The sequence below is a fragment of the Bufo bufo genome, chromosome 3 (genome assembly GCF_905171765.1).
Source record: "Bufo bufo chromosome 3, aBufBuf1.1, whole genome shotgun sequence".
Taxonomy (NCBI): Eukaryota; Metazoa; Chordata; class Amphibia; order Anura; family Bufonidae; genus Bufo; species Bufo bufo.
In genome coordinates this window covers 199,775,874-199,847,962 of record NC_053391.1, presented here as the reverse complement: position 1 = coordinate 199,847,962, position 72,089 = coordinate 199,775,874, and positions in this window count along the sequence as shown.

The following is a 72,089-nucleotide window of genomic DNA, read 5'->3' as shown; positions in this document are numbered from 1 at the left end:
CTCATCTATGCAACCAGAGGTTCTTAGCAGATATATTTTTGATCAAGAAGTCCCATCCACCAGCAGCAAGGAGACCTCGATATAGATGGGTACCTAAATCTAAACAGTTCTATGCTGTTCATGGGCATCTACTTTCAAGAAGAGTTAAATCCATAAAACACTGACTGCTGCCATTATTACCTCTTAGGGTGTGCAGGCAATGACCTGTTACGTAACTCTATGCCGGCAAACCTTCCCTTCGGAGTAGCCCCAAGCAAAGTCTATTCAAGTAACACAACAGATCCTTATCTGCTTTTGCAAAACCCATTCTTTCACAAATGGTTCTCAAGGCAGACGGCTAGATACTTTTATACACTGGAAGCAATGAGACTGAATGACATACCTGAATTGAATGATTAAGAGATGTTTCTCTATACTTTTGTCCATATAGTGCATATTTGCATAAGTTGCATTTGTCTGCAGCACATAAATGGCAAATATATGTATGCCAACCATGCAGCCTAAGGCTACTTTCACACTCGCGTTTGATCCGCTCAGATAATACAACCGCATGCATCCGTTCAGAACGGATCAGTTTGTATTATCTTTAACATAACCAAACCGGATCCATCTTGAACACCATTGAAAGTCAATAGGGGACAGATCCGTTTTCTATTGTGCCATATTGTGTCAGTGAAAACGGATCCGTCCACATTGATTTACATTGTGTGACAGGACGGATCCGTTTGGCTCAGTTTCGTCAGACGGACACCAAAACGCCGCAAGCAGCGTTTTGGTGTCCTCCTCCAAAGCAAAATGGAGGTGAAACTGAGCCAAACTGATGCATTCTGAGCGGATCCTTATCCATTCAGAATGCATTAAGGGCAAAACTGATCCGTTTTTGACCGCTTGTGAGTTCCCTGACCGGATCTCACAAACGGAAACCAAAACGCCAGTGTCAAAGTAGCCTAAGATATAAATGTATAATGAATGACGCAGCATAGCAAAGCAGAATGCATTTCATCTAGCTAAGTGGACTGATAAATTGCCAAAAATAAAATGAAAGCGTTTCCATAAGAAAGGTGATTTTTAGATGCTCTGGTTTATTCATCAGGTGTAAAGCCTCTTTTCCTGGCTTTAGTGCATATCTCTCTTAAGACACTTTGGCTGAATCTAACACATCGTTAAAAGAGTTTTTAACCCTGTTACCAAAAAGAGAAACATACTCATTGATGGACTGTTATAAACAGAATGCTTCTAATAGACTGAGAAATGAGCTGCAAATTGTGTCCTGTGTGTGAAACACTTTATAAAAATATATATGTATAAGTTTATGGTATGAAGACGGCCAAGAAAAGATAGTACTTACCATATATATACAAAACATTATCAGAATAAAGCCACTTATTGAGGCATTTGAGTCTTTCACAAGTATGTCTATCACACCTAGTTTTTTTTTTATTTACAGTTCCAAAGCTCCTTCTCACTTTTATCTGTCATTGGCAAGATGCCTAATAAGTTCTTTCGGCATTCAGAACTATCATTTACTCAATTTTACATCTTAAACATAAAGCACAGCTACCATCATAAAGATATGCCCTTTCATAGCTTTTTCTCTTGGTTTGAGATATCCAGAAAATAGTGGCACAAAATAACCAGCTTTGAAAAAAAAATTGTGTTACAATGCCATACTCATTAATAGTGATGGACGAACATTGGCTGGCATGGTTCGCAAACGCCAATGCCCGTTCGCGATCAAATGTTCGCGAACCGTGCATTCGCATCGCGCCTATTGACTTTAATAGCAGGCGAACCTGAAAAACATTCAGGTCATATTTGCAGCCACCAAATACAAACTATGAGTGCACAAATCATCCCACAACATGGACAGTGATATACCAGAGGGTGATCATTGGCAAAAATTCCCACAAAAAATATGTATTTTAATCAGGGGCCATTTTTATGCGTCTTAAAGGGAAACTCTCAAAAATGTACCCTGCTGGAGCCTAGAAATTTTTTATGTCCTATCGGTTTGATGTATGCAAATGTGCAGCACTCCACATTTTTGTATCCTGCAGAGTCCATTAAAAAAATGCATACGTTAACGTAAATTTATTTATACCACAAAACTGTATGGTGAACGGACGCCACTGTACGACATCAGTCTGAAGCATCTGTTAACGCATACATTTTTGGCATGCATTAAATGGATTGCAAAAACAGGATGTGAACCCAGCCCTGGTGTCAGAATAAGCACCAGTACACAGCGGAGCAGCGTGGCGGAGAGGGGAGGCCGCCATGTACTGACAGAGCGCTACCTGGTCCTGGTGGTTAGGGATGAGGACTGTGTTTCCCAAGGATAATTTTCTACTGGGAAATACAGGGCACAGTATAATACACTAGAATCTATATAATATAAAGATATTAGCCCTACCCCCGAATAATAATACAATTAGGTGGTCATTTATTATATAGAAATACATCTATGTTAGGCGTATTTCTGAGTTTGTGGCGCAAAGGTCCTTAGCACCGCAATCTGCATATTTTTCCCACTCATGTCAGGTCTAAAAAATGATGGCGTGGGCAGGGAAAAGGATACAGTTATGGCCATCCAGTTATTGGATACCACCGCCATACATTGACTGGATAACACCTCTGTACAGTGACCGGATAACACCGCCATACCGTGACCAGATAAAAGGGTATAAGAGGGCACAGTACAGGGAATGACTAGGAGCACTGCACAAGGTGTGGTAAGAGGGTACAATCCAGGGTATAAGGGGGCACAGTACGGGGTGAGGGGCAAGTACAGAGTGGGGGGCACAGTCACATGACCCTGTGACATTAGAAGGTCCTTATGGTGAATGCGGTTCACACGCCACCATAATGAAAGACAGAGGAGTGAGACAGGGGTGTGATTATGTGGCTAGAGATAAAAAATGTAACTGTCGGCCAGTACAGGCCCCAAAAATTAAGCAATAGGCATTTATCTGACAGCAAAGAACTTTGGATTCTGTGGCTGGAGGTACATTAGGCGGTCACAGGATAAAAATGTAACTGTCGGCCAGTACAGGCCCCAAAAATTAGGCAATAGGCATTCACCTGACAGCAAAGAACTTTGGATTCTGTGGCTGGAGGTACATTAGGTGGTCACAGGATAAAAATTTAACTGTCGTCCATTACAGGCCCCAAAAATTAGGCATTCACCTGAATTCCTAAGGCAAGGACCATTCTTTGTTCTGGGTTGTGCATATGTGTGGGCTGGCATGAGGAAATTCAATTACACGTGGTCATCACAGGTGTTGAATTCCTTCGAGATCCATGCCTCATTCATTTTTAAAAATGTGAGCTAGGTGAGTGCGCTTATCGGTCACGATCCCCCCTGCTGCGCTGAACGTCCTTTCGGACAGGACACTCGACAAGGGGCAAGCCAAAAGTTCCATGGCAAATTGTGCCAGCTCTGGCCACAGGTCAAGCCTGCACACCCAGTAGTCAAGGGGTTCCTCGCTTCTCAGAATGTCCACAACGGCCGTTAACCGGATGTAGTCGGGCACCTGTCGATCTAGGCATTCCCTGAGGCTGGATCCGGAGGGTGGCTGTTGATGGGTTGGCTGCAAGAATGATATATCCGAAGTGACCAACACATCTCCAAACCGCCCTCTTTTTGCAGGTGCGGTAGGATTGGTACCCGTACCTGTTTCGCTGTGGGTGGAAATTCCTCTGCCAGTGCCCGCAACAGCAGAATGCAGCATCTCTCGCAGCAAGGCCTGGAAATGCTGCATTCTGACAGCCCTCTGTGATGCTGGTAACATGTCTGTCATTTAGTGTTTGTACCAGGGGTCTAAGTACTTTGCCACCCAGTACAGGTCCTTGACCTTTATGCTTTTTATACGGGGGTCCCTCTTCAAAAACTGGAGCATGAAGGCCAACATTTGCACTAAATTGGAAGCGGTGGAGAGCCCTGGCTCCTGCTCATCGCCCAGGAGAATGTCGTCCTCGGTCTCCTCCCCCCCGCTGCGGACAACACCAGGGATCCCCGAAAAGTTTAAAGCCTGCTCTTCTTGCTCTTCCTCCTCCCCCCAGCCACCATCCTCCTCTGACTCCTCTTCAGATTCCTTCTGACTTGTCTCAGATGGAGTAGCCCCCCCTCTGGGAATTCATTCAGCATTGCGACTTCCTCATCTTCCAGCTCCTGTTCCTCGATGGCTTGATCAATGACACGACTCAATGCATGCTTCAGAAAGAAGGCATAAGGTACAATGTCACTGATGGCGCCCTGGCTTCAACTGACCAGTTTAGTGATCTCATCAAATAGCCGCAAAAGTCTGCATGCGTCGCGCATGAGCAGCCACTGGATCGGTGAAAAGAAACCAAGCTCCCCAGAACCTGTCTTGCTGCAGAGTTCGTACAGGTAGTTGTTAACGGCACATTTGTGCCTTCTTAAGGCGGTCATCCCTAGGTGAGTGTTGCTCCATCTCTCCCTCTGAACTCCCCTCCTCTTCCTCTCTTGTGGGCTCCCACATGACGTCCATCGACATGTCATCATCGTCACCTTCACCACCACTGACATTAGAGATCTTGGAGTAGGCAGCAACAGCGGGGACCACCCTCCTTGGGCTGATCTGGGTACTGTCATCAGACCGCTGGGTGGCGGCTGTTGCTACCTCCTTTTCCTCATCCAATGCCAAGAATGGCTGTGCATTGGTAAGGTCTGGGATAGAGATGGCCTTGCGGTTCGCCCGGCGGTCGTTTCGCGGCGAACTTTGCTAGATTGCTATTCGCCGAACGCCTGCGCCATATTCTTTTACATTGTGAAGAACTTTGACCCATGACACATCCATTAGGTGGTACAGGACAGCCAATTGAGATGTTTCAGCACATGGACATACCCCCTACCTTATAAATAAACCTGATCTGGCAGCCATTTTACATTCAGTCTTTTGCCAGTGTAGGGAGAGGTTGCTGTGTGGAGCAGGGACAAACTGTTAGGGACACCAAATGCTAGCTAATAGGGCCAAAAAAGTACTTTTAAGGACTGGTATAATTGTGCTATCGATAGGTGTGACTTAGTGAGGGGTGTAATATACTTATAATATACTTTCTAACAAAGAAAGTATATTATAGTGCATTTCTATTGTGCAGCAGTTGTGTGCGGTTCTGCTGCGATACTGCAGCTACACAGAGTGCCAAACGATATTGGAACAAATCCTTTCTACTGGTGTGATATACCAGTTGCCCCACAAAAGGCCTCAATCAGTTGTTAGTTGAAGCTGGTATATCACCCTCAAGCAGTAATTTTGTGGATGCAGGTATATGGAAAACCTCTATCACTATTTTGAGGAAGCTGATATATGGCAGGCCTCAATCAGTCGTTAGTTGAAGCAGGTATATCAAAACCCGCAATCTGTATTTTGTGGACGCAGGTATATGGAAAACCTCCATCACTATTTTGTGGAAGCTGATATATGGCAGGCCTCAATCAGTTGTTAGCTGAAGCATGTATATCACCCTCAAGCAGTAATTTTGTGGATGCAGATATATGGAAAACCTCAATTACTATTCTGTGGAAGCTGATAAATCGCAGCCCTCAATCAGCATTTTCTGGAAACATACAAATGCAGTATAATATACTTTCTATGTTAGAAAGTATATTATATCACACCCCTCTGTGTATCACACCTATCAATAGCACAACGTTACCAGTCCATTAAAAGGACTTTTGTGGCCCTATTAGCTAGCGTTTGGTGTCCCTAAGTTCCTAACAGCCTGTCCCTGCTCCAAAATGCCACCTCTCCCTACACTGGCAAAACACATAATTTAAAATGGCTTCCAGATCGGGTTCTGTTATAGGGTTGGGGGTGTGTCCATGTGCTGAAATGTCTAAATTGGCTGTCCTGTCCCACCTGATGAATGTGTCATGGGTCAAAGTTCGGCGCAATGCAAAAGAATATGGCGCACGCGAACATCGCCATATGTTTGCATGTTCGGCGGATCCCGAATGCGCAAAGTTCACCACGAATAGACCGCCGAGCGAACCGCAAGGCCATCACTACTCATAAATGCAAAAAATTTTTTTTCAGATCTGGTCATCTCTTGCCGCTTGAGTTGCTATGTCGCCAACCAAAAGGAAAGGTAAGAAAAAATCCATCTCAGAAATGGATTTGCAAAATAACAGATATACCTGGATTATTTTAGGCGTTGAAAGTTATGAGGAGCTGTCTGTTTTTACAATCCCTTTTTGTTATGAGTGGAAATGAGCTGGACACAGGTCATCCCACTGTTAGAACTCCTGGTGATCCTAGTACAGTTTTAAAAATAGATGTGTCCATCAAGTTCAACCAAGGAGGGAATGTGGATCATGGGAAAGGGAGTTGGACACCATAATTCTACACATATACATAAGTGGTCATTTTATTTTCTTCATCTAAGCCATCAATTGTTCCTGCTTTAACCACCTCCTGAAGTAGACTATTCCACAGAGTCACAGCTCTTATGGTAAAGAAAGGTCGCCTCTGGAGATTGAATATTTTTTTTCTTAAAATAAAGGAAGTTTCCCCTTGTTTTTGAGGGTATTTTGTAATCTAGGGGAGAATCCAACACCTGTGAATTTCAGTTCAGCAGCACCACCACATGGGAAATGAAGAGAATATGGTGCCCAAATCAAGTATAGACAGTACAGATGTGTCAGATCCTCCAAAGAAAGATTTTTGTTGACACTCCTTGCTCTAGACCTCTAAGGTGTGCCTAAGACTATTGAAAAAAATAATGATGACTACTGTTGAAGGAATTGGGGTCACATGGCTAGACCTGCAGGCCTCAAGTCAGTGGAGCTGTATCTATATATAAGGTGCAGGTTTTAGCACCAGGAAACAGTCAGACATGGGCCCATGTGGTGCTTGCATCACCCTGGCACTGAGGGTGCTAGTAAGTTTCATGGTGCAGTACTTGCTCATAAGCTACATGGAGCAGAGGAACCATGTCAGAGATGCTGCAGCAGAGACTGGTCAGGTCTTAGACAGATCTCTGGACAGAGGACTGCAGAGATGGCTACTATAGAGCAGCATAGCCAAATAAGAGAAGCGGAGGTGAGATTGTTGCTGGTTGTGCTGTGAGACTGTATGCTGCCTTAGGGACAGTCGTCAGCAGAGGCTGCTGCACAGAACAGCATATTATGGAGCATATAAGTATGTAAGGGCTGGTCAGGGTGACAAAGGCTGCAGTATTAAATGTAGTCCATGCAATGCAATGGAAATGTTGAGACTGAACTCATATGCACCATGTGATTACAGTATATCTGAACTTCTTATCTGCCTGCTGTTGACCCGGTTCCTTTGCAGGTGAAAGACTCATCTATTTGATACCTGTATATATTGTGTTGTTCTGTTTGACTTCCATAAGAAGCAAGACAGACTGGTGTTGTGGAGATGTCTCTTTAAGGGAATAGAAAAATCAAGTTACTCCTTTTAAAAGGAAGGTGCTGATTGTAGGTTCCCAAACCAGCAATACAATCAGTAATTAAAACTTCTACACACTCCAAAATCATCTTCAATACAGTTTCATTGGTTTCTCATCTTTTTAGAGGCAAATAAGATTATAGGAAAATGCCTTCAGTCAGCAGACCTTCTTCACGTCTTCTGATTGCCCAGACAGCAAGACATGAGGAAAGCCTGGCCATGTAATCAATCTGCAGGTTCTCTTTTTATAATGTGATTTGCCCTTAAAAAATGAGAAACCAATAAAAATGAGAAACCAATAGAAAATATTGAGTACCTTTTAAGGGAATTAGAAATGTAATTTTCAGGAGATTGATGTCCCATGTGAATAATGTGCTTGCCATTTATTGCAAGGTACAGTGGTTCTCCTTTAAATAAGGCCTCATGCACATGACTGTTGTGTGTTTTGCGGTCCGCAAACCGTGGATCCGCAAAACACCGATGGCGTCCGTGTGCATTCCGCAATTTTCAGAACGGCATGGTCAGCCTTTAATATAACTGCCTATTCTTGTCTGCAAAGCACGGACAAGAATAGGACATGTTATACTTTTTTTGCGTACCACGAAACGGAGCAACAGATGCGGACAGCATACGGAGTGCTGTCCGCATCTTTTGCGGCCCCATTGAAGTGAATGGGTCCGCATCCGAGCAGCCAAAACTGCGGCTCGGATACAGACCAAAACAACGGCCGTGTGAATGAGGCCTAAGGATGGACTTGTGGGGAAGAAAACTAGTGACAATTTCCCACCCTTTCCTGCCAAGGAAAGAAATCGCTGAAGCCAGTAGAAAAGATAGCAGTGGGGAAGACCAGCGTGTGATGTTGGAAGTGGTGGGGTAGCAAAGTAGTAACATAGAAACAAAAAATGTGTCGGCAGATAAGAACCATTTGGCCCATCTAGTCTGCCCAATATACTGAATACTATGGATAGCCCCTGGCCCTATCTTATATGAAGGATGGCCTTATGCCTATCCCATGCATGCTTAAACTCCTTCACTGTATTTTCAGCTACCACTTCTGCAGGAAGGCTATTCCATGCATCCACTACTCTCTCAGTAAAGTAATACTTCCTGATATTACTTTTAAACCTTTTCCCCTTCAATTTAAAACTATGTCCTCTTGTAGCAGTTTTTCTTCTTTTAAATATTCTCTCCTCTTTTACCTTGTTGATTCCCTTTATGCATTTAAAAGTTTCTATCATATCCCCTCTGTCTCGTCTTTCTTCCAAGCTATACATGTTAAGGTCCTTTAATCTTTCCTGGTAAGTTTTATCCTGCAATCCATGTACTAGTTTAGTAGCTCTTCTCTGAACTCTCCCCAAAGTATCAATATCCTTCTGGAGATATGGTCTCCAGTACTGAGCACAATACTCCAAATGAGGTCTCACTAGTGCTCTGTAGAGCGGCATGAGCACCTCCCTCTTTCTATTGGTAATTCCTCTCACTATACACCCAAGCATTCTGCTAGCATTTCCTGCTGCTCTATGACATTGTCTGCCTGCCTTTAAGTCTTCTGAAATAATGACCCCTAAATCCCTTTCCTCAGATACTGAGGTTAGGACTGTATCACTGATTTTATATTTTTACGCCCCAGGTGCATTATCTTGCACTTATCAACATTAGATTTTAGTTGCCAGATTTTTGACCATTCCTCTAGTTTTCCTAAATACTTTTCCATTTGGTGTATCCCTCCAGGAACATCAACCCTGTTACAAATCTTTGTGTCATCAGCAAAAAGACACACCTTACCATCGAGGCCTTCTGCATTTTTGCTGATAAAGATATTAAACAATATGGGTCCCAGAACAGATCCCTGAGGTACCCCACTGGTAACAAGACCATGGTCTGAATATACTCCATTGACTACATCCCTCTGTTGTCTGTCCCTCAGCCACTGCCTAATCCATTCAACAATATGTCCAAGCACAAAGACTGCAATTTATTGATAAGCCTTCTATGTAGGACAGTATCAAAAGCCTTACTAAAGTCTAGATAAGCGATGTCTACTGCAACTCCGCCATCTATTATTTTAGTCACCCAATCAAAAAAATCAATAAGATTAGTTTGACATGATCTCCCTGAAGTAAACCTATGCTGTTTTTCATCTTTCCATCCATGGGATTTTAGATGTTCCACAATCCTCTCCTTAAGTAAGGTTTCCATTAATTTCCCCACTATTGATGTCAGCCTTACTGGCCTATAGTTGCCTGATTCCTCCCTACTACCTTTCTTGTGAATGGGCACAACATTTGCTAATTTCCAATCTTCTGGGACGACTCCTGTTTCCAGTGATTGGTAGTGTTGATCACGAATATTCGAATTTCAAATTTTTATCGCGAATATAGGTACTTTGAAAATTCGCGAATATTTCAATATAGTGATATATATTCGTAATTTCGAATATTCAATTTTTTTTTTAAAAAAATTTAATATTCAATTTTTTTTTTTTAATCAGTACACATGATCCCTCCCTGCTTCTAGCTTGTGGGCCAATAAGAAGGCTGCAATATACTTGACTTCAGGAGTAGTGTTGTTTGAGAATTTTGCTCTATATTCTTTTTTTTTCGAATATTCGCTATATTGCTATATATTCTTGTTTTAGCAATATAGCGAATATTCGGGAAAAAAAACGAATATAGAGCAATTTAGCTAATATAGTGCTATAATCTTTTTTTTTATAGTTGTAATTTTTTTCCAATCTGAACTTCAGATGAGAAAAAAATTACAACTATTAGACAAAGAAGATTATAGCACTATATTAGCTAAATTGCTCTATATTCGTTTTTTTTGAATATTCGCTATATTGCTATATATTCTTGTTTTAGAATATTACGAATATTCGAAAAAACTAAGTTATAGCAATATAGCGAATATTAAAAAAAAAAGACTATAGAGCAATTTAGCTCATATAGTGCTATAATCTTTTTTTTAATAGTTGTAATTTTTTTTCCAATCTGAACTTCAGATGAGAAAAAAATTACAACTATTAGACAAAGAATAATATAGCACTATATTAGCTAAATTGCTCTATATTCGTTTTTTTCGAATATTCGCTATATTGCTATATATTCTTGTTTTAGAATATTACGAATATTCGAAAAAACGAAGTTATAGCAATATAGCGAATATTCGGAAAAAAAACAAATATAGAGCAATTTAGCTAATATAGTGCTATAATATTCTTTGTCTAAAAGTTGAAAAGTTCGCAATAAAAATTCGAAAATTCGAATCCGAAAATTTGCATAGAAAAATCGTAGAATATAACAAATATTCGAATTCGCGAATATTCAATGAATATTCGACGAAATATTCGCGAAATATCGCGAATTCGAATATGACCCCTGCCGCTCATCACTAGTGATTGGTTAAATAAATCTGTTAATGGTTTTGCTAGTTCACTGCTAAGCTCTTTTAATAGCTTTGAGTGTATCCCATCAGGCCCCTGTTACTTATTTGTATTAATTTTAGACAGCTGACTTAGAACCTCTTCCTCTGTAAAGACACATGCATCAAAAGATTCATTAGTCTTCCTTCCTAACTGAGGTCCTTTTCCTTCATTTTCCTTTGTAAAAACTGAACAGAAGTATTCATTCAGGCAGTCAGCTAGTTCTTTATCTTCTTCCATATACCTTCCTTCTTTTGTTTTCAATTTGTTAATTCCTTGTTTTAGTTTCATTTTTTCATTTACGTATCTGAAGAATGTCTTATCGCCTTTTTTCACTGACTAAGCTAATTTCTCTTCTGCCTGTGCTTTAGAAGCTCTTATAACTTGTTTGGCCTCTCTCTGCCTAATCGAATAAATTTGCCTGTCATCCTCATTTTTTAAAATTTATTTATAATGACTAAATGCTATCTTTTTCTACCACAGTGGTCTCTTCCTTAGTAGGTATTGGCTCTTTTGTTATTTTGGACCATTTACAGCTGCTGATCGAGTTTTTATTGAACTATGTCAACCCCTTTAATGGACTGTATATTAATATATTAAATTAGAAAATAACTTAAAGGGGTATTCTGGTAGGTACAAGTTATCCCCTATCCACAGACTAGGGGATAACTATCAGATCAATGAAGGTCCTACTGCTGGGATCCCCACCGATCACGAGAATGGGGGCCCGATACCCAATGCAGACCCCTTGCTGCTCCCCTAAAATGACTGCAGTGGTCAGTCGCACATGCGCGTTACCACTCTATTCTTTTTTATGGGAGTTCCGGAGATAGCAGAGTACAGTACTCGGCTATCTCCAGGAATTCCAAAGAAACAAATGGAGCGGCCGCGCCCATGTGTGACCGTACGCTGCAGTCATTTTAGGGAAGCAGCAAGGGGCCTGCAGGGGGTATCTGGATGCCGATCTTGTGATCGGTGGGGGTCCCAGCGGTAGGACCTATATCGAACTGATAGTTATCCCCTATCCTGTGGATAGGGGATAACTTGTATCTACCGGAATACCCCTTTGATGCTTATTCATGTATTAAAGTTGTTTCCGTAACTATCTAAGTAGTTTTCTAACAATAACTTTCTCTTGAGATTCCTGACAGCAGATATTGGGACAGATTTTCTAATCCCACAGATAGTTTAACCTTAGGCTGTCTAACCTGCACCAGATTTATTATAGTGGCTTAGGCTGGATCATAAATGTGTTGCATGGCTAGACACTTTTGTCTAACTCTATGCCAACTATTGGTTGGCTTACCTTGAGACAGAATTTTACATTAGAATTTACAATATTGGCACAAACCATAAGCAGCATGTAATCCAATTCTTCAATGAGCTGACAGTTCATCTTGGGAGACAGAGATGGATTTAGCAAAGAATTCACAGCAAGTAAAGGAAGGGGGAGGAGAGGAATGGAGTCTGATAAGTGAAGAAAGAGGCAATTTTTTGGGGATATTTTACAAAGTTTCTTATATTAGTCTGGACAATCGATTTACGCACAGTTTGTTTAAAGTGTAGTGCCTATTTAAGGTTACTGTAACTAATGGCTTGTTCACATCTGGATTGGAGGCTCTGTTCAGGGCCTTCATCACAGTTCATAAAAAACAGCAGAGTGAAAAGTTCTGCATGCAAGACTTTTTTCTCTGGTAATAAAGTGGACTTCTGAACAAACCCCATTATAGTCAATGGGATCTGTTTGGTTCAGTTATGTGCTGGATCTAACAGAGCAGATGAATAACAGTGGTGTGAACTGATCCTTTCTTTCCCAAGTATATAACCTTATATACATTGAGATTAAATAAAATTTGCCATTTCTTGTCCCAAGCCTCCAACTTATCCAGATGCATTTGTGATATAATACTGTTCGGCCCATCTCTTTTATTTTTGTTTTTGTCTTTGTATGTGGTATATGTGGTGACATATACCCCAGATGGAAGCCTCCAAAGTATTGTATAGGCATACCACGGTATTGGTTCCATTGTGTGGTATCCTTTTTTTTATTTGTCCCTCTGTCAAACTTCCTGTATGTTCATTGTGTGCGCCTGGAGCTTTCCCGGCATATATATCGAGCATGGTATTAAAACTAGAGGTGAACCATGCCTTTGTATCATCTGGAGACTGTGAAGAACATGTAAAAATATTTGTGAAACTAATATACAACAAAAAAATCAAATGAATTTCCCTAGTCTGAAATTGGCAGCAAATCTTCGAAGATCAGCAAAGGAGGAAATCATAAATATTTTCAAAACATTTTAAAAATAAGGGAATCAATTTGCCAGGTTCAAGATATACAGGAAATCTGGTTCACATTTTGAAGACTCACTTGAAGAGAAGAATTTGCTTGTCTAAATAAGTTTAGAGAGTCAATTCTTTAGGTTTGAGTCACATTTTAGAAAATCAGAATGGGATTTTAAAAACGTGTTCATGACTACAACATTTGCAACTACTTTTCACCTCTACATTAGTCTAAAAGCACCATGAATGACATCTATGTAAGGATGATCGCCTGGGTTCACCAGGAAGGCAGCTCCTATTGCCAGCAGCACTCCTACTGAAATGACTTGGATCACAGAATACTCAGATCTTGACTATTTAAAGGCCCCCATGCTCAATATTAAACTATTGTTGGCCAAACGCTCTGTTTTTGGCTAGATCGAGCGGAGCTTCCAACATCTGTTGGGGATTCTCCCAGGAGATATGCTGGTACCAGAGTTGCCTGGCAGTTGGGCAACAGCTAGTTGCGTCCCCTAATGTTAAACTATATAAACAAAATCTAATTAAAAATGAATAAAAACATTTTCTCTAAAAACAATTGAATAGTCCTAGTATCCTTGTAACAGGAAAAACAATTTGTTACTGTAAGTAAACAGTGAAGAATCAACTCTCAAAAATATCAGAGTTGCTTATTTTTTATATCTGCTATTGTAAAAAAAAAAAATCCATAGAAATTAGACAAGATCTTAATATGATCCCTAGGGCTCATTCAAACAAATAAGCTGCAATTCATCCATGCATCGGCTTGAAACACAGACAATAAAAATAAAATAAAAAAAGACTTTAAGCAGATAATTTCAGTCCGACCAATATTTATTGAGCACCCATTGACTAGAATGGTTGTTTTGGTGGGAAAATCGGTTCTAAATGGTGCATGCTATGTACTATGTTACTATGTTACTATGTAGACCTATGGTGCATGTGGAAAATTGCTCAATTGTTTCATTGACTATAATGGGTCAGTGTTCAGTTTTTACGCTGTCCTTTCTACGCTCGGACAGCAACTGGATGTGAATATTGTTCATCTGAATGAGCCTTTAAAAGTCTATAACTTATACTAAAAAAATCTATATCTTATAAACCTACAGCAAAAAAGCATCACCAAAAAAAATATATGGAAAACTCACATAGGGAATTTTTGTTATAATTAGTACTACCATAACATACTTCCACTGATGTACCATACATGCTCAACAAGAGTTAACTGTGTAGTATGCCATCTTCTGTACATTATATTAGTGTAGGCATTTTCATTAATTTTGTTTTTTGAATCCTTATACACATTTCCAAACCAGGGGAAGCCATCTGCACCGACTGAATAAGCTTAAGTGTTCAAAGAGTGAAATATTTATTGCATGTTATGTTTTGACTCTCTTGTATTCTCACTAGTATTGAGCAAAGCAAAGCATTCAAAGTGGAATTCAGTCCGAGGTTTAGGAAAAGTTCGATTTGCAACGAATCCGAATTTCCCTATGCTTCGTGATAACAAATCATTTTTTCCTAAAATGGCGGCTAGACATGTTACAAAGTGAAAGGAACGCAAGATTACCTACGGTGTAATGCCGTACAGTCAGCTAATCTGTAGATAGCTACCGCCTGTGATGTCACATCCCTATAAAACCCTTATCCTGCATGCTCTGCTTTTGTCCTGTGAGCTGAGCATAGGTAGAGAAGTGGCAATCGCTCATATGCTAGGGACAGTGTTGCTGAAAACGATTAGTAGAAGAATATTGGACAGGGAGAGTGCAGGGACAATGCAGGAAAGTACAGGGAGAGTGCAGGGACAGTGCAGGAAGACTTATTCTGCATCAGTTTTATATAATTATTCTTATATTTACTAATTCCTACATCAGCTGTAAACTAAGATATGTAATTCAAATAGAAACCTTTATTATTCCAGTGCCAGTGTGCCAACCAATACAATCCAGTCTGCACCCCTTAGGGGGGCCAGGTAGGTGTTAACGATGGACATTCTCATCTTTTGCTGGCTTTACTTCTTCCAAATCATACTTCACAGTCTCCATGTCCTAGAAAAGTCAGCAAGATGCAGAGAGAGAAGGAGCTGGATGTTCCTGATGACATATTCTCATCGATATTAGATGATGTGGAAAAGCAGATGGCAGAAGAAGGCCTCCCACTTGTAGGGAAGGAGAGTGCTAGGGTTGGAGAAGTGCGTATGCCAGAGCTGATTAATAGTCAGTGTTTACTATCAAATAACCTGCAGGAGATTACAGGCAAGAACAGCAATAATATGTATATTGTCCCCCCACCTAACCAACCAAACCCTATACCAGCAACAGCCCCTATTTAAAGGTGCATTAAATGTGCCACGTGGCCATTAACAATGAAGCACTATACAGTGCGGTCTTCATTATTAAATGAAAGGCAGCTACTAGCTTAATTGACCATGCGGTTCTTCACTGCAGCATGGCCGCAACCTGCCTGCAGCACGGCCGCTCCTTTTGGTCGTACCCTAAGTCAGAGTGGCCTGGGTATACCTGATTCATAACAATTCATGACAAATTAATTCGGAACAAATCTAATTTCTTGGCTAACTTTGGGGAAGTTGCCGAATCAAATTTTTCAAAACTTCGCTTATGTTTAATTCTCACCCCACTACATAAATTCATGGTGCATGAGATGTGCACTCAATGTAATGCATTCTTACCCGGTAATTATATAGTATTACTATTCTTGAACTATGATGAATCTCTTGTATTTGTCTCTTGTTACCAAACTACTAAAAGCTCGAGCGAAACTTAATGCCGTGCATGTTCATAGGAATGGTCTGGTTTATTTTCGTTTTTTCCTTTTTTTACATTTTTTATGCAAAATTACATTACTGCATTTCGCTTATGCAAGCAGCACCCGGTAACCAAACTCCAGATGTCTCAGAATGACGTACCATCACTAATGAGATCTGGTTAGGGCAGTTTACAAAAAATACCATACAAGTTTGCTAATGGAACCTGTGGATACTGTCTCACATTCTCAGCGACACTGATACATCAAGATGTGCTTTTAATATCAACTGAGGTTACTTGTTTAACTGTACATAATTGAGTTTTGTGGTTTGCAGAGTACTTAGCGATATATTTGGAAGCTGACCACAAGTGGCATATGGGTGGAAGGTGTAGCTCTGCAATCAAGTGTAATAACTTACTCAAGTGACCATAATAGAGACTGTTAAGATATTTAAAGTTAGTTAGAGGGCCGATTTATGGTCTTCACCAACAAACTTTTTAATACAGTGAGTGAGTCATTTTCAATACGCGTTAGTAATTGTGTTTACTAGAAGGGAGTTTGTCACCACCATTTTCCATTATAAACCGCTCCTGGTGCCCTGTAGATCATATTTACTGTATCCCAGACATACCTTTTTGTTGATATATCAATCTTTGTTTCCCCACAAAAAGATCTTTATTCCCATATGCAGATGAGCTGAAAAGAACACTGGGGGCAGTACCTTTGGGCATTGGATCCCAGCTACTCCCATTAGAATCGAGGCCTACTCCCCTCCCCTTCTTCTTCTCTATACCTATCTCTCTGCTCCTGACGTCAGACACCGAGCGCTTGAAATTTCACCCATCTGTTTGCACCTGCACCGTCTGTTCCCTTCTGTGGCATTGGCGTCACCAACCTTTCCAGCGCATGATGACTCTAATGCCCACAGAAGGGAGCAGAAGTTCCAGATGCAAAGAGATGGGTGATATGCACCTGTGCAAGATTTCAAGCACTACGTTTTTCACATCAAGAGTGGAGGGAGAAGTAGAGTAGATGAAGATGGCAGGAGCAGGCTTCAATTCTAACGCATTGGGCTCTGATGCCCAAGGAAACTGCCCCCTGGGCCCTTATCAGCTAATTTGTATATCGAAATAAAGAAATTTCTCGGGGTAAACAAAGATCGATATGTCAACAAAAAGGTATGCCTGGGATACAGTAAATGTGATCTACAGGGTGCCAGGAGCAGTTTATAATGGAAAAAGGTGGTGACGGACTCCCTTTAAAGGAGTTCTGCTGCTATCGATCTATTACTAAAGACTCTGTCTAGTGTAAAGTAATATAATAATTCAGTGCTCACCTTACTGATCCCTAACCTCTTCCATTCTAATGTTTCATGATCTCCTGCCAGTATCTGCTTCTGCTCCGTCTTGACATGGGGGAAGTAACTGCTTAGCCAGTAACAGTGATCACTGCTTGTTCTGTCACCCTGATTTTGGACCCTTATTTATAGTAATACATGAATAGTGCTGCAGATATAGACTCCAAGTCACTATTTTTTTATTTTCCTACTGTTCCTGATTTCTCCACTGCAGGGCTCCAGATGGCGACCATTTGCGACTTAGAATTTACAAATGGCGACAAGACTTTTTAGTCTTGTCGCCATTTGCGACTAGACCCGCCGCCGCAGCTCTGCAGTTGAACAGCGGCGGGCACAGGAGATGATAGTTCTCTGCCCCGCCGCTGATGTTCTCCTCAGTCTGAGTCAGCTCCGTCACAGCACACAATAGCAGAGATGCTGGCAGCAGGGAGGGGAGGGACTCGGGAGGAGTGTAATCTGATCCTAGAGTGGAAGCTGCTTCTGCCAGCCATTCCCCTCCCCGCCCACCAACCAATCAGAGCTCAGGCAATGCAAGCACTAGCAGCTCTGAGTCTGAGTCACTGACACAAGTACAGGGAGTCTAAGTAGAAATGAATCGAATGAGTCACAGGTTAAAAGAATCTAAAGATCCGACTTAGTTAGTGACTCATTCGATTCTTTGAGTTAAAAGAACCGTGAGTCAGACTCTAAAATTCTCAGCAGCGCAGTGGAGGAGTCTCTCCCTCCCCCCTGTGCTGCTGCCGCCGCCTCCGCCAATAAGAAGAGGCGGGAGGAGGAGGGGAGGGGCTGTGGCCACTGCGCCACCAATGAAGATAACTGACCTGTTAATACAAATACAGGAGGCGGGTGCTGGAATCAAATAGCCGGCACCCGACCTTTGTAACAGGGAGCTGCGATCAGCTGCAGTTGAGTTAACCCTTCAGGTGCGGTACCTGAGGGGTAAACTGCCGCTGATCGCAGCTCCCTGTCACAAAGGTCGGGTGCCGGCTATTTGATTCCAGCACCCGCCTCCTGTATTTGTATAAGAAACATTGGTGGCACAGTGCGCCCCCCCCCCCTCCCCAACACCCCAGTATAAAAAACATTGGTGGCTCAGTGGGAAGTGCCAATGAGGGTTAAAAAATTATAAAAAAAATTAACTCACCTCCTCCAGTTGATCGCGTAGCTGCCGGTCTCCTGTTCTTTCTTCAGGACCTGTGGTGACGTCACTGAGCTCATCACATGGTCCATTACCATGGTGATGGATCATGTGATGTATTATGTGATGAGCACAGTGATGTCACCACAGGTCCTTTGACAGGTCCTGAAGAAAGAACAGGAGACGATCAATTGGAGGAGATGAGTTAATTGTTTTGTTATTTTTTTAACCCTCATTGGCACTGCCCACAGCGCCACCAATGATTATTATATTGAGGGGGGGGGGCACACTGCACCACCAATGTTTATTATATTGGGGGGGCGCACTGCGCCACCAATGTTTATTATACTGGGGTGTTGAGGGGGGGGCGCACTGCGCCACCAATGTTTATTATTTTGACCTTCTACTATGCATTGTGTATTAAAGAATGCTATTATTTTCCCTTATAACCATGTTATAAGGGAAAATAATACAGTGAATAGACTTTCATCCTAGCAACCATGCGTGAAAATCGCACCGCATCCGCACTTGCTTGCAACTTTCACGCAGCCCCATTAACTTCTATGGGGCCTGCGTTGTGTGAAAAACGCACAACATAGAGCATGCTGCGATTTTCACGCAACGCACAAGTGATGTGTGAAAATCACCGCTCATGTGCACAGCCCCATAGAAGTGAATGGGTACGGATTTAGTGCGGGTGCATTCCGGTATTTTGAATGCCAGATCTGGCACTAATACATTCCTATGGGGAAAAATGCTGGATCCGGCATTCAGGCAAATCTTCGTTTTTTTTCGCCGGAGATAAAACCGTAGCATGCTGCGGTTTTATCTTTTGCCTGATCAGTCAAAATGACTGAACTGAAGACATCCTGATGCATCCTGAACGGATTACTCTCCATTCAGAATGCATGGGAATATAACTGATCAGTTCTTTTCTGGTATAGAGCCCCTAGGACGGAACTCTATGCCAGAAAAAAAAAACGCTAGTGTGAAAGTACCCTAAAATATTAAGTTTAAATCCCCCCTTTCCCAATTTTACATATAAAATATATAAACAATAAATAAATTAACATATTACACAGCGCTGTCCAAACTATTAAATTATTAAAAAATATCTCCTATGCGGTGAGCATTCGCCATTTTTTTGTCACCTTGCCACCACAAAAAATAGGATAGGACTGTTCTATTATGGGCTGAATGTTTCATAAAATGCGAAATGCACGCAGCTTTTTTGGTGTTTTTTTTTTTTTTGCGCGGTATTGAGTATTGCAATACTTTTTTATGGTGACGAAAGCGAATCAAAATTTTGGTATCAAAACAACCCTACGCCGATCTGATCGATACCAAAATTTTGATTCGATTTCAATTTGGCGACTAAAAATTTGATTTGGCTCCTAAATTTTTCAGTTCAGGAGCCAATGGCTACTAGGTATTTTTTTTAGTCTGGAGCACTGCACTGTCAGCACTCAAAGCTGCATTGAAATACATTTTCAGGACTGCCGTGCATGAGAACACGAGTGTAACAGCAACCTCTGTGCGGCGCTGTTCACCCACTAATCACCATGGTCCCGGGCGCTGTGCTCATCTGTGATCTCTACTTCCAGCCTCTGTTGCAGCTCTGGACTCTGCCTGTGCGGTAGGTATTACCTATGTGGATTCCGCTCCACAACTTCCATTTAACCTGGACAATGCTTGTACTCGGCTGCTGATGTGGCAGTACGCATCACTCCCTGGGCGGGGTTGAGTCATGTCATGTGATCTCGTTAACCTACCCTGGCTCTCCTGCAGGCATTTAAGTGGCTCAGCCCTTTACCCAGACGCCTCAGAATCAAGGTCCTAATCTTGTGCTAAAGAGCTTGCTTACCACTCGTTTTCCTGACTTCATACTTCATTACTGGACTTTGTTTATCATCTGATCCCTGCCTGCTTGCATAGCATCTCCTGTTGCCGATCCGGATTGTCTGACCTTGCTCCTGTGCCGCCTGCCCTGACCCATTGCTTGCTCTGACTACGTCTCTGCCTCTTCCTCCGGTTCCTGTCTTGTTGCTCCTGGGAACGACCCTGCCTGTCTGACCATGTCTGTACTGTCGGTACATTCGCAGGTACCTCCTGGTCTGCCTGGACCAGCTGCCACTAACTGTTTTACGCTCTGGAGTAGCCCCTGGCAATTACCGACGGTCAAGCCTATCCTCACCATCTGAGGCTCTAGTGAAATCCGGGTAGTTGCTTAGTTACTCCCTTCCAGAGTTTTGCTAGTCAGTGGCACAGTGGGTTCACATCCGCTGATCCGTGACGAGTTCTCTCCATTATGTTAGAACTGCACAGCAGTCAGGACTGTGTATTTCAGTGCCCAGAATCATGGTAACAGATACCCTTTAAGAGGAATCAGGAAGCAGAGACCAGCAGAGACTGTGAAAGAGTCATAACAGGAGGAGTATTCATTTTACATGATTCAGAGCCCTAAAAATTTTTTATGGCAAAACAACCCCTAGAAAACATAGAATGCATAAACTGTTATGTGTCATACAGGGCCAATGTAAATTTTAAATATTACATTGACAAGTTCCTTATGAACTCCATTTAGTAACATATTACAGACTTCCTGAAACCAGGTATTATGGAAGGGTAGAGATATACAGTACTTCAACATTTCTCATGCCCAAATAAAGATACCTGAACAATCCATTCTCAAATCGATTTATACAGCATAGGGATGAAATAAGAAGTCCTTGTTGGTATACTGTAGTTTCAAGAGTGTCCAGCATTGTAAAACAACTGAACAGACAAGAAACATAAAGTTTAAAATTTAGTTGTCAAATGGACATGTGAACTGAATGTGGGACAGGGTTACATTTGCCATCTACTACCCATCCACATCATGCTTGTAGGGGGCTGCTTACAGGCCACCACAGATACTTCAGTTATGGCGCTGTTACTAATCCTGTGCTCCAGATAGATATACAGTGTAATGAGGCACTAGATGGGAATCTCTCATGTGAAATGTTCTCCTTACTTCAATAAGGCTTAAAGCATAAAGGTCACAAGTCTCTCATTTAGGCCTGAGGGCATAGTTACAGGGAATGGGATGCAGATTATTCAGCTGGGGCCGGCTGCTCTTGGTTTCCTCTACACTCTCAAAGGTATCCAGCCTCTGCCTTTCTAGTTCACTCTGTCCATTTCTGTCCATTTCTCATTGGGACCTCTACCCAAGAGCTGTATTGCAGACTCACAGTCTCCATTTGTTACTTGGGCAACAGCTACAACCGCTAATACTTTACTGCCAGAACTGCCATCTCAATACAACTCATTATATAGTATAAACATTTTACAGACAGGTAACCCTCTCCCACCCAAACAGTCCATCCTAAAAGGGAGGAAACTCATAACACATTGTCAACATTGTACCGGCAGCAACATTTAATTGTTCGTTGTGGTGCCGTTACCCCCCTCATGAATCTAGTGCTCCAAAGGGAAATTCTGCCTCTGCCAGATACAAGAAAGGTGCCGATACCAGGGACACTAGCTACATTGGACTACCTATGAAATACAGTTTTAGAAGTAAAGAACTTTGCTTTTTGAGATGTGAGTTGTGTTTTAGGGCTATTCAAAGACTAAAATAAGACATTCTTTGGTCGGAGCTTGGGTCTTCTGGAGGATCCTGTTTTACTCCACTAATGGATTTCCATGTGTAACAAAGCAATGATTAGATGTTCAAATACTACAAAGACATTTAAATCACTTTAAAAAAAATTAAAGAAAATTTAAATTATCATTGCAGAAGGAGAGGTACATTATGCTGCTTTTCAAGCTATAGCTGGTTCTTCATCAGGCTCAGATGTCTATGTTAACAGTTCTTATGCCTGATAAATATGTGCCATACATATTATCCCATTTACACTGACATGTGAACACTTTCCCTTGATCACAAATTTTTCTTACACCTAAGAAAATATAAATTCCTGCAAAAGTAACAAAATATTTCAAACTGAATGACATCAGCAAATATCTATACGCACGTATTGTTTCGCACAGATGAAGAATTTTGCTGGTGTATTTAAAGGTGTCAGTCTAAAACAAGCTAAGTGTAGGATACGTTTGGGCTAAAGATAAAGGATACTAGTGTGAGTGGAAGACAATATGTTTTAAGACTATCTAAAGAAGAAAGGTATTTCTCTGTGTGTTTAGTGTGACCTTTACTGTGAGATACTTCATATCCAGTTATCATTCCAAAGCAATTGTCCAATAAGTGATGAACACAGCACTGTGTGGGGGAGGCCGCATTTTTCCCAAACATACCTCTTGTGCAGAAAGCGGTGGAAGTACAATAATTTGATGGCATATTTTCTAAAGAATGTTTCTACATGGGAGGCATGCCAAGATGACAAATGTGGTGTTACTATATCTGGAATTGGAGAGGCGATATTCGTTTGTAAAACAGGTAAAGTGCAATTATTCTACAGCAAGTGGCAGTCCAGATCAGGCTATTGGAAAATTTCCAACTGATTTTGGAGCATTGAAAAATGTATATACAGTATGTATCTAGGTGGTCTGAATGTGAGTGACTGTACTGTGCAAAGACTCATCATATCAGTACTGATAAGTTTTAATGGGGTGTTATGGCTTCACTGGGATTCACTTCTGGAACTATCACAGGACTTCATGTTGTTCAATTACGTTCTTGTCTACAAAGGCAAAGTTGGCGATCTTGACTGTTAGAAAATAGTCCTGCCATTGTATGAAACCAGAAAAGACAGAACTACATTCTAGAGATCAACACCATCCAACATTACTGTTATGATGCGGGTTGTCCACAAGGTCGCAAAACAGGAGTTCACCTATAGCAGTCATAGTACTCAGATTTCTCCAGGACTTAAAGTAGGGCTGAACTGCACAATAACTGGATGGTTGCAAAAAACACATACATGAAGAATTAATCAATACTGGCAGAACACGAGACACTAAAATAAATTCACTGGTAATGACAGGAACTGAATGCTGAGGGTCATAGATGGAGGAGATGATCCAGCAGTGGATGTCTCATGTATGGCATACATGGAAGAGAAGGGATGAGTGACAGTGAACAAATATGGATCAAAAGTGATCTGAATTCAGCCTACCATGTAGCCAGGACAATACAACAGCACAACGAAAAACAGATACCACGCACATCAAACACACTAAACACTACGCAACTACAGATTCCAAAATACACATGACAAGCTCAATAAAACTTCAAATTCCAGAAAAAATGCTAACTTGGTACAATATCAGAATAACAGAATCTGAAATGAAATGCACATAGCAAACAATGTGATTGTTTCAGACTCCATATACAATATGTGGAATGGTACGTCAGTGGCCCAAACATCAGCTTGGCCTGCCCCAGTACTGCTAACTCTAGGTGATAGCCCTGCTCCTGCTAAAATAACATGTATACCTGCTATTATTACAGCTGACGTGAGTGGAACCTTCTATATATAAGAAGGATGAAAATGCCTGCAGCCCTGTAAATGCCTGTAACCTTTTAAAGTTATGCTCCGTTATTGTCCTCTTGTTATGGATTATCATTGACCATGGCCATTCATATGGTGTAGAAGAAGAAATGATCCATCTGATCAGGCCACTTTCTTCCTTTAATCCATGGCCCATTTCTGATGCTCACACGCCCATTGTAGGCACTTTGATGGTAAACCGGGTCAGCATGGGCAAGCACTTTGTGTTCTACCACCATTCTATCATAGCGAGTAGAGATGAGTTAAGTTTTTGAAAATTCGATTTGGCTGCTTCAACGAAGTTTCCATCAAAATTTGCTTTGTGATGCATTACTGTCATGCCCCACTCTGACGATGTGCGGAGGTCAGCCAGGATTGCAGCACGAGTCTAGCATTTGTTTTGATGCTGTGCTGGATCCGCCTCGCATCAGGTGCACTGGGTGGAGTCATTAGTTTAAATGGTCTCCAGCTAAAGTGCCCTGAGCGGATTATACTGTTCATTAGTGTCTGGGAAGTTTGGAAGGAAGGTTGGCTGTTTGTTCCTGCTCTCAGCAGATAAGTGTCTTTTCTTGTTTGGGGTTGTTTATGTCTTCTTACCCATCCAGGTTCTGTGCGAGCTGGCTGCTCCTTTCTCCCCACTTCACCATCTCAGGGAGTTCAGGGTTCTGTTAGTTTAGGCTGGTGGACACAGCAAATCTACCATCAAGGTTTGTCTGTGGGCTGAGCATTGCAGGGAAAGAGGTCAGGGATAAATTAGGAGGTGACCCTTCCCCTATCTCTCGTCCAGAGTCTGGTTGGTGTGTTGTCTGTTTAACTGTGCACGTCCGCCGTGACAATTACTTCATCACGAAGTGCATTTTTTTGTAAGTAGCGGGTGCATTGACAGAGAACTGCGATAGCACCGCCCCCCCCAATCATTGTACCCCTCAGATGCCATGTTCATACATGATCGCGGCATTTGTGCGTAAAAACTGTGTAAAATTAACATTAAAAAAAAATTAAATCAAACTTACCACCTCCATTTGCTTGCGATGGGCTGTCCGCCGTCTTCTTGCTTGAAGATCTGGCGTGAAATCTTGCGCGGCCCGAGATTACGTCATCACGCCGGCCGGCGTGGTGACATCATACGTCACTGCACACAGGATTTCAGACGAGATCTTCAAAATGGTGGCGGCTGGCCTGTTGTGAGCAAATGGAGGAGGTAAGTATGATTTATTTTTTATTTTTTTACACTATTTCAGGTTAAATCGATTCGCTATCACAAAGCACGAGGACATTCGGCTTTGCGGTGAATCAAATTTATCCTGAAATTCTTATCGAATTCCACTTCAGTGGATTCGATTCGCTCATCTCTAATAGCCAGCATCAATTGTTCCAGCAATCTGAGATACAGTAGATCTTCCTAGGGATAGGACAGATGGGCTAGCTTTTGCTCTCAGACACATCAATGAGTCTTGGGTGTTCATGATTCTGTTGGCGCTTCAGCAGTTGTCCTTCTTCAGACCACTTTGGTCCTAACTAGGGAAGAGCAAATTGATTCATATAAATAGAGTTGTTCTGAATGAATTATCCATTTGTGAGGGATTGTCTCGCCACTATTGATTCCACGCTGTGCCAGCAGATTAACTTGGCCGCACATCTTGAGAGACCATGAGAATGTTGCACGTGTGCAATTACTAATATGGGGATGATATGCCGACAAAAATAAACCAGTAAATGTGCAAGCACTTCTAAAAATAATTTTGCAGCACATACAAATTTGTTGATGCAGATTCATAGGCATATAATCCATGCATTCACCGATGCTTGCAGATAAGGCACATCTGTGCGATTATCAAGGCCACGCGACTTATGTGGTCATGTTAATCTGCCAGCAGAGGTAGCATCTAGAGCTGTGGTGACACACCCTCAGAAGTGTAAATTCAGCAGATGAACTAATTGATTCGCTCATCCCTAGTCCTAACCACTTTATATCAGGAACATTCCACAAGACCTCACATTTTGGAGGCGATCGCTGTCTTCTAGAAATTACAATTTTTCACACTGTCAAACATATAAAAATATAAATTCATCTTTATAAAAAAAATTGTCATTTGAAATACAGATATAATGTGAGACACACATACCACGATACAAGTGCCATCATAAAAGCCTTATACATGACATAATACATATGTGTGGAGAATGGAATGTAAAATTTGTATCAAATAAATAAAGGAAAATAACATTTATGTGAATCAATATATGGAAGCAAGCAAAATACATAACAAGAAATATGCAATAAATATAGGGGTCCTCTGGAGAAAGCTACTGAAAAAAAACCTGTTGGGGATCTTCTGTGTGCCATCATTTGGTCTGTATGATCTTTAGTATTTACTTTATTTGTATTTGTATATGTATTTTAATTGGGTGTATATAGGTCTTTATCAGATTTGGCTTACATAATTTTTTATATATTGATTCACATTAACATTATTTGACCTTATGTATTCATTGACACTAATTTTACATTCCAATCTCTATACATATTTATAATGTAATATGCAAGGCTTTTATGATGGCACTTCTTAATGACCGTCATTATTTCTAATTTAAAGATAAATTCATATTTTTTATATGTTTGCCAGTTTGTGTTGTATTGTATTGGATGTGTAACCAGCCAAAAGGCCCGGAGATATGTCGTTTTCTATGATTTGCTTCAGTATTCATGTAAAGAGCTGTTTAAGTGCCCCCAGGAGAACCCTTGTGATTCCTACTTTCCCTCCCATGCACAGTGATCTCCCCTCACACCACGTAAGAAAGGAGAGGCAAGACTCACAGGCTTCTCCTTTCCTGTCTCCATTTAGATAGCTTTTGTTCAGCAAATAAAGAAGCAAATCATAGAAATTCACAGAGCTCAGCTTCACCCTCTCTATACTGTGATGGATAGCACAGAAGACCTGGAAATGAAATGGAATTTCATATCTAAGTTGGGAATCAGTGGTTATTATAACTTGACTTTTCTGGTCTATTATTTTATAACATGCTTTGCCTTTACTATAAGAACTATACAAAAAAATAAACATGGCTAAATAATATTACAATGCAGCTATTATATTATTATTATTATTATTATTATTATTATTATTAGAGATGGGCAAATTTCTTAAAAGTTTGATTCGGCTGATTCGATGAATTTCACAAAATATCCGCTTTGTGACAAATTACTTCATCACGAAGTGCATTTTTTTGTAAGTAGGGGGTTCAATGACATATCTAATTATTATTATTATTACTATTCTTATTATTATCCAAAAACTTTTTTGGGATACTCTATCTTTTTGATATTGATGATGTATGATCGGTAGGGGTCTGATAGTGGTCTTGCAGGGGTATTTCAATATTCAACTGAAAGGGAGCTGAGCCTCAGTATGGCAGACACAACACAATGACAGACTCCATCCACTGTTTCGTTTCTGGTACTGCCATCAGCTGAAACATCTGATTGGTAGGAGTACTGGTAGTCACCGCCCCCCTCCCACTGATCTGAAGGATAGGTCATCAGCGTCGAAAAGCTGCAATACCCTTTAAAGAATGAGAAGAAAGAGAATACAACCAGGCAGGACAGGACAGAGAACAGGATACAAAAACACATTTCTACAAGTCTTTGTAATGTCTGCCAAAACACCATTACTTCTGCAGCCCAGTCCCTTCATAGCTTACTCAGGACAGATTTATCCCCAGTTTCTCTTTATATAGTTATGTTTCCTTTCTTTTCAAAGAATTGAAATTGGTAATTATGAAATGCAGACTTCTGGCAAAACTGCAATAGCATTTAGTTACCAAATCAGCGTCTTTGAAAATGGTCCAGAAGGAAAGGATTTCCTCAGACTTTATTCCTTGTAATGATACAGCTATAAATGAAAATGACAGGATTCAGGACTGCAGCCGTGTTATAAAAAAAATAAAAATTCAATGAGGGTCAGGAATCCAGGTTAACAAATCCTACTTGTAACGCAATGCAAACTCATAATTTCCATCATTTCAGTCAGGTGCTTCCAGAGGATATAGTACTGCACAGGAAAATGGTAAATTTCATTGCTTTATTTACTATCATTTACAGTGCTATTATTGATATGACCGTCTCTTATTAGAGCATATATAGTAAACCAGTAAGAGTGGTCCCTGCACTGCCAGCCCCTTCCAGTGCATTTATCCTAAAGGAACTATATCAAGAAAAAATGTATGGCCAGATTCCACTGCCAATAACAGCTGATTACTTAAAGGGGAGGGGGTGGAGATCCATATATACAATGCCCAGCTTATTAGTAGGATGTCTCTGTCATATAACGCCTTTAATTCTCCCAAAGACAGTTGATTTTCTGCTGGGAGGTTATGGTCTCTAAAATCATGTCTTATCTAGGTATTTACAAACATTCCCAACACAAGTCAGTAAGTCTTGGTCTCAAGACACTCTACCCTTACCAGCCACTAGTAGTAGTCATGTATTAGTATAGGACCTGAATACTGCTCCCCTACTTCTTAGTAATAAAAGAAACAAGACATGCTGTTCATGCAGCTTCAACTAATATTCTTATTGCTGCAAAGGAACACCCAAAGAGTAAGGCCTCATGAAGAAACCTGTATTACTGATCCATGTTATTCAGATCTATAATGTGGTGCCAATAAAACCATGCAAGCCCATGCTGTACCTCTGTGAACCTTAGATTTCTTATTGAGCCGACAGAGCTATTTGTTTCTCGGGGATTAGCATGACATCAATAAGAAAAATAACATGTATTGTTGGAACAACCCGAACAAGGGAGGTAGGTGTTATAACCTCTGTGGTGCCATGTACAATGAAACTGTGTGCCACTATACAGCATATATTGACCTTATTTCCATATACCATAAATGGCGCATTGATGCAATTGCATTTTCTCACCAACTGTTCATTTAATGTCTTTCAATGAGCTTTCCAAAGCTTTTTTCAATTAAAAGGGTTGTCTCACTTCAGCAAATGGCATTTATCATGTAGAGAAAGCTAATACAAGGCATTTACTAATGTATTGTGATTGTCCATATTGCCTCCTTTGCTGGCTTTATTAATTTTTCCACATTGTACAGTCGTGGCCAAAAGTTTTGAGAATTACATAAATATTGGAAATTGGAAAAGTTGCTGCTTAAGTTTTTATAATAGCAATTTGCATATACTCCAGAATGTTATGAAGAGTGATCAGATGAATTGCATAGTCCTTCTTTGCCATGAAAATTAACTTTCCACTGCATTTCATTGCTGTCATTAAAGGACTTGCTGAGATCATTTCAGTAATCGTCTTGTAAACTCAGCTGAGAATGTTGACGAGCACAAGGCTGGAGATCATTATGTCAGGCTGATTGGGTTAAAATGGTAGACTTGACATGTTAAAAGGAGGGTGATGCTTGAAATCATTGTTCTTCCATTGTTAACCATTGTGACCTGCAAAGAAACGCGTGCAGCCATCATTGCGTTGCATAAAAATGGCTTCACAGACAAGGATATTGTGGCTACTAAGATTGCACCTCAATCAACAATTTATAGGATCATCAAGAACTTCAAGGAAAGAGGTTCAATTCTTGTTAAGAAGGCTTCAGGGCGTCCAAGAAAGTCCAGCAAGCGCCAGGATCGTCTCCTAAAGAGGATTCAGCTGCGGGATTGGAGTGCCACCAGTGCAGAGCTTGCTCAGGAATGGCAGCAGGCAGGTGTGAGCGCATCTGCACGCACAGTGAGGCGAAGACTTTTGGAAGATGGCCTGGTGTCAAGAAGGGCAGCAAAGAAGCCACTTCTCTCCAAAAAAAAACATCAGGGACAGATTGATTTTCTGCAGAAAGTTTGGTGAATGGACTGCTGAGGACTGGGGCAAAGTCATATTCTCAGATGAAGCCTCTTTCCAATTGTTTGGGGCATCTGGAAAAAGGCTTGTCCGGAGAAGAAAAGGTGAGCGCTACCATCAGTCCTGTGTCATGCCAACAGTAAATCATCCTGAGACCATTCATGTGTGGGGTTGCTTCTCATCCAAGGGAGTGGGCTCACTCACAATTTTGCCCAAAAACACAGCCATGAATAAAGAATGGTACCAAAACACCCTCCAACAGCAACTTCTTCCAACAATCCAACAACAGTTTGGTGAAGAACAATGCATTTTCCAGCACGATGGAGCACCGTGCCATAAGGCAAAAGTGATAACTAAGTGGCTCGGGGACCAAAACGTTGACATTTTGGGTCCATGGCCTGGAAACTCCCCAGATCTTAATCCCATTGAGAACTTGTGGTCAATCCTCAAGAGGCGAGTGGACAAACAAAACCCACTAATTCTGACAAACTCCAAGAAGTGATTATGAAAGAATGGGTTGCTATCAGTCAGGAATTGGCCCAGAAGTTGACTGAGAGCATGCCCAGTCGAATTGCAGAGGTCCTGAAAAAGAAGGGCCAACACTGCAAATACTGACTCTTTGCATAAATGTCATGTGTCACGGCTGTATGTGAGCAACAAGAGCATACACAGTTAATAGAGCTACTGACCGGACCCAAACTAGGGAGGATAAAGGGTGACCCCTGTCAGACCCTCAAAGCTCTCCCTATGCTGCTAAAGCACATGCCCGGATCCAAATGGTGGAACGGGGCATGCCCACGTACCTAAGACTGATGACCACTGTAACCCCTACAATAGTGGAAGGGGCACGGCCACCGATGCCCTGCTCAGTATATGGAGGGAACCGTGGCCGCCTCAGATCAAGTCAGAAAATAAACAGGTACACAACAATGTCTGCACACTTAGCTGAAGGAGCTGCAGCAGCAGAGAAGACGGATCCAAAGACAGCTGGCAATATCCGGAGTGCTTGCTGCAGCAGAACACAGGTCCAGTGAAATGATAGCTAACAAGTGAAGATACTCAAGCAAGAGCTACAACTCAAATGAGAAATATAATCCACACCCTAGAAAGGAGGAGGGGTGATTTAAAGGCAGGGAAATCAAACGCAGGAGGAACAGCTGGGAGGACTCCTCCAAGCTCTAGTAGTGACATCATCACAGGGGTGGAGAAACAAAGCCGTGAGAACGTCTCAAAGCTCTGGTAGTGACATCATGTAATTGTCGATAAAAGCCTTTGAAACGTATGAAGTGCGTGTAATTATATTTCACTACATCACAGAAACAACTGAAACAAAGATCTAAAAGCAGTTTAGCAGCAAACTTTGTGAAAACTAATATTTGTGTCATTCTCAAAACTTTTGGCCACGACTGTACACTGCTCATATCCTGGGGTTATGACCACCCTACAATCCAACAGCGGTGGCCGTGCTTCCACACTATAAGAAAAGCACTAGCCTATGCAGAGTCCTGCGGTCCTGGCCACCAGAGAGGCCGGCGCTTTTCCAATAGTGTACACGCACGGCCACCGCTGCTGGTTTGCAAGGTGGTCATAAGCCCTGGATATGAACAAGGTATAATAAATTAAGTCCTTGTATGTTCACAAAAAATGTGAAAGTGGCCTTATGCTCAATTTGTAGCCTGAGTGTAAAGTAAGTGCAAGATTGAGTAGACAGTGTCAGACTGGGGTACCTTGGGTCCACCAGTTAAATTTGTTCTGGAGGCCCACTGTAAAGCTACATGTGCCGCATGCTGACCCACAGGGGGGAGACGTAAGAGTGCAGAGGATAGTGGTGGTTGTAGTTCTCACTGTGGCTAATCCCAACTCCAGCACCTCCAGGGCAGCGCAAGCAGTGAATTTAGAGACGCAACCCTTCTTCCCTTCGGGGCACACCTTGGACTTTTGGGGTCCCCTGCCTGGTGCCCTTGATGTTAAGAAAGAACAAGCAGCAAGTTACAAGGCAGGAGGACAGGAGGAAGATGGTGATGATTGGGTATAGAGAACACAGACCAGATCACCCTGATTAGCAAAATAAAGTTGCTCCTTTACTGAATAGATGATTGGGGTCACAGTACAAACACATGCAGCAGTTACAGTCCTGAAGTATTTCACAGAGCAAGCTTTTCCTAAAAGGCTATCTATAGGAGGTGGCTTGTATGATGATAATCCATACTGAGTCTCTCTCGTTACAGTCATTATCGATCTTTTCAAAATGTCTAAATTCGTCCTCTCCAATCTAGCTTAAATGCAGCAGCCATCTATCTGTCTGTTACTCCAATGCATCCACCCTGTGCCAATCATTACAATGGTGGCCTATACAGTATAGAATTCAATTTAAACTTCTCACTCTCACCCACAAAATTCTACACAATGCTGCATCACCTATATCTCTTCACTCATCTCTGTCTGCCACCCTACTTATGCTCTACGCTCTGCAAATGAAGACTAACATCTACCATAATCCAAACCTCTTACTCCCTTCTCAAAGACTTCTCCCGAGCTGCGCCACTTTTCTGGAATGCCCTTTCTGGCTATGTGATAAGGTGGCCTATCACACCCTATCACAGCTTTATATCTGCTCCACTATTGTGTTAAGATGTCTGGACCACTGTACAAAAGAAGCACCTTATGTGTCACCCCCACCTTCACATAGACTGTAAGCTTTTACGAGCAGGGCTCTCATTCCTCTTGTTTTAATTGTTGACTTGCTTGTTGCTATATAATGTATAATTGTGTTTGTACATGAACCCTCTGATTGTAAAGCACTGCGGAATACTGTATGTTGCCACTATATAAATAAAGATTAATATTATTATTATTATTACTAAATTTGTGCCAATTCCACAGTATTTCTTTGCAGTGCCCAACTGTTGGGTGCAGCTCTGATTTGGATGGCCAGTCTCAGAAGTGTGGTAGGGCCAGAACCAAACAACCCAAATCACAGGCAGTAAAATCTTAAGCCAAATAAGTACGTTACCTTTACAGACCAAGCACAGCCTTCATGGTTTTCAACCATCTGCAAGATTCTTTCCCTCAGAGGGTAATTCAAAGTTGCCTTTCTGGCAGCTAATCCTCACAGGAATAATGTTTACCTGGAGCTAGATTCTGTTTTGGCCCACTTGGAGTGTGGATGACTTTTTCATGTCTTTATATTAGGCTACTTTCACAATTGTGGTAGCCTTTTCTGGCAGGGGAACAGCCTGCCGGATCTGTGCTACCGCTAGTCCACTGTGCGGCCGGAAGTCCGCTCTGGCCCCATTCACTATAATAGGGGTGGGCCGTAGGTTTGGCCGCAGCACGGCAAACATGCCGAGAGGCGGCCGGACAAAAACTACAACATGCTGCGTTTTTTGTCCGGCTTGCTTGCCGTGCTGCGGCTGGACTTCCGGCCTGTCCCCATTACAGCCTGCTGGAAAAGGCTACCGCAAGTGTGAAAGTAGCCTTAACTTTTTTTGGGAGGAGTTAAATCCCTGAAAAAAAAAATCAGCTGCAAAATTATTATTTTTTTATGGCGTTCACCGTACTGGATGAATATGTTTATATTTTAATAGTAATGGCATTTTGGGACATGGCAATCACCTATGATATTTTGATTTTTTTGTTTATTTTTAAAAACAGCAGGCACCCAACAGCTATGGCACCCACTCGGCTTCTCAGTGGCCGCCATATTTACATAAAGGATTTCCGCCATACATATACGGCACAGGTCTGGAAGTGATTAACTTTTGAGCAGTGAACCAGCAGGTCATTGCAAATATTATCTGCTTACACAGCAGCAGGCTGCAGCAAGATGCTACAAGATGATTGATTATGTGGGTCCCTGCAGTAACTTCTAGAAGTCAGATGAAAGATGATACTGGCTGGCTTGCCTTTGTACTGTACTTACAAGTCATCTCAGCCACCTGATATGTCTATAATAATAAACTGGTTAGTTTGTTAAACTACCTACGTTTTTCATATGGCTGGTTGGGATGCTGCATTCTGTCTATCTATATGTAGTTCAGTTAGTCTACTGTGCCAAGGCTGTGCAGTGATGGGAGGTTTGCACCCTTACCTCCCCCCATGGCACACTCTGGTTCTGGGACCTTCTGTCTAGTGGTAGTGGAGGTGCCCTTGGTGTTAGATTTTGGTGGTGCGAGACATAGGCACTGAATACATTAACCCCTTAAGGACCCATGATGTACATGTACGTCATTTCTTTGCGGGACTTAAAGATCTGTGACGTACATGTACTTCATGGGGATCAGGCGGGTGCACTCACTGATAGCCGGACCCCTGCTGCATGCGCCAGCATCAGTGAATTAACCCTTCATGTGCTGCGGTCAGCGCTGACAGCGGCACGTTCGATGTCGGGCGGGGATCGGAGCTGCCATCGGGTCCCCGTGCTGCTGTGACGGGGACCCGATGGCATGGAAGGCAACCTAATCCCTTCCTTAGGCATCGGGGCTGCCTTCCGGTGGAGAGACTGTGAGATCCAGCCCCCTGGATCTCTCAGGCAGGAAGCTGCATGAGTAATACACACTGTATTACTCATACAGCCAAAGCATTCCAATACAGAAGTATTGGAATTCATTGTAAAAGGGATCAGACCCCCAAAAGTTGAAGTCCCAAAGTGGGACAAAAATAAAGTGAAAAAAAGTTGAAAAATAAAGTTTCCCCCCCAAAAAATTTAAAGTTTCAAGTAAAAAAATAAAAAAAATAAAAGTAAAACAGCATTTGTAAAAAATAGGGGAAAAAAGTAAAAGTAGACATATTTGGTATCTCCGCATCCATATCGATCGGCTCTATAAACATATCACATGACCTAACCCCTCAGATGAACACCGTAAAAAAAAAAATTTTTACGGTGTTAAACCAAGGGATCAAAAAGGCGTATGCCCGCCAAAATAACCAATCTAACCGTCACCTCATCCCACAAAAAATGAGCCCTTACCTAAGCCAATCGCCCAAAAAATATAAAAACTATGTCTCAGAATATCAAGTCACTAAAACATATTATTTTTTGTTTTAAAAAATTGTTGTTATTGTGTAAAACTTAAGTAAATAAAAAAAAGTATACATATTAGGTATTGCCGCGTTCGTAAGAACCTGCTCTATAAAAATATTACATGACCTAACCCCTCAGGTGAATACCGTAAAAAAAAAAAAAATTAACGGTGTAAAAAAAGCTATTTTTCGTCACCTTACATCACAAAAAGTGTAATAGCAAGCGTTTAAGAAGTCATATGCACCCAAAAATAGTGCCAATCAAACTGTAATCTCATCCTGCAAAAATGTTACCCTACATAAGCTAATTGCCCCAAAACTGAAAAAACTATGGCTCTCAGAATATGGAGACACTAAAACATGATTTTTTGTTTGTTTCAAGAATGATATTATTGTGTAAAACTTAAATAAATATAAAAAAGTATACATATTAGGTATTGCCACGTCCATAACGACAGTCTCTATAAAAATACCACATGACCTAACCCATCAGGTGAACACAGTAAAAAAAATTAAAATAAAAACGGTGTAAAAAAAGCAATTTTTTGTCACCTTACATCACAAAAAGTGTAATAGCAAGCGATCAAAAAGTCATACGCACCCCAAAATAGTGCCAAACCGTCATTTAATCCCACAAAAATCATACCCTAACTAAGATAATCGCCCAAAAACTGAAAAAACTATGGCGCTCAGACTATGGAGACACTAACATGATTTTGTTTGTTAAAAAAATGAAATCATTGTGTAAAACGTACATAAATAAAAAAAAAATAGACATATTAGATATCTCCGCGTCCGTTATAACCTGCTCTATAAAAATATCACATGACCTAAACCCTCAGGTGAATACGGTAAAAAAAAAATGTCAAAAAAGAAATTTTTTGTCACCTTACATCACTAAAAGTGTAATAGCAAGCGATTAAAAAGTTATATGCACCCAATAGTAGTACCAATCAAACTGTCATCTCATCCTGAAAAAAATGAGCCCCTACACAAGACAGTCACCCAAAAAAATAAATAAAAGTACAGCTTTTAGAATGTGGAGACACTAAAAAATCTTTTTTTTTTTTTAAATGCTTTGTTATGTAAAACTGAAAACAAAAAAAAATTTGGTATTGTCGCGTCCGTGACAACCTGCTCTATAAAAATACAACGTGATCTAACCTGTCAGAGGAATGTTGTAAATAACAAAAAAAAAAATGTGCCAAAACAGCTATTTCTTGTTACCTTGCCTCACAAAAAGTATAATATAGAGCAAACAAAAATCATATGTATCCTAAAATAGTATCAACAAAACTGCCACCTTATCCCATAGTTTCCAAAATGTTGCTTTGTAACTGGAAAAAAATGGATTAAAATAGAAAATCTGAAATTTCATCTTTGTTTTCCATTAATTCTTGTGGAACACCTAAAGGGCTAACAAAGTTTGTAAAATCTGTTTTGAATACCTTGAGGGGTGTAGTTTGTAAAATGGGGTCATTTTTGGGTGGTTTCTATTATGTAAGCCTCACAAAGTGACTTCAGACCTGAACTGCTTCTGAAAAAGTGGGTTTTAGAAATTTTCTGAAAAAATTTCAAGATTTGCTTCTAAACTTCTAAGCCTTCTTACGTCCCCAAAAAATAAAATGGCATTCACAAAATGATGCAAACATGAAGTAGACATATGGGGAATGTAAAGTAACAACTATTTTTGAAGGTTTTACTATCTATTATAAAAGTAGAGAAATTGAAATTTGGAAATTTTCTAATTTATCAAAATTTTTGGTAAATTTGGATTTTTTTTTATAAATAAAAATTATTTTTTTGACTTAATTTTACCATTGTCACGAAGTACAATACGTGACAAGAAAATAATCTCAAAATGGCCTGGATAAGTAAAAGCGTTTTTAAGTTATCACCACATAAATTGACACATGTCAGATTTGCAAAAAAGGGCCGGGTCCTTAAAGGGGTTATCCGAGTTAACTTAACCTTATCTCTATGGCTTTATTTCTCCTATGCATTAGTTTTCCTAAATCACTTACTGTACCTATCTTGTGCCGTTTCTCTGCTACACTAATCAGTCATGTGACCGCCCACGTCATCAGCTGTGACGTTCCGTTGACATGGAGCTCTCTGCTTGTCGGAGTGACTAAGCCATGTAAACGGAACGTCATCAGCCTTGGCCACGCCCCCACCTCTCTGCATTACAGTCCGTGCGGCTGTGAGTTGATCGCGCATGCGCGATCCTCACTTGTGCCGCGGCTACCTCCAAGTTCCTCCCTGCGGCTAATAGCTGATCGCATATGCGCGATCCTCAGGCCAGGCAAAACAATCAATTGCTTGGGGCCCCGAACTGGTTGGGGCCCCGAGCTGGCCAAGCAGAGTAACAGTCAGAAGATCCAATGGTATAAAATATTCTAACCCCCAGGCGTTCCCATGGTGACGGGGACGCTTGCCTGGTTAGAATATACCATCGGATCTGAGTTTTTCGAGCTCAGTGAGATCGTAAAAAACTCAAATCCGATGGTATATTCTAACCCCCAAGCGTTCCCATGGTGACAGGGACGCTTGCCTGGGGGTTAGAATATACAGGGCGCCGCATTGCTCATTGGCATTGCTGAGTGAGCTCTTTACTTGCATTATTTCGCATATCTCTTACTTTGTCTTAGCTCCGGACTCCGGTAATAGCAGAGCAGGCAGTGCGGGGAGCGGCGCTCACTCACTGTCACTGACGTCACGCGCCTGCTCCTCCCACTAGGCGGCGCAGGCGCGTGACGTCAGTGAGTGAACGCCGCCTGCACTGCCTGCTGTTGTTACCGGAGCTAAGACAAAGTAAGAGTCAGAGACTCAGAGATATCCAAATAATAAGTAAAGAGCTCAGCAAGTAGTTACTGATTAGTTTATTAATATACTGCTGCTGTGAGCGTCGGGGAGGGGGATCTGTGGATGGCACTGTAGGGGGATCTGTGGTCTGTGGATGGCAGGCAGTGCCATCCACAGATCCCCCTACAGTGCCATCCACAGATCCCCCCTCCCCTAAACAGTGCCATCCACACAGATCTCCCCCCTAAACAGTGCCATTATGTGCAGAGCAGGGTGAGGAGAAGGTCAGATCAACCCCTCCCACAAATATTCATGAGGGAGAGATGAGTCATTGTTGTTACTGCTGCATGTAAACACAGCAATAACAGAACCTGGAAAAGGTGTAAGGATCGTTCTTTTTTCAAAAAATCAAGCTTGACTAATGTATATGTATATCCTGATTAATTTTGTTAGGTTTTATTTTTTTTCCCATAACTCGGATAACCCCTTTAAGGCAGGGGCGGGGGGTCAGGGGGGCCGTTGCCCCAGGCGCCAAATTGTAAGGGGCGCCAGGAAGAAGGCAGTAAAATGAGGGTGATGGAAGCCTATGGCTCCCATTTCCTCCGTTCCGCCTGGCCTGAAGCTTTAAGAAGCAGCAGAGCGGCGTAGGAGTCCAGGAGATCGCAATTATATCACAGAGACCTCCTGCGCCGGGTCTAGTGAGATGACGCAATGACGTGATGACGCGGCGCAGGAGGGCAGGGTGATGTGTTCCTGACCGCCTGCGCCAGGACGCCCAAGCAAAGACTACAAGAGGTGATGAAGAGAGGTGAGTATTATTTTTTATTTTTTTTATGTAAGTACTGAGGGCCAAACTGGGGGCACTATGGAGGTGGGCAGAAGAGATACAAAGGAGGCCAGTATATTTAGAAAGAATGGGCACCACTTTATATTATACAGAGGGGCCATTATATATTATACAGGGGGCCATTATATATTATAGTTATACAGTGGGGCCATTATATATAATAATTATACAAGGGGGCCATCATATATTATACATAGGGGCCATTATATATTATAATTATACAGAGAGGCTATTAATAATGGGCCCTCTGTCTCTGTATAATTCTAATATAAAATATAATTATAAATATATATAATTTATAGTTATACAGTGGGGCCATAATTTACAGGGTGGGCCATTTATATGGATGCACCTTAATAAAATGGGAATGGTTGGTGATATTAACTTCCTGTTTGTGGCACATTAGTATATGTGAGGGGGAAAACTTTTCAAGATGGGTGGTGACAATGGCGGCCATTTTGAAGTTGGCCATTTTGAATCCAACTTTTGTTTTTTCAATAGGAAGAGGGTCATGTGACACATCAAACTTATTGGGAATTTCACACGAAAAACAATGGTGTGCTTGGTAACTTTATTATTTCATGAGTTATTTACAAGTTTCTCTTTGTTTACAGCCATTGACATGTCGCCAAGGTTAACACGTGAGGAGCGTATAGAAATTGTGTTGATGTCTGGTGAACGCAGTAACCGGGTCATTGCAGCAGATTTCAATGCAAGACACCCTACGAGACCACCCATCTCCCATGCTACAGTTAGCAAACTGCTTGCTAAGTTTCGTGAAACTGGTTCAGTGTTGGATTTGCCAAAATGTGGACGCATGAAATCTGTCTCTAATGAAGAAACATCAGTGGCTGTCCTAGCTTCATTCAGCAAGAGCCCACAGCGTAACACTCGCCAAATGTCACTGGAGAGGGGCATTAGTCGAACATCCCTTCGGCGGATATTAGCTACTCACAAATGGCACCCTTACAAACTTCAGCTACTGCAGCATCTCAACGAGGATGACCCAGATCGGCACACTGAATTTGCAGAATGGGCAAAACAAAAATTGGAACAGGACCCTCAGTTTACGCAGAAGATTTTGTTCAGTGATGAGGCAAACTTTTATGTGAATGGTGAAGTTAACAAACAAAACCACCGCTATTGGTCTGACACTAACCCACATTGGATAGATCCCTCCAAGACTGTTGGAACAAAAAAAATTGATGGTATGGTGTGGTATATGGGGTACAAAGATAGTGGGGCCACGATGCATCAATGGAAACCTCAAGGCCACTGGATATGCGAAATTGCTACATGATGATGTGTTTCCCTCTTTATGCACTGAAGCTGGCACGTTCCCTGAGTTTTTCCAGCAAGATGGTGCACCACCACATTATGGGTGTCAGGTCCGAGCATTCCTAGATGAACAGTTTCCTGGAAAGTGGATTGGTCGTCGTGGGCCAGTTGAATGGCCCCCAAGGTCTCCCGATATGACCCCCTTAGACTTTTATCTTTGGGGTCATCTGGAGGCAATTGTCTATGCTGTGAAGATACGAGATGTGCAGCACCTGAAACTACGGATACTGGAAGCCTGTGCTAGCATTTCTCCTGCGGTGTTGCTATCAGTGTGTGAAGAGTGGGAGAATTGACAATCCAACACAATGGGCAGCACATTGAACACATTTTATAAGTGGTCAGAAACTTGTAAATAACTCATGAAAGAATAAAGTTACGTTACAACCAAGCACACCATTGTTTTTCTTGTGAAATTCCCAATAAGTTTTATGTGTCACATGACCCTCTCCTATTGAAAAAACAAAAGTTGGATTCAAAATGGCCGACTTCAAATTGGCCTACATGGTCACCACCCATCTTGAAAAGTTTCCCCCCTCACATATACTAATGTGTCACAAACAGGAAGTTAATATCACCAACCATTCCTATTTTATTAAGGTGTATCCATATAAATGGCCCACCCTGTATAATAATTATACAGGGGGGCCATTATATACAGTTGCAAGAAAAAGTATGTGAACCCTTTGGAATGATATAGATTTCTGCACAAATTGGTTATAAAATGTGATCTGATCTTCATCTAAGTCACAACAATAGACAATCACAGTCTGCTTAAACTAATAACACACAAAGAATTAAATGTTACCATGTTTTTATTGAACACACCATGTAAACATTCACAGTGCAGGTTGAAAAAGTATGTGAACTCCTAGACGAATGACATCTCCAAGAGCTAATTGGAGTGAGGTGTCAGCCAACTGGAGTCCAATCAATGAGATGAGATTGGAGGTGTTGGTTACAGCTGCCCTGCCCTATAAAAAAACACACACCAGTTCTGGGTTTGCTTTTCACAAGAAGCATTGCCTGATGTGAATGATGCCTCGCACAAAAGAGCTCTCAGAAGACCTACGATTAAAAATTGTTGACTTGCATAAAGCTGGAAAGGGTTATAAAAGTATCTCCAAAAGCATTCCGTTCATCAGTCCACGGTAAGACAAATTGTCTATAAATGGAGAAAGTTCAGCACTGCTGCTACTCTCCCTAGGAGAGGCGGTCCTGTAAAGATGACTGCAAGAGCACAGCGCAGACTGCTCAATGAGGTGAAGAAGAATCCTAAAGTGGCAGCTAAAGACTTTCTAAAGTCTCTGACATATGCTAACATCCCTGTTAGCGAATCTACGATATGTAAAACACTAAACAAGAATGGATTTCATGGGAGGATACCACAGAGGAAGCCACTGCTGTCCAAAAAAAGCATTGCTCCTTGTTTACAGTTTGCACAAGAGCACCTGGATGTTCCACAACAGTACTGGCAAAATATTCTGTGGACAGATGAAACCAAAGTTGAGTTGTTTGGAAGAAACACACAACACTATGTGTGGAGAAAAAGAGGCACAGCACACCAACATCAAAACCTCATCCCAACTGTGAAGTATGGTGGTGGGGGCGTCATGGTTTGGGGCTGCTTTGCTGCGTCAGGGCCTGGACGGATTGCTATCATTGAAGAAAAAATGAATTCCCAAGTTTATCAAGACATTTTGCAGGAGAACTTAAGGCCATCTGTCCAGCAGCTGAAGCTCAACAGAAGATGGGTGTTGCAACAGGACAACGACCCAAAGCATAGAAGTAAATCAACATCAGAATGGCTTAAACAGAAGAAAATACGCATTCTGGAGTGGCCCAGTCAGAGTCCTGACCTCAACCTGATTGAGATGCTGTGGCATGACCTCAAGAAAGCGATTCACACCAGACATCCCAAGAATATTGCTGAACTGAAACAGTTCTGTAAAGAGGAATGGTCAAGAATTACTCCTGACCGTTGTGCACATCTGATCTGCAACTACAGGAAACGTTTGGTTGAAGTTATTGCTGCCAAAGGAGGTTCAACCAGTTATTAAATCCAAGGGTTCACATACTTTTTTTCACCTGCACTGTGAATGTTTACATGGTGTGTTCAACAAAAACATGGTAACATTCAATTTTTTATGTGTTATTAGTTTAAGCAGACTGTGAATGTCTATTGTTGTGACTTAGATGAAGATCAGATACATTTTATGACCAATTTGTGCAGAAATCCATATCATTCCAAAGGGTTCACATACTTTTTCTTGCAACTGTATAATAATTATACAGGGGGGCCATTATATATTAGAATTATACACAGGGCCCATTATTAATAGCCTCTCTGTATAATTATAATATATAATGGCCCCTATGTATAATATATAATGGCCCCTTGTATAATTATTATTTATTATGACCCCTCTGTATAACTATAATATATAATGGCCCCCTATATAATATATAATGACCCCCTTGTATAATGATTATATATTATGGCCCCTCTGTATAACTATAATATATAATGCAATGTATTGTATTGGATACTATGGTACTGCGCTTTGGGACATAATACAATTAATATTAATGTACAGGTATCACAGATGAGCTCTATCTAGCACATGGAAGTATATCAGTGTACAAGTACTTAGCTGGCTTAACCAGTGTACCTGCAATGAAAACACCTATTCGTGCGCTGATGCTCCTGCTCGTGCTCCCGTACTTGGTGTGGAAGTTTTCCTTTTCTGCGGTTAGTCCTTCTTAATGCTGGAATTCAGGATCAGTCCAGGTATGGTATAGTTTGGCGTGCTGCCTCGCGCCTCGACTAACCGCAGAAAAGGAAAACTTCCACACCAAGTACAGGAGCACGAGCAGGAGCATCAGCGCACGAATAGGAGTCTTCATTGCAGGTACACTGGTTAAGCCAGCTAAGTACTTGTACACTGATATACTTCCATGTGCTAGATAGAGCTCATCTGTGATACCTGTACATTAATATTAATTGTATTATGTCCCAAAGCGCAGTATCATAGTATCCAATACAATACATTGCCTTCTCCTATGCAAAAGATTTTGTGGTTCTGCCGCGATACCGCTGCTGTTGTATATAGCACCCACTGAGCGCCTCTGAAGCAATTATTCTATTTCTTTCTATATACCACTAGCTTCTGGGGGCTGCTAGTGTTCTGTGCTATTGTTCAAAACCACACGTACGTATATTAATATGGCGGAACTGTGGTGGGACAGAAAGGAACGGATCCAGAGAGTCCAATCAATCTTTGGATCCAATTCCCTAAAAAAAACTAGAAATGGTAATCACGTGGACACACACTTTCCATTTATCAGAAACACCTTACGGGACCTAGAGGATATGCTAACAATAGAATTAAAGGATTTATGGGAAATCATGACACTAGAGAAATATTTAGAATGGAACATTATCCCCAAAGGTTTAAAAGTAGAAAAGACCTTGTCAGGAGATATGGGAGATAAAGAAATCACCACAGAATGGAATCCCATGTTTCATGACTTCTCGAGAAAGGCCATTAGTTTTATTATTCACAAAAGGAAACAAAGATTAACAACTATGAGCAAGGAAATATGCAAGGCCTTTGAAAAAATAAGACCCTGGAAAGATGACCCAAGCATACATCCTCTGGTAGACAATATAAGATCGAGATTACATAATAAAGAATTAGAAATAAAAGAAAAGAAAATGTGGAAATTTAATAGGGACTCACTACCTACACACATATTTGACTATGAGAGACCCGAAGATTGTAGCGCCCTGGAATCCATAGATGAACTCTCTGCAGGAATATCCAACACTGAAGAGATGTCATTTTCTGTGTATAACAACACAGAGGATAATGACACAAGTATTCCATTAGCTACAACTAACCAAATGAGAACAGAGGCTCAGGTACATAATATTAATATCTTGGAGAACAATAGATACAGCCCACTCAGCCAAATAATAAATGAAGATGAAGATCCCAATGATGATACAGAACACAAAAAAGAGCCAGAAAAGAAACTAGAGACTGCTGGCAATAATAACAGTGAGGGGAAAGGAGAAAGATTTTCATCAAGGAGACACTCTGCGAAGACCTCATATAGCGCAGCGGTAACACAAAGAAAAAATCATGGGGAAAAAAGGGAAGAAGCGACAGATACACAGCTAGTGATAGATGAGGAAATAAATTATGAAAACCCTGAGGTAATAAGGAAAAAGAAAGGGAGCATCAAAAAAACAGTAAAAAAGGATTTTTTTCAGATCCGAAAGAATGCAAACAAAAAAGGGGATGCAGAGGGGGGAAATTCTCCAAAAAAAGAGAAAAAATTAATAGGGGAAATAGAAACGGATGAGAAATGGGGGCAAAAAATATACAATCTGAGGAGAGGAAAAAATCCTGAAAAAGGGACTCAAATTTGCCCCTACGGTGTATCTAAATAAATTTCAGGCTTTCATTGGAGTCAGAAGATTTATGAGACGCCTAGCACTGAAAAAAAAATTTATAAAAAAATCTGGAAACAAACAAATGCCCCAAAAAAATCAATATAGGGAAAAACAAGAAAAAGAGGAGGAGCTTACAAACGGCTTCAAACACACTGATTTGAAACCGAAATCAAAATACAGTCCATTACAGGAATATTCCTCGGCACTAAACAGCTTTATGAACCAAGTAACAAGAGACATAAGAAAAATCCGCTATCCAAAAAAACCTCAATATATGTGCAATATTTCAGAGGAGGAGAAGAAGGCCATTACCACTATGCAAAAAAATCATGACATTATTATATGTCCAGCAGACAAGGGTGGGGGCATAGTTCTAATAAATACCGAGGACTACAAGGGAGAAACAGAGAATATCCTAAGTGATGAAAGAACATACAAAAAATTAAAAAGTGACCCCACTGAGATTTTTAAAAAACAACTTAAAGGGCTAGTTCGAAAAGGGATAGACATAGGGATTTTAAACAAAAAAGAAGCGGCTTTTATAAATAATGAACATCCAAAAATTGCTGTGTTATACCATAATCCCAAAATACATAAAAATACCAAAAAAACACCGGGGAGACCAATAGTGTCTGGTATAGATTGCCTTACTAGCCCGTTGTCCAGGTACATCGACCAACAGCTACAGCCATATGTACAGGTACTCCCAACTTATCTCAAAGACACTAAACATACTTTCCAAATTCTAAACAACATAGAATGGAGAAAAAACTACATAATTGGCACACTGGATGTAAAATCTTTATACACTGTTATAGAAAATAAAAAAGGAGTAGACGCTGTTCAACATTTTTTAAAAACAAAAGGGGAGATGCCTGAAGCACAAATACATTTTTTGGGAGAGTGCATCATGTTTATTTTAACAAAAACTTATTTTTTACACAATGAAAATTTTTACCTCCAGACGTGGGGGACCGCGATGGGGACGAGATTCGCACCGGGTTCGCAAATCTGTACGTTGTTTGGTGGGAGGAACTCTTCATCCACCCCAATGGCGCCCCCCGTGCGGGTCTCGTCCTCTGGCGGCGTTTTATAGACGACATTATTTTTATATGGGATGGGGGGAAACAAAATTGCTGGAATTTTTAAATGAAATTAATAAAAATGATTTTTATCTAGAATTTACTTCAACATACAGCAGAAAGGAAATCTACTTTTTAGACCTAGCTATTTATGTGGAAGGGGACAAATTACTTACCAGAACCTATAGCAAGCCAACTGATGGAAACAGCTTCATCGCCATGAATAGTTGCCATCTTCCCAGATGGTTGGAAAATATCTCGCGTAGTCAATTCATGAGACTAAGAAGGAATTGCACAAAAATAGGGGAATATGAGAGGGAGGCAGAAACTCTACAGAAAAAACTGGAATACAAGGGCTATGATAAAATAAAATTGTCAGAACAAAAATCAGAAATAAATCAAATAAATAGGCAGACCCTATTAACAGAAAGTAAGAACAAAGTAATAGCTCTGGAGATCGAAACTAGAACAAAAATAACGCCTATTATTACACCATATAGCAATCAAGTACCAACTTTCAAAAAAATCATAAAAAAACACTGGGACATCCTTAAAGAGGATAAAATAATAGGTGAAATGATCCCTAAAGACCCCAAATTTGTGTTTCGAAGGGCACAAAATATAGGCAACATAATTGCATCTACAAATAAATGTACAGGAATAAATACAAGTGAGAAAAATCAAAAACAAAAAGAAGGGAAAAAAGGTGGTTTCTATCCATGCAAAACGTGCAGAGGATGCAAAATATCCAAAGACAAGAAAATAATAACACAAATAAGCAACATGGAGGGAACATACAAACAAACTATAAAACATTTCATCACTTGTAATAGCAAAGGAGTCATATATACATTAACATGCCCCTGCAATAAGATTTATGTGGGCCATACCAAAAGAGCCCTAAAGAAAAGAATAGGGGAACACATATATAATATAAACAGAAAATATGAAGGTCACCCACTATCCCGTCACTACAATGTAAAACATGGAGGTAGCTTTGCAGGTTCCCATTTCTGTGGGGTAGAAATAATACAGTTGAATAAAAGGGGAGGGGACTACATTAAAGAAATGTCCAGAAAAGAATCAAAGTGGATATTCAATATGGACACCCTTATACCCAATGGCCTAAATGCAGATATAGAACTATTTGCTTTTGAATAATGACTGGTGATAAATCCATGCAGGATCGGCAGGGAAGGGGTTAAAGTTCTAGATAAGCGCATAAAAAGAGAGAGCGTGAACAGCCGGGTAACACTCCCTGAGGAAGAACAGCGTCTGTTCGAAACGCGTTGGAGAAGAGATACCTGATACCGGTGGTCATTGATGACCGCTGCAGTGACGTCACTCACAGCTCCGAGAGAGCGCTAATCACTTTTTTGTATACACCTCCACCTGCGGCAGCAGCGCGCCACCAGCCGGGGCGCGAGGCAGCACGCCAAACTATACCATACCTGGACTGATCCTGAATTCCAGCATTAAGAAGGACTAACCGCATAAAAGGAAAACTTCCACACCAAGTACGGGAGCACAAGCAGGAGAATCAGCGCACGAATAGGAGTCTTCATTGCAGGTACACTGGTTAAGCCAGTTAAGTACTTGTACACTGATATACTTCCATGTGCTAGATAGAGCTCATCTGTGACACCTGTACATTGATATTAATTGTATTATGTCCCAAAGCGCAGTATCATAGTATCCAATACAATACATTGCCTTCTCCTATGCGACAGATTTTGTGGTTCTGCCACGATACCGTTGCTGTTATACATAGCACCCACTGAGCGCCTCTGAAGCAATTTTTCTATTTCCTTCTATAATATATAATGGCCCCCTTGTAGAATATATAATGGCCCCCTTGTATAATGATTATATATTATGGCCCCTCTGTATACTATAATATATAATGGCCCCTCTGTATAATATATAATGGCCCCCTTGTATAATTATTATATATTATGGCCCCTCTGTATAACTATAATATATAATGCCCCCCTGTATATTATATATAGTGACCTCTCTGTAATATTAGGATATATAATGGCCCCTCTGTATAATTATTATATATATAATGGCCCCTCTGTGTTATTATTATATATAATGACCCCTCTGTAATATTAGGATATATAATGGACCCTCTGTATAATTACTATATATAATGACCCCCCTGTATTATTATAATATATAATGGCCCCTTCTGTATTATTAGGATATATAATGGCTCATTATATATCCTAATATTACAGAGGGGCCATTATATATTATACAGAGGGGGCCATTATATAGAAAAATAACTAATAATAATAAAACTCTGCATAGATGAGAGGCGGCTGAAAGAAGGTGTCATAGCGGTCTTATCTCCGAATGAAGACGCTGAGGAAAGTCTACATCACAAGAGATGTCACTGGATGGATGAGGTATGTGGTGCTGTATTCTCCTGTATATTTTGTAGTGATGTATGTAATGTCCAAACACATATTTGTTTCACGGTAGGGTTGGGGGTGGATTGAGAATTTGTCCCACCCTGCCGCATCCTGGCCCCAGACTTCAGGTCACACTGTGTGTGTTCTGAATTCTGGGGCCTTATACCCATCTACTACATCATTTGTACTTAGAGAGTTACCACCATGTTATCTGTGGTGTTATATAGGACTACTTCATTATCTGTAAAAGGGGCGTGTCCACAGATTGGGGGGGGGGGGCGCAATACATGGCTCGCTCCGGGTGCTGGCAACCCACGCTACGCCACTGCCTTAAGGTGAAATATGGCAGGGTCCTTAACCACTTCACATCTGGGCCATTTGCCCTCTTCCTGACCAGGCATAATTTTGCTAATCTGACATATCTCACTTTATGTGGTAATAACTTTGGAACGCTTTAACTTATCCAAGCCATTCAGAGATTGTTTTCTCGTGACACATTGTACTTCATGCTAGTCATTAATTTGAGTCTATATATTTCACCTTTATTTATGAAAAAAATCACAAATTTACCAAAAAGTTCAAAATTTAAATTTCTCTGCTTTTAAAACAGAAAGTGATACCTCATAAAATATTTATTACTTAACATTCCCCATATGTCTACTTTATGTTGGCATCATTTTGGAAATTTTATTTTATTTTTTTAGGACGTTAGAAAGCTGAGAAGTTTAGAAGAAATTCTTAAAATTGTTAAGAAAATTGCCAAAACCCACTTTTTAAGGACCAGTTCAGGTCTTAAGTCACTTTGTGGGCCTTCATAGTGGATACCCCCATAAATGACCCCATTGTAGAAAATACACCCCTCAAGTTACTTAAAACCGATTTTACAAACTTTGTTAACCCTTTAGGCGTTCCACAAGAATTAAAGGAAAATAGAGATCAAATTTTAAAATTTCACTTTTTTGGCAGAATTTTCCATTTTACTCCAATTTTTTCTTTAACACATCGATGGTTAACAGCCAAACAAAACTCAATATTTATTACCCAGATTCTGCGGTTTACAGAAACACCCCACATGTGGTCATAAACTGCTGTATGGGCACACGGCAGGGCGCAGAAGAAAAGGAGCGCCACATGGTTTTTAGATGCCATGTCCCATTTGAAGCCCCCCTGAGGCACCCTTACAGTAGAAACTCCCAAGAAATGACCCCATTTTGGAAACTAGGGGATAAGATGCCAGTTTTATTGGTACTATTTTTGGGTACATATGATTTTTTGGTCATTCATTATAACACTTTATGGGGCAAGGTGACAAAAAAATTGGTTGTTTTAGCACAGTTTTTATTTATTTATTTTTACAGCGTTCACCTGAGGGGTTAGGTCATGTGACAATTTTATATAGCAGATCTTTACGGACGTGGCGATACCTAATATGTATACTTTTTCTTATTTATTTAGGTTTTACACAATAATAGCATTTTTGAAACAAAGACATTATGTTTTAATGTGTCCATGTTCTGAGAGCTACAGTACAGACCAAAAGTTTGGACACACCTTCTCATTCAAATAGTTTTCTTTATTTTCATGACTATGAAAATTGTAGATTCACACTGAAGGCATCAAAACTATGAATTAACACATGTGGAATTATATTCATAACAAACAAGTGTGAAACAACTGAAAATATGTCATATTCTAGGTTCTTCAAAGTAGCCATCTTTTGCTTTGATTACTGCTTTGCACACTCTTGGCATTCTCTTGATGAGCTTCAAGAGGTAGTCCCCTGAAATGGTTTTTACTTCACAGGTGTGCCCTGTCAGGTTTAATAAGTGGGATTTCTTGCCTTATAAATGGGGTTGGGACCATCAGTTGCGTTGAGGAGAAGTCAGGTGGATACACAGCTGATAGTCCTATTGAATAGACTGTTAGAATTTGTATTATGGCAAGAAAAAAGCAGCTATGTAAAGAAAAACGAGTGGCCATCATTACTTTAAGAAATGAAGGTCAGTCAGTCAGCCGAAAAATTGGGAAAACTTTGAAAGTAAGGGCTATTTGACCATGAAGGAGAGTGATGGGGTGCTGCGCCAGATGACCTGGCCTCTACAGTCACCGGACCTGAACCCAATCGAGATGGTTTGGGGTGAGCTGGACCGCAGAGTGAAGGCAAAAGGGCCAACAAGTGCTAAGCATCTCTGGGAACTCCTTCAAGACTGTTGGAAGACCATTTCAGGTGACTACCTCTTGAAGCTCATCAAGAGAATGCCAAGAGTGTGCAAAGCAGTAATCAAAGCAAAAGGTGGCTACTTTGAAGATCCTAGAATATGACATATTTTCAGTTGTTTCACACTTGTTTGTTATGTATATAATTCCACATGTGTTAATTCATAGTTTTGATGCCTTCATAGTCATGAAAATAAAGAAAACTCTTTGAATGAGAAGGTGTGTCCAAACTTTTGGTCTGTACTGTATATTTTTTTTTATTTTGAGAGATTTTCTCATGTAGGGACTCATTTTCTCATGTAGGTGACAGTTTTATTGGTACTATTTTGTGGGACATACGCCTTTTTGATGACTTGGTGTTCCACTTTTTGTTATGTAAGGTGACAAAAATGGCTTTTTTTGACACCGTTTTTATTTTTTTATTTTTTTACGGTGTTCATTCGAAGGGTTATCTCATGTGATATTTTTATATAGCTGGTTGTTACGGATGCGGTGATACCTAATATGTATACTTTTTTTTATTTGTTTCACTTTAACACAATAATAGCATTTTTGAAACCCAAAAAAGGATGTTTTAGTGTCTCCATGTTCTGAGAGCTATAGTTTAGTTTTTTTTTGAGAGATTTTCTTATGTACGGGCTCTTTTTTTGCGGGATGAGGTGACGGTTTTATTGGTACCATTTTGTGGGACACACGCCTTTTTGATCACTTGGTGTTGCACTTTTTGTGATGTAAGGTGACAAAAATGGCTTTTTTTGACACAGTCCTTTCTTTTTTATGGTGTTTATCGGACTGGGTCAATCATGTGATATATTTATAGAGCCAACTGTCACGGACGCGGCAATACCAAATATGTCTATTTTATTATATTTTTTATATTTTTTTAAATTCCTTACTTGGGGAATTTTTTTTTTTACATGTGAAACCTTTTTTTTAATTTTTTAACACATATTGTTTTTATTTTTTTTTTACACTTTTTGTCCCCCATAAGGTCATACAAAACCTCTGGGGGACATTTAACTTCACTTCTCTTTTTTTTTTTTTCATTGTTGATTTCTCCTGTAACCTCACAGCTCCTGCACTCTCCCGGCCCCGGCGATCACATGACCGCCAGGCCGGAACAGAAAGCGCATAGCGCTTCCTGCACTGTATACACAGCTCTCAGTGAGCGCTGTGTATACAGCGATCTAGAAGGCAGGGACACCTGGGCACTGTCCCTGCCTTCTCTAAGGGTTGCCCTGCTGTCACTGACAGCGGGCAACCCACTCTGCAGCTGAATGATTAGCGTGCAGCTGCAGTTTCTGAATAGACGTTCAGGAATGTCCAATCAGAAATATAGAACCACCTCCCGGACGTTTTTTGTCTATGGGCGGACGGGAAGTGGTTAAGGGATTAAGCACAGTCTTCACAGTTTACATATGCAAATTCTCAAGGTTGTGTATAGATTGCAGAATGCCAAATAAAAGTTCTCTCTGGGTCTCTTGTTTCCTCTCAATTAGGCCTCTTTCACACGGCCGTAGTGCTCCGCATACGGCGGTTCCGCAACACACGGGGCACCAGCCGCGTGCTTTCTAAATCACGGATGCGGACTCATTCACTTTAATAGGTTCACAAATCAGGAGATGTGGTGCGGTGTGGAACGGAAGCACGGAACAGAACCGTAGTGCTTCTGTGGGGTTCCGATCCGTGCTTCCGGAATGGACAGATCACGGACCCATTTAAGTTGAATGGGTCTGGATCCATCCCAGCCGCCGCACGGACGTTGCCCGTGCATTGGGGACCGCAAATTGCGGTCCCCAATGCATGGAACGAAACCAATACGTTCGTGTTAAAGAGGCCTAATTCTGTTTCTCTCTGCTCACAAATATGGCACTACGATGCTCAGCTCTATTACATCTTATTCGATAAGGATCTCTGCAGTTCCCACTACGGGGGCAGTCAGTTAAAAGGTGGGCAGCCTGTCTGTTCAGTATGGTAGGGGACCTAAAGCTTATCGTTCAAACCAACATACAATGAAGTATTACCTTTCACTGGTGTTAGATCAATGGTCAGTGGCCATCACTGCCCTGCTACTCAGCAACCTCTGCAAGTTGCTGTCTCCATTGCTCCAGTCTCTGTTCCCTTAGGGAGCGCACACACTCAACTGTGGCCTTTTAAAGGGTCAGTGCGTGTTTCTGCGAATCCTTCCCTAGTCAATGTCTGAAGTTTCCTTGGAATTTAAGGCAGCCTCCCTAAGGCTGGGTTCACACTTGAGCGTTTTACAGCGCGTTCAAACGCGCTGTAAAACGCTCAACACATGAAAACCAATGCTTCCCTATGGCCCTGGTTCTCACTTGAGCGTTTTACAGCGCTGAAAAACGCGCTGTAAAACGCCCTACGCTCAAACAAGTACTTCAGCTTCTTTGGGGCATTTTGACGCGCGTTTGTGGCCATAGGACATTGCAGTCAATCACACAAATGCGCGTCAAACGCGCGTTTACTATTGCAAAAAACGCTCGTCAAAAACGCGCGTTAAACGCGCATATCAAAGACGCTCAGGTCTGAACCCAGCCTTAAGGGAGGATGCCTGAGCTTAGAGGTTGTCTAGTCTCTATTAACCAGCCAAGGTGTGTTTTCTTGTCTGACTACCCGTGTACTGTATATTGCCTATCTATCAATTTCTCTCCTTGCTGCCTGTCCTGACCTTGAAACTGTTACCTACCTCACTGCTTGCAAGGTTCTCCCTGTATCTTTGTGTTTCTCTACAGCCAGGACTCCAAATTACCAAAAACCTGTGTAAGTGCCTGTTTACACATACCTGTGGTTTTGATGTGTTTTCTGCATCATAAGCTCCCAGTGCTTGCACTGGAGTCCCTGACCCCAGTGGGTCAGCTCCCAACTACACCAGGACTATCCCACGAGGTACAGGCCTGGTTGTTTCCCCACAGCAAAGTCCAAATCCTTGCATAGGGGTTTAAGGATGAATACTGGGGAAGTGCCAGGATGCCATTTTGTGTTAAGGGGTTTAAATCCCCTATCTGCCTATTGACATCAAGTCACATCAGTTTTTGGTCAGTGATTTTGATCCATGATTGTGAGCCTAAACCAAGAATGTAGCATACAGAGAGATAAATTATAATAGGAATAATTGCTCCTGTTCTGTGATTTTTGACCTGCACCTGGTTTTGGCTCACAATCTCTGATGGAAATCACTGACCAAAACATTTACCAAGCACTGACTGTGTAAATTTGGCATTCAGTCAGTAAATTGTGGTGTGTTTATTCACACATTAATGCTTATTTAATCAGTTTTTACGAGGAGGTAAGTTCTAGACTTGACCGCGGCAAATCGATGGATGTCATATATCTTGACTTATCAAAGCATTTGACACTGTACCACATAAAATGTTAGTATATACAATGAGAATGCTTGGACTGGGAGAAAATGTCTGTATGATGGTAACTGGCTCAGTGATAGAAAACAGAGGGTCATTGTCACTGGTGCGGTACAACAGGGGTCAGTATTGGGCCCTATTCTCTTTAATATGTTTATTAATGAATTCTTGTAGAAGGCTTGCACAGTAAAATATCAATTGTTGAACATGAAACTAAACTGTGTAAAGTAATTAACATTGAAGAGGACATTATACTGCTACAGATGGATCTGGATAGATTGGAGGCTTGGGCAGATAAGTGGCAGATGAGGTTTATCACTGACAAATGTAAGGTTATGCACATTCGTAGGAATAATGCAAGTCACCAGTACATACTAAATGATAAAACACTGGGTAACGCTGACATGGGAAAGGATTTAGAAATTTTTGTGAACATCAAACTAAGCAGTAAAAACCAGTGTCAGGCAGCTGCTGCAAAGGCCAATAAGATAATGGGTTGCATCAAAAGGGGCATAGATGCCTGTGATGAGAACATAGTCCTGCCACTTTACAAATCACTGGTCAGACCACACATGGACTACTGTGTACAGTTCTGGGCTCCTGTGAACAAGGCAGACATAGCAGAGCTGGAGAGGGTTCAGAGGAGGGCAACTAAAGTAATAACTGGAATGGGTGGACTACAGGACCCCGAAAGATTATCAAAATTAGGATTATTCACTTTAGAAAAAAGATGACTGAGGGGAGATCTAATTACTATGTCTAAATATATCAGGGGGCAGTACAGAGATCTCTCCCATCATCTATTTATCCCCAGGACTGTGACTGTGACGAGGGGACATCCTCTGCGTCTGGAGGAAAGAAGGTTTGTACACAAACATAGAAGAGGATTCTTTACGGTAAGAGCAGTGAGACTATGGAACTCTCTGCCTGAGGAGGTGGTGATGGTGAGTTCACTAAAAGAGTTCAAGAGGGGCCTAGATGTATTTCTGGAGGATAATAATATTATGGGTAATAGTTAGGGGAGAACGAATCACGCTTCGGATCCAAGATCTAAAGTCGATTCGTTCCCCAACTTTGTTTTAATGCTGTACGGAGACCTGTCTCTGTACAGCATTAAAATGTATGTGCTTCGTGGAGGCAAAATTTGTTACGTGCGAAGTCATAGAGTCGAAGGCCGAAGTTCTTTACCGAAGTCTTACGAGGATTCAGTCTTAATTAATTTTGCCTCCGCGCAGTCCATACATTTTAATGCTGTATGGTGACAGGTCTCCGTGCAGCATTAAAACTAAATTGGGAAACTAATCGACTCCATATTTTGGATCACTTTTTCCTGGATTTTCTTTCATCTTTTTGAATTACAGTTACTATCCGGTCTAAAATGGTAGCATATATGTATTCCTTTAAAATAAATTAATCTCTACTACATCTGTATACTACAATGTGCCAGCATTGCCGACTTGCTTGCCTTGACTTTATTATATTAATCGAAACACTGAGCAGCCAGAAAACATATTTTAAACCCATCCTCGGCTATTGACAGAAACAGGTGGTTTCAATAAATTAAACTTTCTGAAAAGTTTTTTCTTCAACATCCCTGTTTCGGATTTTGAGAAAACACAGTGAACTTATAAGACTGTCAGTAATATTTTGTAAAAACATGTAGCTTGGCATATATTGTTATGTAGCTTGGCAATTGTTTAAGTGTGTAGGATTAAATAGAATAGAAACCCCCAAAAAAACATTAGAAAACACTACAAGATTGCCTTATCCTTCGGCAGTAATCAAGATGGACCCTATTCTCTTTCTAAACTACCTGACCGGTCACTAGTTCCTCACATATTAAGTATCTCACTGTTAAAAAAAAACTTGTACCTCCACCTGTTAATTGTATAGGAACTTTAAGTACACACATTTTTAGCTGCAATTTTTTGGATCCATGGCTTTTTTTTTTTTTTGCAACATTTTCTGGCTATGGCGTTTTTTCAGGCATTTTCTCATAGACTTTATAGACTATAAAAAAAAAGCCTGATAAAGGCATGTCAAAAGTGTGTAAACAAAAAAAAAATGCCACCAAAAAAACAAATGCGTTTTTACTGGTGTTTTTTTTTACTAGCGGAAAAATGCTAAACCACACTAAACAATGTACACATTACCCCATAGAAACTACCTATAGCGCTAAGCATGGTGGTGTCATTGTCAAGCTGTAGGACTTGTTCTCTGGATAAAACCTGGGAAGACTGAAGATAAAAGGTAAAAAGAGTGCTGGAAAATAGCAGAAAATATCTAAAGGACATGCTGCAATCTTTAAGACAGCTCCATCTTTCGAGAAGATGTAGATTCTTACATGGCAGAAAAATCTGCCAGAAATGTGCAGATTTTGTTACGGATTTCTGTACATTGTACATCCCTCATTGAAATGAAGGGAGATATTATGTTTTAGAAAAGCTGCAGCACTTTATTATTTATCCACTGTAATGTTAATCCTCAGCAGAACACTGGGCCGGGATTGACACATTTGAACCATACATGATAACATGGTTTATTTTCTGGCAGATTTTTCTGCCAGGTGTGAAGGCACTCTAATGACCCAGAGTCTAAGCTCCAGTGCCAAACATAACTGCCATGCAGACAGTGCCCATACATACAGTATGGTGCCAGGGTCTCTTCAATCTGCTGCTGTAAATAATGTAGACTTGTATGGACAGATTAAAGGTAATCTGTCATCAGATAAGTACATCATTATGAATTCAACTTACATGCGAGATGCAACCTCATTAATACTTTGTAATGCTCTTGGTCCTATTTCAATATGTGGCCCCATTGTGTAGAAATCAGCATTCTTGTTTTATGCTTATTAGCCCCTGTGTGCAACGAGGGTTGCACCTCATTGCCTGTAGCGTCCCCACCACTTTGACAAGGCCAGACAGTGAAGAAATGCTCATACCTGGCCCTGAAGTCTAGCGGCAGCACATTTGGTGAATGTGCACTACAAGGGTGGAGTTCCAATGATAGTCAAGTCAGTGTGCTCAGCTATTTTTGGAAGCCCCATAGTGGTGAATGGAAAACCCACCACACAAGTGCGTCCACTGCTTCATTCACCATTGTGGGACTGCGGGAAATAGCTGAGCTTGGCTATTTTCAGAACTCCCATTGCAGTGAACGGAGGGTGGCTTCACATGGGGAGCTGATCTCCATTCACCTTTGGAGTTCTGTTCTGGAGATAGGAGCTGGTCTCTAGCAATATGGCATCTATGTGTGAGACTCAGAGAAAAGCATATAATATTAATCCATACTGACTTAAAGGGGTTCTCTGGAATTTAAGAAAATTAAAATACTTCAATATTACTTCATGATAAATATATTCCCAAATACCTTTCATTAGTTATAATGGCTCATTTTGTTTAGGGAGCATTGATTAGGAAAAACAAAATGGCCACTGTCTTATTAGTACATACCTGTCCTAATCCCACAGCAGGACAAGTTAATTCACAACACTGAGCTAAAGAGCTGCCTCATCGTCCTCTCTGCTCTGCTTGTCATGAATTATCATCCTGAATACAGCTGATACAATCTTTAGCTGAATCTCTGTAGGAATGGAGTTCATGAGCAGGTGTGGCTAATGAGCAGCAGCACTTGTATGCAGTCTCATTAACACAGCCCCACATTACCACAGTCTGTCCTGTCTGTCCTCTGTGTACTTCATGTCTCCTCATGAACTCCATTCCCACAAATATTCAGCTAAATATCATATTAAACTGTATTTAGGATCATAATACCTGACAAGTAGAGCAGAGAGGAGGATGATACAGCTCTTTACCTCAGTGTTGTGAAGTAACTTGTGTGATTAGGACAGGTTTTGTGTGTACTATTAGGACGGCATCCATTTCGTTTCTCCTAATGATTGCTCCCTAGACAAAATGAGCCATTATAACTAATGAAAGGTATTTGGGAATATATTTATAATAAATTAATATTTACGTATTTTTATTTTCTTAATTCCCGGAGAACCCCTTTAAAGGGGTTGTGCAGCCAGTAATATTTATGACCTATCCTCAGTATAGGTAATCAATATCTGTTTGGTCGGGATTTGACTCCTGGAACCCCTGCTGGTCAGCTGTTTGGAGAGGAAGTGGAGTTCATATGAGCACTGCTTCCTCTTCAAGATTACACTGCATGTTGTGTCATTTGCAGCTGCGGCACATTATAATTACAAGTTCTTGACCTATTAAACAAACATTTGTAATTACACTGCGCCGCCGAAACTTCTGAGACGATGAGCAGTATAATCTTGAAGAGAAAGTAGTGCTTTCAAGAGTGCCGTCTCCTCTTCAAACAGCTTATCGGTGGGGGTGCTGGAGTTGGATCCCCACTGATCAGATATTGATGACTTATCCTGAGGTTAGGACATCAATAATACTGGCTGCACAACCCTTTAAGCTGTTAAAGTATGACTTGAGGCCGGGTATTGTTACATTGGCTTCAAAACGATTAAAAAGATATATATGTGAAGCTTTCCTGAGTGGGCTCTTCAAAAAGGTTACAGAATAAAAAAGGGACTGTTGAGGAGAATATATACTCGAGGATACCATCACCCCATAAATAGAATGAATAGGAATAGGTAAAAAAAATATGTACTACAGATACATCTTATGAAAATAAAAATGTAAGCCATTATTTAGAGGGAGTAAAGTTGTCAAAACTAACAGATCACCAAAAACATGCTTTGGATGCTCCAAAATATTTAAAAGAGCTAAAAGAGACACTAAGCATGATGCAGAATGATAGGGCTTAGGGTTCTGATGGTTTTTCAGTAGAAATATAAAAAAAATATAGAGACTACCCATTGGAAGAGCTGTTACAAACTATGAATGCTTCTGTTTAGAAAGAAAAACTCTATCCAGTATCTGTGTCGAAAGCAGTCATTATAATGATACTGTATTTAAAGAGGCTCTGTCACCAAGATCAACCCTATTAAACCAGACATACTGGATGGTAGGGCTCATCGTGCTAATTAAAAAGATACCTTTCTTATGTCTGTATGGTAAACGGCTGCAGAGATATCAGCATGTTTATTCATATGCAAATGAGAATTTGGAGCACTCACAGGTGGTGCTGAATATTCTGAGCACTACTATGTAACAGCCCCAGTGCTCTGCACACGCACCCTCCCCTTGACTGAGAGGGCTAGACATCAGGCTGAGGGCAGAGCTGTGTCCTGGTGTCACGAACCAGTGGGTGTGCCATGTGTCACACCTCCTCTAAGGACGTTGTCTAAGTGTACCCCTTGATTCTTCACAGTGCCCCTGATAATGGGGATAGACTATCCCTAGGGGAATACCAGGTCGCTACCTCTTGAGGAGGGAAGGCACATGAGGCAGCTGGTCCAGGTGGACCAGGAGATACCTGGGTAGGTACCAGAAGTACAAGTGTAGTCAGGCAGGCAGAGTATTTACCAGGAGCAACAGAGCAGGACCGAAGGATGAGGCAGAGGCGTAGTCAGACAGGCAAAAGGTCAGGGCAGGTAGCACAGTAACAGGTCAGGCAATTGTCACGGCTGTATGTGAGCAACAAGAGTATACACAGTAAAAAGAGCTACTGACCGGACCCAAACTAGGGAGGATAAAGGGTGACCCCTGTCAGACCCTCAAAGCTCTCCCTATGCTGCTAAAGCACATGCCCAGATCCAAATGGCGGAACGAGGCATGCCCGCGTACCTAAGACTGATGACCACTGTAACCCCTACAATAGTGGAAGGGGCACGGCCACCGGTGCCCTGCTCAGTATATGGAGGGAACCGTGGCCACCTCAGATCCAGTCAGAAAATAACCAGGTACACAACAATGTCTGCACACTTAGCTGAAGGAGCTGCAGCCGCAGAGAAGTCGGATCCAAGGACAGCTGGCAATATCCGGAGTGCTTGCTGCAGCAGAACACAGGTCCAGTGAACTGATAGCTACAAGTGAAGATACTCAAGCAAGAGCTACAACTGAAATGAGAAATATAATCCACGCCCTACAATAGGAGGAGGGGTGATTTAAAGGCAGGGAAATCAAACGCAGGAGGAACAGCTGGGAGGAAGGAAACAGAAAGTAAAGACTTCATCACAGGGGCGGAGAAACAGAGCTGTGAGAACGTGCCAAAGCTCTGGTAGTGACAGTACCCCCCCCTCTACGGTGGACTCCGGACACCCAGGACCCACCTTCTCAGGATAAGCCCTATGAAATGCCCTGATGAGGCGAGTGGCTTTAATGTCCGACACCGGAACCCACATCCTCTCCTCAGGACCATAACCCTTCCAATGAACGAGGTATTGAAGAGAACCGCGGACAATGCGAGAGTCCACAATTCTGGAAACCTTAAACTCCAGATTGCCATCAACCAAAATCGGAGGAGGAGGCAAAGAGGAGGGTACCGTGGGCTGGACATATGGTTTTAAGAGAGATCTGTGAAATACATTATGTATCTTCCAAACCCGTGGAAGATCAAGACGGAAGGCAACAGGATTGATGACTGACAAGATTTTATAAGGCCCAATAAACTTGGGACCCAATTTCCAGGAGGGAACCTTCAGTTTAATATTTCTTGTAGACAACCACACCAGATCACCCACATTCAGGTCCGGACCAGGCACACGTCTCTTATCAGCCACACGCTTATACTTCTCACTCATCTTTTTAAGATTACTCTGAATCTTTTGCCAAATGGTAGACAAAGACGAGGAAAATCTCTTCTCCTCAGGTAAACCAGAAAGAGCCCCTCCCGAGAATGTCCCAAACTGCGGATGGAACCCATATGCACCAAAGAATGGTGACTTATCAGAAGATTCCTGACGACGGTTGTTCAGAGCAAACTCAGCAAGAGGGAGAAATGAACACCAATCCTCCTGGTTCTCTGCCACAAAACAGCGCAAATATGTCTCCAGATTCTGATTGAGGCGCTCAGTCTGACCATTCGACTGCGGGTGAAAAGCAGAAGAGAAGGACAGCCGAACCCCCAGGCGAGAACAGAAAGCCTTCCAGAACCTGGACACAAACTGCGTGCCTCTATCGGAAACAATATCAGAGGGAATGCCGTGCAATTTAACAATATGGTCGACAAAAGCTTGCGCCAACGTTTTAGCATTGGGTAAACCAGGGAAAGGTACGAAATGAGCCATCTTGCTAAAACGGTCCACCACCACCAGGATCACCGACTTCCCCGAGGAACGAGGAAGATCCGTGATAAAGTCCATGGACAGGTGTGTCCAAGGACGGGAAGGTATGGGTAACAGGAGAAGGGAACCTGAAGGCCGTGAACGAGGGACCTTAGCGCGAGCGCACGTCTCACAAGCAGCCACCAAACCCTCCACCGACTTACGAAGAGCCGGCCACCAAAATCTCAGAGCAATGAGATCTACCGTGGCTCTACTCCCGGGGTGACCAACAAGAACCGTATCATGATGCTCCTTGAAGAGTTTGTGACGTAGCTCAGGAGGCACGAACAACTTCCTAGAAGGACAACGGGCAGGTGCCTCAGTCTGGGCAGCCTGGACCTCGGCCTCCAAATCGGAATATAGAGCAGAAACAACTACCCCCTCCGCCAAAATGGGACCCGGGTCCTCTGAGTTTCCTCCTCCCGGAAAACAGCGAGAGAGAGCATCAGCCTTCACAGTTTTGATCACAGGTCGGAATGTAACGACAAAATTGAATCTGGAGAAGAACAGAGACCATCTGGCCTGTCTCGGATTCATACGCCTGGCCGACTCCAAATATGCCAGATTCTTATGGTCGGTAAAAACGGTGATAGGTTGCCTGGCCCCCTCCAACCAATGGCGCCATTCCTCGAAAGCCAACTTGATGGCCAACAACTCCCTATCTCCCACATCATAGTTTCTCTCTGCCGGGGAGAGTTTTTTAGAGAAAAAGGCACAGGGTCGCCATTTGGCAGGAGAAGGGCCCTGGGACAAAACTGCACCCACACCCACCTCGGAAGCATCCACCTCAACAATTAAAGGTAAGAAAACATCGGGATGCACCAAGACGGGAGCAGACGCAAAACTCTCTTTAATCTTAGAAAAGGCTGCAAGCGCCTCCTCCGACCAAGAGGAAAAATCCGCCCCCTTTCTTGTCATGTCAGTAAGGGGTTTGACAACAGAGGAATAATTCAAAATGAACTTTCTGTAATAGTTCGCAAAACCCAGAAAGCGCATCAATGCCTTCTGATTCTCAGGAAGCTCCCACTCAAGTACAGCACGGATCTTCTCCGGATCCATGCGAAAACCAGAAGCAGAGAGGAGAAAACCCAGAAACTGAGAAATTGAAAGACATTTCTCCAGCTTGGCGTACAATTTATTTTCCCGCAGAATCTGCAGAACCTGAAAAAGATGATCCTGATGGGTCTGAACATCAGGGGAAAAAATCAAAATATCATCAAGATACACCAATACAAATTTCCCCATTAAATGGTAGAAAATACTATTAACAAAATGCTGAGAGACGGCCGGAGCATTCATCAGGCCGAAAGGCATAACGAGATTCTCGAAATGCCCGTTAGGGGTATTAAAGGCCGTTTTCCATTCACCCCCCTCTCTGACCCTGACCAGGTTGTACGCGCCTCTCAAATCCAATTTGGAAAACACCTTGGCCCCAACAATTTGGTTGAAGAGGTCCGGGATCAGAGGAAGGGGATAGGGATCGCGAATAGTGATACGGTTCAGCTCCCTAAAATCTAGGCAAGGTCTCAGAGAGCCATCTTTTTTTTTAACAAAAAAAAAAAACACGCAGCCACAGGTGACTTTGAGGGACGAATATGCCCCTTATCGAGACTCTCGGAGATATAAGTTCGCATTGCGATTCTTTCCGGTTGTGAGAGATTGTAGAGGCGTGCTTTTGGCAGCTTGGCGCCGGGAATGAGGTTAATGGGACAGTCAAACTCCCGGTGAGGAGGTAGCTCCTGAACACCGCTCTCGGAAAACACGTCTGAGAAATCAGAGAGAAATGATGGCACAGTTTTAGTAGACACCTCTGCAAAAGTCGCTGTGAGACAATTCTCTCTACAAAAGTCACTCCACTCATTTATTTGCCTTCCTTGCCAATCAATAGTGGGGTTATGTCTAGTGAGCCAGGGTAACCCCAAAACTAGAGGAGAAGGCAATCCGTTAAGGACAAAACAAGATATATCCTCCACATGAGTGTCACCTACAGCTAGCCGGATATTGTGAACAATGCCCTTCAGAGATCTCTGTGAGAGTGGAGCAGAGTCAATAGCAAAAACAGGTATATCCTTTTCTACAGGGAGTGCAGAATTATTAGGCAAGTTGTATTTTTGAGGATTAATTTTATTATTGAACAACAACCATGTTCTCAATGAACCCAAAAAACTCATTAATATCAAAGCTGAATATTTTTGGAAGTAGTTTTTAGTTTGTTTTTAGTTTTAGCTATTTTAGGGGGATATCTGTGTGTGCAGGTGACTATTACTGTGCATAATTATTAGGCAACTTAACAAAAAACAAATATATACCCATTTCAATTATTTATTTTTACCAGTGAAACCAATATAACATCTCAACATTCACAAATATACATTTCTGACATTCAAAAACAAAACAAAAACAAATCAGTGACCAATATAGCCACCTTTCTTTGCAAGGACACTCAAAAGCCTGCCATCCATGGATTCTGTCAGTGTTTTGATCTGTTCACCATCAACATTGCGTGCAGCAGCAACCACAGCCTCCCAGACACTGTTAAGAGAGGTGTACTGTTTTCCCTCCTTGTAAATCTCACATTTGATGATGGACCACAGGTTCTCAATGGGGTTCAGATCAGGTGAACAAGGAGGCCATGTCATTAGATTTTCTACTTTTATACCCTTTCTTGCCAGCCACGCTGTGGAGTACTTGGACGCGTGTGATGGAGCATTGTCCTGCATGAAAATCATGTTTTTCTTGAAGGATGCAGACTTCTTCCTGTACCACTGCTTGAAGAAGGTGTCTTCCAGAAACTGGCAGTAGGACTGGGAGTTGAGCTTGACTCCATCCTCAACCCGAAAAGGCCCCACAAGCTCATCTTTGATGATACCAGCCCAAACCAGTACTCCACCTCCACCTTGCTGGCGTCTGAGTCGGACTGGAGCTCTCTGCCCTTTACCAATCCAGGCACGGGCCCATCCATCTGGCCCATCAAGACTCACTCTCATTTCATCAGTCCATAAAACCTTAGAAAAATCAGTCTTGAGATATTTCTTGGCCCAGTCTTGACGTTTAAGCTTGTGTGTCTTGTTCAGTGGTGGTCGTCTTCCAGCCTTTCTTACCTTGGCCATGTCTCTGAGTATTGCACACCTTGTGCTTTTGGGCACTCCATTGATGTTGCAGCTTTAAAATATGGCCAAACTGGTGGCAAGTGGCATCTTGGCAGCTGCACGCTTGACTTTTCTCAGTTCATGGGCAGTTATTTTGCGCCTTGGTTTTTCCACACGCTTCTTGCGACCCTGTTGACTATTTTGAATGAAACGCTTGATTGTTCCATGATCACGCTTCAGAAGCTTTGCAATTTTAAGAGTGCTGCCTCCCTCTGCAAGATATCTTACTATTTTTGACTTTTCTGAGCCTGTCAAGTCCTTCTTTTGACCCATTTTGCCAAAGGAAAGGAAGTTGCCTAATAATTATGCACACCTAATATAGGGTGTTGATGTCATTAGACCACACCCCTTCTCATTACAGAGATGCACATCACCTACTGTAATATGCTTAATTGGTAGTAGGCTTTCGAGCCTATACAGCTTGGAGTAAGACAACATGCATAAAGAGGATGATGTGGTCAAAATACTCATTTGCCTAATAATTCTGCACTCCCTGTAATGTGCAAACCTGAAAACCATGCATGGCTACAAATTAAGTGTCAATAAGATTGACGGCCGCTCCACTATCGACAAAAATCTCACAAGAAATGACTTTACTCTCTAGCGCCACCCTGGCAGACAGGAGAAAACGGGAACTGCAGGTCAGAGGAAAAGCATCAATTCCTACATCAACTTTGCCCAAAGTAGCAGATGAAGCAGAATTTGATGATTTACCTTTTGAGGTTTTTCTCTTATTATCGCTCTTAGTACAGTTCAAGAATCTCCTAGACGGACAAACATTTGCCAAATGACCCATGCCCCCACAACAAAAACACACCATACTCTGAGGACTAAATCCTCTTTCATCAGGGGCAAGTCGACCTAGCTGCATGGGCTCCTCCTCAGAGGGGAGCGAGACAGGATGAGGCCCCTGCACACTGAATGAGTCCGCACCATTGCCCCTAGACTGACAATGGCTGGACAGAGAGGTCTTGTTTCTTTCTCTTAGACGCCTGTCAAGGCGTACCGCCAATGACATGGCAGACTCTAAGGACGTTGGTCTCTCATGGAAAGCAAACGCATCTTTCAATCTCTCTGAGAGACCATGACAGAACTGACTCCGGAGTGCAGCATCATTCCAACCTGAATCAGCTGCCCATCTCCGAAATTCAGAACAATAAAGCTCTGCAGACAGTTTGTTCTGGCATAAAACACGTAAGTTAGATTCGGCCAGAGCAACACGATCCGGGTCATCATATATCTGCCCCAGGGCCACAAAAAATCTTTCCACGGATAGAAGGGAGGGATCCCCTGAAGACAGCGAAAAAGCCCAAGTCTGAGCATTACCCCTGAGCAGGGAGATGACAATCCTCACCCTCTGCTCCTCCTTACCAGAGGAGTGGGGACACAAGCAAATATGGAGTTTGCATGCCTCTCTGAAGCGAACAAAATTCTCACTGCCCCCGGAGAACGTTTCCGGAAGTGAGACCTTTGGCTCGCAACAGACTCCATGAGCCGGAGCAGAGCCCAATGCTTGAAGCTGAGTCATAGATTAACGGAGATCCGCTACTTCCAAAGAAAGACCCTGCATGCGGTCAACCAGGCCAGAAAGCGGATCCATGTCAAAAAAGGAAGGTTTTGGTGGATTATAATGTCACGGCTGTATGTGAGCAACAAGAGTATACACAGTAAAAAGAGCTACTGACCGGACCCAAACTAGGGAGGATAAAGGGCGACCCCTGTCAGACCCTCAAAGCTTTCCCTATGCTGCTAAAGCACATGCCCGGATCCAAATGGCGGAACGAGGCATGCCCGCGTACCTAAGACTGATGACCACTGTAACCCCTACAATAGTGGAAGGGGCACGGCCACCGGTGCCCTGCTCAGTATATGGAGGGAACCGTGGCCACCTCAGATCCAGTCAGAAAATAACCAGGTACACAACAATGTCTGCACACTTAGCTGAAGGAGCTGCAGCCGCAGAGAAGACGGATCCAAGGACAGCTGGCAATATCCGGAGTGCTTGCTGCAGCAGAACACAGGTCCAGTGAACTGATAGCTACAAGTGAAGATACTCAAGCAAGAGCTACAACTGAAATGAGAAATATAATCCACGCCCTACAATAGGAGGAGGGGTGATTTAAAGGCAGGGAAATCAAACGCAGGAGGAACAGCTGGGAGGAAGGAAACAGAAAGTAAAGACTTCATCACAGGGGCAGAGAAACAGAGCTGTGAGAACGTCCCAAAGCTCTGGTAGTGACAGCAATCTGGTTTGGCACCAGGAGAGTCAAGGCAAGCCGGCAGGGATCAGACAAGTAGCAGAATCCAGGAACAAAGTATAAGTCAGGAGCACACGAGAGTATCAGGACATTAGCAAACACAAGGACCTTGACACTGAGGCATCTGGGAAGGGGGCTTATCCACTTAAGTACCGTACCTGGAGGAGGGCCTGGGTTGGTCAGCGAGGTCACATGACTCAACCCATGCAGCCCAGGGAGTCATGTGCGCCGCCCCTAGGGCAGTGTAACACGAAACCAGCAGCAAGCATGCTGTGGCCAGGACTCAGTGGAACCTGTGGAGCGGAATCCTCAGCACCACAGCACATACAGCAACAGAGCCCAGGACTGCAGCGGTGGATGGAAGGATCACCGCTGAGCACGGCGCCCAGGACCACGGCGGTAAGCAGGGGTACAGTCGCGTACAGCAGCCGCTTTTACACCTGGCTTATACATATCTACTGTTTATATGTGTATTATCTATACTACAGCTCCACCACACTGAGATCTGCTTAGAAAGCTAATCTACATATTACTGCTTTATTCACAAGCACAATGTATGATTATACAGATACTGGTAATATGTGTCAGCTTATAAGTATAGAAAAAATTCGGTAATGCTATGGTTTAGAGGTTAAGCTATTAGCTTTGCATGTAGAGATCCCAGGTTTGAATCTCAGTAGAGACCGTGCAGTTTTTTTCTTCAGATTTTTTTTTTCTTCCACATTTATCCCATGAGAAAAGTCTAAGTCCTTATCATATTGAGAATAAAGTTTTTAGAAAGCTGATAAAAATTACTGGTTTCTTTATAATCATATTTGGTGTCTGTGAATAAATCAGTAATAGGTTTTAGAAAAAAACACTATTCTTAATATAGTACTTATTATTATTATATGATTATATATTATTTATTATAGTATAGCTTTTTAATATGGTTTTAAATAAAAAATAAAAAATAATAGAAAGAAAATAAATGTCTCTCTTGGGACTAGTGCCAAGGAAGTTTACCTACAAGATAGATCACTAAACCACCACTATAGCATTATCACATAGAGATGTATGTTTTTTCTATACTTATAACACATATGACTGGTGTCTGTATAATCATACATTGTGCTTGTGAATAAAGCAGTAATATATGTATTAGCTTTCTGAGAAGATCTCATTGTGGTGAAGCTATAGTACATAGTGTGTATAATACACATACTGTATAAACAGTAGATATGTATAAGCCAGGACTCAGCTCTGCCCTCAGCCTGCTGTCTAGCCCTGTCAATCAAGGGGAGGGGGGCGTGTGTAGAGCACACGGGGTGTTACAGATCAGTGCTCAGAATATTCAGCCCCACGTCTAAGTGCTCAAATTGCTCATTTGCATATGAATAAAACTGTGATCTCTCTGCAGCTGTTTATCGTACATACAAAAGAAAGGTATAGTTTTAATCAACATGATAAGCCCTACCAGCCAGTATATCTTGTTTAACAGAGTTGATCCTGGTGACAGAACCCTTTTAAAGAGGGAAAAGGAACTCCAGAGTCCTACAGATTGAATTCATTGTTGAATACAGATGCTAGATTGGTGGCCAAAGTATTGGCAGCTGGAATGACAAAATTATAAAGTCTGCACCAACCAAAAAGTTTGACTTTGGGATAATCTTAAAGGCAGTCAATCACAACTGTGGTCAAATCTATGTAACGGTCAAGAAGGGATAGGGATAGGGAAGGCATACATGGGTAATACCTGGGTTCTCCCCGGTGCATGGTCCAAGCGCGGATGAAGGCGCCGGTGAAAGCGCAAGATGGCGCCCGGGCGGAAGCTGACGCTGCGATGCGTTCCAAAAGGCGGAAACACATCACGGCCTCACCAACGCCACAGAGAGCCAGTCCACACACATAACATCCCTAATTGGATAACCGAAACCCAGCATGACAAAGTAGGTTCCGGTGCAAAAAGAATGATGAAAGAGAGATAATAAAAATTATAAGCCCATGTTACCGCTATGTTAACATAGCATGTGAATTCACTGAATTCACAATAGTGCTATACATGTAATACCAAAACATAATTAGTTACTCAAATAATAACAACTTAAAATAAAATTAACAATCTAGACAATTAACCCCTTAGGGACCCATGACATATCGGTACGGCAGGGTTCCCAAGTCCTTAAGGACCCATGACGTACCGGTAAGTCATGTGTTGTTCCAATCACCGGCGCCCGGCGGGCGGTGATCGGAACAAGGTGCCTGCTCAAATCATTGAGCAGGCATCTCGGCTAAATGCGCGGGGGGGTCCCGTGACTCCCCGTGTCGGCGATCGCCGCAAACCGCAGGTCAATTCAGACCTGCGGTTTGCGGCTTTTACCTGGTGCAGCGACGGTGGTGCCATCGGGTCTCCATGGGGCTGTGGGGGGGACCCGATGGCATGGAAGGCAGCGTGATGCCTTCCTGAGGCATCTGCGCTGCCTTCCGGTGACGAGCCTGTGAGATCCAGCCCCCTGGATCTCACAGGCCGGAAGCTGTATGAGTAATACACACAGTATTACCCATACAGCCAATGCATTCCAATACAGTAGTATCGGAATGCATTGTAAAGGATTAGACCCCCAAAAGTTCAAGACCCAAAGTGGGACAAAAAAAAAGGGAAAAAAAAGTTGAAAAAAATAAAGTTTTCCCCCCAAAAAATTAAAAGTTTCAAGTAAAAATAAACAAAAACTTCATTTTCCCCTAAAAAAGTAAAAAAAAAGGTAAAAAATAGGGGAAAAAAAATAAGTATACATATTAGGTATCGCCACGTCCATATCGACCGGCTCTATAAACATATCACATGACCCATCAGATGAACACCGTAAAAAAAAATAAAAAAATTTGCTAAATAAACCATTTTTTGTCACCTTACATCACAAAAAGTGTAATAGCAAGTGATCAAAAAGACACACGCACCCCAAAATAGTGCCAATAAAACCGTCATCTCATTCCACAAAAATCATACCCTACCTAAGATAATCGCCCAAAAACTGAAAAACTATGGCTCTCAGAATATGGAAACACTAAAAACATGATTTTTTTGCTTCAAAAATGAAATCATTCTGTAAAACTTACATAAATAAAAAAAAGTATACATATTAGGCATCGCCGCATCCGTGACAACCTGGTATATAAAAATATCACATGATCTAACCTGTCAGATGACTGTTGTAAATAACAAAAAATAAAAACGGTGCCAAAACAGCTATTTCTTGTTATCTTGCCTCACAAAAAGTGTAATATAGAGCAACCAAAAATCATATGTACCCTAAACTAGTGCCAACAATACTGCCACCCTATCCTGTAGTTTCTAAAATGGGGCCACTTTTTTGGAGTTTCTACTCTAGGGGTGCATCAGGGGGCTTCAAATGGGACAAAATCTGCCTTCCAAAAACCGTATGGCATTCCTTTCCTTCTGCGCCCTGCCATGTGCCCGTACAGCTGTTTACGACCACATACAGAATCAGGGCTATAAATATTGAGTTTTGTTTGGCTGTTAACCCTTGCTTTGTTACTGGGAAAAATGGATTAAAATGGAAAATTTGCCAAAAATTCAAATTCTGAAATTTCATCTCTATTTGCCAATAACTCTTGTGGAACACCTAAAGGGTTAACGACATTTGTAAAATCTGTTTTGAATACCTTGAGGGGTGTAGTTTCTTAGATGGGGTCACTTTTATTGAGTTTCTACTCTAGGGTTGCATCAGGGGGGCTTCAAATGGGACATGGTGTCAAAAAAAACAGTCCAGCAAAATCTGCCTTTCAAAAACCGTATGTCATTCCTTTCCTTCTGCGCCCTGCCGTGTGCCCGTACAGTAGTTTACGACCATATATGGGGTGTTTCTGTAAACTACAGAATCAGGGCCATAAATATTGAGTTTTGTTTGGCTGTTAACCCTTGCTTTGTTACTGGGAAAAATGGATTAAAATGGAAAATTTGCCAAAAATTAAAATTCTGAAATTTCATCTCCATTTGCCAACAACTCTTGTGGAACACCTAAAGGGTTAACAACATTTGTAAAATCTGTTTTAAATACCTTGAGGGGTGTAGTTTCTTAGATGGGGTCACTTTTATGGAGTTTCTACTCTAGGGTTGCATCAGGGGGGCTTCAAATGGGACATGGTGTCAAAAAAAACAGTCCAGCAAAATCTGCCTTTCAAAAACCGTATGTCATTCCTTTCCTTCTGCGCCCTGCCGTGTGCCCGTACAGTAGTTTACGACCATATATGGGGTGTTTCTGTAAACTACAGAATCAGGGCCATAAATATTGAGTTTTGTTTGGCTGTTAACCCTTGCTTTGTTACTGGGAAAAATGGATTAAAATGGAAAATTTGCCAAAAATTAAAATTCTGAAATTTCATCTCCATTTGCCAACAACTCTTGTGGAACACCTAAAGGGTTAACAACATTTGTAAAATCTGTTTTAAATACCTTGAGGGGTGTAGTTTCTTAGATGGGGTCACTTTTATGGAGTTTCTACTCTAGGGTTGCATCAGGGGGGCTTCAAATGGGACATGGTGTCAAAAAAAACAGTCCAGCAAAATCTGCCTTTCAAAAACCGTATGGCATTTCTTTCCTTCTGCGCCCTGCCGTGTGCCCGTACAGTAGTTTACGACCACATATGGGGTGTTTCTGTAAACTACAGAATCAGGGCCATAAATATTGAGTTTGGTTTGGCTGTTAACCCTTGCTTTGTAACTGGAAAAAAATTATTAAAATGGAAAATCTGCCAAAAAAGGGAAATTTTGAAATTGTATCTCTATTTTCTATTAATTCTTGTGGAACACCTAAAGGGTTAACAAAGTTTGTAAAATCAGTTTTAAATACCTTGAGGGGTGTAGTTTATATAATGGGATCATTTTTGGGTGGTTTCTATTATATAAGCCTCGCAAAGTGACTTCAGACCTGAACTGGTTCCTAAAAATTGGGTTTTTGAAAATCTCTGAAAAATTTCAATATTTGCTTCTAAACTTTTAAGCCTTGTAACATCCCCAAAAAATAAAATATCATTCCCAAAATGATCCAAACATGAAGTAGACATATGGGGAATGTAAAGTAATAACTCTTTTTGGAGGTATTACTATGTGTTATAGAAGTAGAGAAATTGAAACTTTGAAATTTGCCATTTTTAAAAAAATTTGGGTAAATTTGGTATTTTTTTATAAATAAAAAAGATTTTTTTTTTTACTTCATTTTACCAGTGTCATGAAGTACAATATGTGACGAAAAAACAAATCTCAGAATGGCCTTGATAAGTCAAAGCGTTTTAAAGTTATCAGCACTTAAAGTGACACTGGTCAGATTTGCAAAAAATGGCCAAGTCCAGAAGGTGAAATAGGGCCGAGTCCTTAAGGGGTTAAAGCCAATCCATCATCATATATAGGGTAAGAAAATACATGTGAAGTGTACAGTTCATAAAAACATGATTAAATACATCAATAAATAAATATAGAGACAAAATGACAACAATTCACTATCATGATTAGAACACTCCATTTTGATTATTATTTCTCACTATTATAACTATTGGAACATATTTTTGAGTATCTATTTCTCATTCCTTTCTTAATAAACCGTACCCATACTGAGTTTATTACCTAATTGCTAATCTGTTTGTCACCATTTATTTGTGAGATTTTCTAAATGCACCATGGGGATGATGGGCCATGCACTCTGGGGAGAAAGGACAACAAAGGCCAGAAAGCAAGCGCAGGGTGGAAAGAAAGCAAATCAGTACATATACAAGAGAAATACAGATAATATACCATATATAAGGGGGACAAAAAATCCATCAGGATAATCAAATATACCAATACTAATTTGTGAAGCATCAACTATACAAAAGAAGGTACGACGAGCCTTAAAAAATGTGTAAAGTGCTGAGTGCCATCCTGTGCAAGAAATGCGAAAGTGCAAAAAGTGATAAGGTCCAATCAGACATGTAAGTCCTTCAATCAAGTGTCTCCAGGCTTTTAAATCTAAAACAAAAACAAATAAGATTAGTGATTAGTGATTCCTGAACCTAATCTGTTACTCTCCCTTGGGTTAGTCTCAGAGTAGGAATGTACGTATAGAAGCCAGTGAAAGTGAGTTCCTCATTAAGGCCCCGTGGAACCTGTGAACCCAGATTAAATATCCACCTAG